At 33.2% G+C, this 72,089-nt stretch overlaps 3 protein-coding genes across 3 annotated transcripts in view; all 3 read right to left on the minus strand.

Annotated features, from left to right (window-relative positions):
• LOC140448249 (uncharacterized) overlaps positions 1-2,120 on the minus strand; it is a 25,636-nt gene extending 23,516 nt beyond the window's left edge. Inside the window, exon 1 of the mRNA XM_072541355.1 lies at positions 1,917-2,120. The gene's annotated coding sequence lies outside the window, so the exon portion shown is untranslated. The remainder of the gene's footprint in view (positions 1-1,916) is intronic.
• An 11,045-nt stretch (positions 2,121-13,165) lies between these two features.
• LOC140441126 (uncharacterized) lies at positions 13,166-52,609 on the minus strand. Its single transcript, XM_072531622.1, has 7 exons — positions 52,101-52,609; positions 51,924-52,046; positions 51,748-51,870; positions 51,570-51,692; positions 27,387-29,360; positions 22,615-22,803; positions 13,166-14,801 (listed from the first exon to the last, which is right to left on the minus strand). Exons 1-7 carry the CDS (start codon positions 52,219-52,221, stop codon positions 13,570-13,572), a joined length of 3,885 nt encoding a protein of 1,294 aa, XP_072387723.1. The 5' UTR covers positions 52,222-52,609; the 3' UTR covers positions 13,166-13,569.
• Positions 52,610-65,394: 12,785 nt separating this feature from the next.
• The window catches only part of LOC140448316 (cytochrome P450 9e2-like), a 30,064-nt gene continuing 23,369 nt past the window's right edge, over positions 65,395-72,089 (minus strand). The window contains exons 5-7 of the mRNA XM_072541408.1: positions 70,386-70,539; positions 66,503-66,742; positions 65,395-65,896 (exon numbers count right to left, since the gene is read on the minus strand). Of these exons, the coding sequence (XP_072397509.1) occupies positions 65,460-65,896; positions 66,503-66,742; positions 70,386-70,539 (831 nt within the window). The 3' untranslated portion in view covers positions 65,395-65,459. The remainder of the gene's footprint in view (positions 65,897-66,502; positions 66,743-70,385; positions 70,540-72,089) is intronic.

A 72,089-nucleotide genomic window follows, 5' to 3' on the forward strand; every position in this document is an offset into this window, starting at 1 on the left:
GTGATACAATAATTACAAAGATATAGCAAATATGTATGAAAAGAATTGGCGATGCAGCCATATAGAAAAAAAAAACAGATACTAAAACTATATAAAGCACATAGCAAATACAAATCACATAAAATTACAAATTTTTTTTTAAACACATTCTACAGACATTTTCCGAAGCGCACAGCAACAAATCAAAGTCTATTCTATTTCCATTTAGAATGATTCTACTCAGTGGAGAATGCCTACCAAAGTTAGAGCGATGAAATTTAATTGCAAAATTATGAGATGTTCTAGTAACTCTAAAGGAAACATTAAAGTCGATTAGAGACAGTAGTTCATTGCAATTTATTTTTGAATTCAGTAGTTTATGAAGAAACAAAACATCAGCATACATCCGTCTGGAAGATAGCCTAGGAAGGTTCAATGTATTTCTAATTTCTGAGTAGGAATAGTCGCTTAAAGGTTTGTGTAATTTAAAACTTAAGTACCTAATGAATTTATTTTGGACTTTTTCAAGCTTGGCTATATGGACTTCATAAGTGGGTGACCAAACGACTGAGCAATACTCAAGAACAGATCTAACTAGGGAAATATAAATCAGTCTGATGGAATTAATGTTATGCAAACATCTAGAGGTTCTAATAATGAAGCCTAACATTTTAAATGCCTGGTTATTCACATAATCAAAATGAGTGCAAAAATTTAGTTTGGAATCTAATTGAACACCAGATCTCTTACAGTTGAGACAGCCTTCAGTGGTTCTTGAGCTAATTTGTAATTATAAGAGAGGTTGTTAATTCTTCTACAGAAACTAATAAAGTGACATTTTCCAACATTAATGCTCATTTGGTTCCAATTGCACCATGCCATAATTTTGTTAATATCAATTTGGAGTTTTTCACAATCTGAGACGTCTTCGATAATTCTATAGATTTTTAAATCATCAGCAAATAGCAAAAATTTAGAGTTAATTTGAGATTTAATGTCATTAACAAATATATTAAAAAGGAAAGGCCCTAAGTGGCTTCCTTGTGGAACACCAGATGTTACAGAGATCTCACTAGATTGAAAGTGTTTAATTTTAACAAGTTGTATTCTCCTAGTTAGGTAACTACATAACCAGTTATACAGATTACCTGTAAATCCAATAGTTTTAAGCTTGTTACACAACAATTTATGATTCACAGTGTCAAATGCTTTGGAGAAATCTGTATAAATAGCATCCACCTGTAGTCTCCTTTCCAAAGCATCAGATATTCATTGCGTGAATACAAATACAAATACAAAAAATAAATTGTTTTTGTATTTTTAAACTTAGAATATCTTAGGGAGAAGGTATTTAATTATCTACTTGGTGTGAGCCAATATGGCACCATGGTCCACATTAAAACAAATTACCAAAATAATTATAAATAGACTGTGTCTACCATGTTGGTACATGCTGTTTTTTACTTAAAAAATGTATTTTTTTTATTTTAGAATAGAAATACATAGTTATACACATTGTTATTTCAAAATTAAAAAGAAATGTTCCGGTCTGACAGAAAACATATCGTGATGGTCCGGGGTTTAACGTGTTAATTACATGTAAGAAAAAAATGTTTATATTAAAAAACTCATGTTTATATTAAACATGCGTTTTCAGTTTGACTATTATGCCTGGCATATTATATTATATTGAAATTAATAGCAGTTTTAGTTTATTCTTAAATTAGATTTTGATGCCACAGAAACCTACAATAATTATTAAAGGGAGTTCAGACTCAAATGATAGAATAACAGTACTGTATACCTATGTTCTACACATCTCTTGCAATCTGGTACCTATATTTTTAAAGATGTTTATTTCTTTTATAATAGTCATTATAATTACCAAAAGAAGTAATATCATCTGAATAATTTTTCACATTGACAAAAAAACTTACATTTTTCAGAAAGTGGCATGCATTGTTTTCCATTTTTATATCCTTAATATACAATTCTCTTCTTTTCTTCTATTTCGGAGACTCTAGAGTCTAGTGGGATGTTTATGTTTAAATCTCAAAATCTGTATATACTGTATTATTTATCTATATCTATAGTGATGCTTTTGCTTAAAACAACATAACAACAACTATGACTATGACAACAAAAACATTTGAATAGTAGACAGTAGACATTGACAGATGAAAGAATCGAAATAACTGATCGTATATACGATCGAACCTATGGATTTATTCGATTATCACAGTAATAATCGATTTATTTAAAAATTCAGGATAGATGATTATAAACAAAGTTAATAGGGATGTTCACAAATTTTTAAATATAGTTAAATTCAATAGATTATAAAATATATAAAAATGTAGTAAACATGAAATTGTTTAAAAATATATATTTTTTAAGATAAATCAATTCTTAATTTTAATTTTGATGGAGGCTAGAAAAACGGCTCCTAGCAGCGAGGCTACGATGTGTGACGTCAGCAGTGGTATCGACAACTTGTGTATACGTATTTACGAAGTGTAACCAGTTCTTTAAGTATTTATACAGTGATAATGAAGCCAAATAAGTGGTGTTCGCTACAAAGAGAGGGAAAAACTAGAAAAGGCAGTTATTATGCAAGTTAGAAAAAAAATAAATGCAAATATCTGTACCTCGGAAGGAATCAACACGACACTATGTTCATTTTTAAAACTTTACAGGAGAGCAGTTTAAAACTTTTTTTCACCAAAAAGTATTATTGCTGCAGCTCTTTATTAAGATATTGAAACAATATTTTACTAGAACATTCTGTTTATTGTTATTTACATAATACATTTGTTATAATTAAAAACAAATTTTTTCCTGTTTTTTAACCCTTTTAACGGACATGGTGTTGTATCCATCTAATAAAGTTATTGTACTGTAAGAATTAGTATGGGGTATTCAATAACAACTACAATCCTATTTGACTTTTACTGACAAAATTTATTTAACCATACAATTTACCTTTACAAATACAAATATGTATGTAAAAATGGCATTTTAGGTACAAACCACTGTCATCCTCAAGTAAGTCTCCTTCTGAATAGTCACTATTAGTATTACTAGTAGGTATGCTTTAAGTTTTGATAAAAATCATGGCAAAATGTAGGAACATTTGACAGTAATGCCAATAGATCGTTATACTTTTGTTGTAATATAAGTATTGGACTTTGTGATAACAGTTGCAAATCTTTTGGCAATGTAAGCTGTCGCCTTCGAAACCTAACAAGGTCAATTTTCTGGTTTTCGTCATGAAAATTACTTTTTAAAAACAAAGTTCCAATGCTGTTTTGTTTAACTTGCAGTTAAACACAGTTTGACAGAAGAACTTGTTGTTTGTTAAAATGTCTCTTTTCTATTAATCAAAGACCTTAAATTTTTAAATTCTTCTAGTTCCATAGTACGTACGGTATATTTCATTGAGGTTTATCTGACTAACGGCTGCCAGTCCCAGGGCGTGTCAATAGAAATGTTAAGTTTTTTATCTTTCGCTCTATCAGCGCATGGACAGTGTCCGCCTCCATGTGGGTATTACTCTTTAGTAGAAACTTCTGGATGATAATTTTTACTTTTTTAAACAAGTATTAATGCTAACATTTTTATTCTGGCCGTAACATTTGTAAGACCGTAGTATGATATCTTCTATGTTACTGTCAGGAATGACGATATCTGCCCATTTTAGTAATGCAAATCTTATTTCTGTTCCACTACGAATAGTTTATCAGAACTTTTCTCTATATCAGACTGATCTTCGTTATCACAACTCAAGGCATCTCTAATAATATGCTCTTCATTTAAAACATCATTGCTTGGTGTATTATTTGATTCTGAAATTAAACAAGGCGTATAATATTGGTTGTAAAAGATTTAATAATATTGCTAGTCTAAGGTTGGTATCAAATCACTACATGGTTCAATCACTACAAGGTTATATTTTTTAATAATTTAAAAATAATGAGCAAAAAGGTAGCTTACCTGTAAATGCAGTAGAAGAATTCGCAGAACTTTTTAGTAGGTACTTCAAGAATCTTTCTCCTACGAGAATTATGGTTCATTGTTCTTATTATTAGTAACAAACCACTGTAAACACACCATAAATAGCAAAAGTATTATTATTAGATCACTAACAGTCTACCTCTCATCATAGAGATATGCGCGGCGGTAATTCACATGCGTAGAGGGACAAAACATTAAGTCCACATGGTGTTTTATCCCTCTAAGTAAAAAATGGATTTGGTGTTCTTTTAAAGGTCACTTTTTTTATCAGCAAATGGTTTAGGACCTAGTGCTCTATTCCTTTAAATAAAGTTATAAAAGTTAATTATTAGTCTGTAAAATTGTCAAAATTGAAAAAATGGACATAGTGTTGTAGAGTATCCCTCCGAGGTACAGATATAAAAATCTGTGGTTTGACAATTTTATGTGAATATAGTGTTAAATTGTTTGGAACTGTAATAAAAATCTTCTCAGAATTGTTTTTAGATGTATTTAGACATCCAGGAACAAAACACCACTTAATTGGCTTCATTATTAGTGATTAAATATTTAAAGAACTGGTCACACTTCGTCGATACGACTGCTGACGTCACACACCGTAGCCTCGCTGCCAGGAGCCGTTTTTCTAGCCTCCATCAGAATTGAAATTAAGAATTGATTTATCTTAAGAAATATATATTTTTAAACAATTTTATGTTTGCTATGTTTTTATATATGTTATAACCTATCGAATTTAACAATATTTAAAAATTAGTGAACATCCCTATTCTGTTGGTTTTGTCAATTTTTTAAGGGCTTATTTATTAGGAGCGATTAATAGCCCAGTCTGGTTAAAAAAAGTCGAAAAATTTTTCGCAGATATCTGAAGCTTTTAAGACATAGGTGGGGGTTACTACCCCCACCCCTAGGTTTTTTTAAACAATAATTGGTCACAATTTGATTTTTTGTCTAAGTTTTTCCCTTATATTTTACATAAACAATTTTTATATGATTTTTTTATATCAAGAATATTGCTTTATTCTCCCGTTTTTTAAATTAAAATTGATAAATAATTTACCGAGATATTTGCAAAAATAGCAGTTTTTTACACTAATTTACAAGTTTTATCGAATTTTTTATTTACAAAATAAAATGTTATTAATACATTTGAACGTCGTCGAGGAATTACCGACACATTTAGCAAATTTCATAGGATTCTCTAAGACTTAAACTATCTCAGAAGTTAAATGCATATTGTGTTTTCATCAAAATTTACAAAATAAACGTTTGAACAAGGGGTATGTTTTTTACTTATAAACAATTGTAATAACTTCTATATTTTCAAGCTACAGACTTGTACGTACAACCATTGGATAGCTGATAAAAAAACTTACATTTAAAAAAAAAACCTTCTATGACCAATAGGAACGAAGTTAGGGACTATTTTTTAAAAAAATCATATTTCCATTGTTTATAAACATTAAGAAGTAAAATTTGCACAAATTTTGAATGAAAATCTAAACTTTATATTAAAACTTAAAGCTATAAAATTCATCCAATTTTTCGAAACTTGCAGCCCTTCGAAACGAAGGTACTTTCGAAAGATTGACATAGGAAAGTGGAGGGCATAACTGTTTCAGCTTCGTTTTTTTTCGAGATCGAAACTTCAAATTGAAACACGTACGAAAAATTTACATTATCTCGGCTTCCATTGCAGCTAGAAGCCTCTTTTTTTTCTGGGGTAGCTCTTCTAAATATGAATAACTACATAGTTTTCACTGGCCGGGAAATATGGTAAACCTCGGAAAATTTGAGTCCATTTAAAATTCACCGTAAAAACTTACTTTTTTTGGCTGGAAAAGTCTGTCACAGTATTAATAATGATGACATAATTTTCACCCCACCCCGGAAAATCAACATATATTTTTTTTCATTTTATATCAATGATGTAGTAATACTTATACATTTTATAAATTAAATTTCAGGTATTTTTTACACATTATATTATTATGTATATGTAAATTTTTTGCCATGAAATCGATGATTTTTGCAGAACCAGACTGGGCTATAATTCCAGGAACCCGATACGTCAAATGCGCACGTACGAGGCGAGGCCGTTTGAAATGTCTGGAACCTTTAACGCATATATGCGTCTATATTCTTTGTTTTAACTGAAAATGTTAAGTAGGATCTTGTCTTGATTCTTGTTAAAGGTTTATATTCTACCAAAGAGTATAGATGCATAATGCGTCTATATTATTTGATTCTACTTATCTTTGATACTCTATTTAGTTACTCACGTTTATAGTAGTTAGTAAATATGTCAGTGTACTGTTTTGAATGTGGTAAAACTTGTCAGATCAGTCTAGTATCAATAAACATATAAAGATTATTTATGGGGAATTTACTTTCAAATTGAAGAAAAATAAATTAATATCTTCAAACAAGAAAATTTGAAAAACAGGCATTCTTCTCAACAATGAAGAAAATGAAAGCTAAGACAATACGCATGAAGAAACCGGATGGTGTTGAAAAACGTGTAGTAGATGACACGCTTCATTCTTCTTCTTCTAGTGCCTATCCGTTTCGAATGTTGGCGACCTTCATGGCAATCTGTGTTTTGTAAATTGTGGCTCTGAAAATATTTGTGGTTATTTTGTTAAACCACGTACGTAGATTTTTCAGCAAGGAAATTCTTCGCCTTCCTGGTTCTCGTTTTCTTTCTACTTTTTCTTGAAGAATTAATTGCAGCAACTCATATCTTTCGCTGTTCCTCATGATGTGACTATGTGACCCAGGTATTCAATTCTGTTTTGTGGTTAACAACACAATTGTATATATCAGGCGATCTTTCTAATGATCATATTTATACAAAAATTTGAATCTGTGTACCAATTATTGTTTGATACGCAAGCTATTTTTTATTTTAGTTAGACTCACAATAACCTGCGGTGGGCATAATTGCTTTATTATACATTATTTTCATATAGTACAAAATATAAGTATGTATTTAAATTTTTGTGCTCCATAGCCATGTTAAAAAACATAATTTTATTTTATTCCTTATGTTTTAAAGATTGCATATGCGCAGTTGACAGATCGGGTCCCTGCAATTAATCTCTCCTGTTATTATCGCCGTTGCAATAGCGTATGATAGGTAAGGAGGACATTCACATTGGTCTTATGGATTTTTGGAAGGCCGTATATTATTGGAATTCGGGATGCTTTTTCTCTGGGTATAAGCGATTTTTTTATGTCTAGAGGTAGAGTAGACTTATTTGTCATAGATTTGGTCGTTTTTTCTAGATATGTGGTGGGATCGTTTGGGACGCGTTTGTATCCTGTGGAATTAAGACAGTAGCATTACCTTTGTCGGCCGAAAGGACGATAATGTCATGGTTGTTATAAAGTTCTTTGCGGGCACGTCTTTCTGAAAGTCTGATATTTGACGGTGGGGGTTTGGAAGTAAAGAGAATTCTAGCGACATCTTGTCTGGCAACTTCGACTTGGTAGGAAGGAAGATGAGAAATAGCTTCTTCAGTTTGACAAATAATTTTTTCAGTTTAGATGGAAAAAGAAGTGACAGAAAAATTGAAGTCTTTTGACAAAGCTTTGGTAGCTGAATCCTATATCTGAATATCTGAGAAATTGCGTATAACAGTAGAAGGTTGTTGATTCAAAATGAGCTGTGGATTTTGATGACAGATAAGTTGGTCCAGTTTGCGTTTCTGGGTGTTGTTAGAAATGTGTTGGGCTTTTTGGTGAGAAAGACGATCGAAAGTGTCCCATAATAATAGATGGATATTGAAAGAGTGTATGAGATTGTAGGTTTTGAAAAGACTGAATCTCTAGTTACTATTGTTCTTGCAAGCCGCTTTTACGTCTACAGCCAACTTCAACTAGTGAATTACTAAAATTTTGTTATTGGATGTTTGCGTTAACGGCCAGGCCTCGTCAGGTTTCGAAAGATTTTCTCAGGGACGGACATGTATCATTGAGTAGTGAGATGGGGAAAGTGCAAAAAAACCAATCTTCCCCTGTCCGAGGTAAGGAAAAGGACTGGGTTATAGGTGGGTGCGGTAAGCTAGCGGAATAGCTTCAAGGATGTCAGCGTATTCGCCCGGAAGTTTGTCAATGCAAGGCTGCATTAGAATGGACGGAATGTGAAGTTTTTTCTCTTATGGTCTTCGAGTCCTTACGTGACCTGGATAAGAGCAGGAACTTGGGCAGGGTGTCTTGGGTGATAGAGTGGGGGTTTTTGATGGTTCTGAGGGTAAAGTTCCTGTTGAGAGTTTTGGTTCTCCCGATGATTGCGCAACCTTTGCGGTGTTATGGATTTCACGGGATGAGAAGTCCAAGAGTTTTCTGCATACACTACGCAGAATCCTGCGCTCCGCAGTGATAATCTTTAGAAGGCAATATAAGTTAGACTTATACTACATAACGGGCCGAATGAAGGTTTTATAAGTGTGTACAGGAGTTTTTATGTGTGTGTTTTCCAATTTTCTCTGTAAGTGGTATGAGGAGCGGGCTCGATTTCTGACCCTATCTAAAGTTGCCTTTAGATCAGGTTCCCAGTTGAGTGTCTTAGTGTGAAGAACACCCAAATAGGAAGCTGTCGGGCTAATATCGAGCCTTTGTCCCATCAAATTCTGGGGGAATTAATCGTCGTCGCGCGCGACGACTCTTATAGTGGTTTTGGGGCTGCGGAACACAATGGTTTGTATTTTTGCAGTGTTAAGTGTAACTCTCCACTTATTACACCATTCTTCGACCGTTTAAAAGAGTTTGTGCTCTTCTAAAAGTTCTCTCAGGAAAATAACCAATCGCTGTTGTGAGGAGGGCCGTATCATCTGCGTAGAGAAACACACGAGTGCCTGGGATGTTTTGATTTGAAATGTTGCTGTTGTATATTATGTACAACAGGGACGCTAGCACTGTGCCTTGGAGAACTCCAGCACGTGGAGTGAAAGGCTTTGACAGTTGATCTCTTATTCTTACTCTGACAGTTCGATTCATTAGGTAACAATGTATAATTTTAATAAACTGGAGGGGTAGCCTGATGTCAATCAGCTTTCGAACAAGTCCGTCATGCCAGACTTGATCGAAGGCCTTTTGTACACCCAGAAAAGTGGCGATGGCGATAGAATTGTCGTTTATGGCTTGAGTGACTTTAGATGTGAAGTCTATTAATGCATTTTGAGTTTATTTACCAGAATGGAATATATATTGAAATTTTGGAATGATATTGTGGGCATCGAGAAAGTCGTTGAGTCTTTGAAAATCTTTGAGGATGAGCTCGAAGACTTTCCCTAGCGTATTTATTAAGGATATTGGTCTGTAGGATTGCACATCGGTACGGGGTTTACCCGGTTTGGGTATCATGATAGTGTTAGCTACCTTCCAAGGAAAGTGGCTAGTTTTGAGACATGCATTAATAGTTTTTGTTAGAAGTGGGGTTATACTCTCAGAAAGTTGTTTGAGGCACCGTCTACTGATGTTATCAGGTCCGGGGGAGTTATTTTTGCCAATTTGACAGTAACTCTCGGTTTCCCTGTCAGTTAGGGTGCCATGACCTGGAATTTGGTGCATGAGAGTAGTTCTTACTAGGAATTCGGTGTTGAGTTTGAACAAGTGATCAAAGTTTGGGTTGTCGGGGGGAGTAGAAATTATTATGTAGCCATTTTTTGAACGCTTCGGCTTTTAGCTCCGGGGAGCTGACTATTTGATTGTCGATCACCAGATGACAGGGTTGAGATAATTTTTGATTGGTTAAGACTTTGAGTTTGTTCCAGACTTTACCGACGTCTCTATAGGGTATTTTGGAGGTCTTATCTTCCCACCTGTAGGACAGTTATTTCCCTCTTAATTCTAGCAGAGATGCAGTTATATTCTGTTTTGATTATGGAGTTTCTGTTGATCTTGTAAAGACGTAGAAGCCGTTTTTTTTGTTGGATTTTGGCAATGATGTATTGTGGAAGGACCGGAGAGTGGAGTGTTGATTGCCTCACTGATATGGCTTTTATGTTTGATTGCACTGGTTGATACTTTCATTTGTATCGGGTTCGCCTAAATCTGGGAGATTGTTTGTGATATATGATTTGAATTGCATTACGTTAATCTCTTATTTGTCTTGGGGGACTTGGAGGTTTTGACATTATATCTGTATTTAATAGAATTGGGAGATGATCGGACATTACTGTGTCGCCAATCGTCGATCCTATGCATCACGCTACCAGCAACTAGGATGTGGTCCGGGATAGATGCCCCATTTGCGTTCAAAAACGTGTATTCTGTGTTTCAGATTCTTATGATTGGAAGGTCTAGATGTATAATCGTTAAATAGATCCCTTCCGGATTGTTAGAATGATCTCCGAATTGGGTGTGTCTACAGTTTAGGTCGCCCATGAGAATTGCTTTGTTTAGAGTAGCGAAATACTCTCGATATAAAACGAGCGGCTTGGATGCCTGTAGTAAGAGATTATCGTGAGGGCTTGATTGTTGGGGAAATGCAGATCAATTGCAAGGAAGTCCACGACGGGAGACTATATGTTTTGAGAAACTTGTGGGGTGAGTGTGGCAATCCATGTGTGATGAGGATATCCTGTAAAGGCGGGAGTGGAGCGACAGAGAGTGTCTGTGATCGCAAGAATTTGGATGTTGTGTTTTTGCAGGATATGTTCGATAAGGGGTCTCTTCTTGGAGAGCCCCTGGCAATTTACTGCCCCTAGGGTGAAATCCATACACGAGTATTTAGAAGGTTGGTTGGAAGGTCATATCGACCTTATTGTTTTGGCCAAACAAGACAATTGTATGGCCAAATATGTTTCTATGACGGAGCCAGTAACACTGGTAATCAGATTTCGTCTCTCCGGTAGTATGTTGAACAATACAATGGTATTGAGTTTTATGATGTTTTTAGGCCCATTGAAAGATCGTAATGGGGACTAGATCCCTCGATTGATAGTGGTTGGACTTGTGAAGAATTTGAGGGTTTTTCGTGCCTTTTAGGGCATCGATTAGAATATGCAGGGTGGTCTCCACTGCAATTAGTGCATTTGAGTTTAGGCAAGAGTTGTTGAGTTTGGGCAATCGCTTGATTTATGGTTTTGACCACAGTTTGGGCATATAAAAGATCATTGCTTGAATTCTTGGATATTGTGGTGATTTGTACAGCATTTGCTGCAATATTTGGGGGTAGTGATGATTGGGTTGGCGCCGTGTGGAAGTTCTATGTGATGGATGAGACCATCGATTTGTATGCCGTGATTCAGGACATGGTTGAATTTTTCGTTAGATGTGGTTAAGCATTTTACGAATTTGGATTCTTTGCAAGTTTTTAAAAATTTGACTCTCCATAACATTGCGACGGGGATGTCCTGATTGGTTAGGATTTGGGTTAACTCTTCATCAGAGTATTCATAGTCGACATTGACTATGCAGAAAAGGTGGGTTGGTTGGAATTTGCCGTGTGATTTCTATTAATCACTTTTATTTGTGTCTGACCGGTGGTTCTGTGGAGTTTAGATTAGATTTCTTCGGCGTTCAGAGAATGTAAAGTTCTAAGGTGGGCTACTCCGTGGGCAGAACCTTCACGGAATGAATTTTTTGGTAAAGAATAGGCATGGTAATTGGCAATTTTGAAGATTATTCAACTTGAGAGATCTTTTGGTATATCCTTGATAAGATATTCGAAGATTTTTGGGTTATTGATTAAGTTGGTGACGTTGGGATTAGTCCTTGTACGTTATGATGGCGGGACTGCTGCCGCTTTGGCGAAAAAGATAGATTGATTTTAGGCTGTAGATGTACGAGGTTGATTTTAGAAGTAGAAGGTTTAGATGTAGATGGGATTTGGGTGAGGATTTTTGATGTTGATGCGGTGGGTTGTGTTGGTGTTTTTTGAGATAGAAAGCTTGCGGTGTGAAGATGAAAGGGCCAGGAAGTCGATTTCTAAGAGTACCTACTCTACACGCTCTTTGAGCGAGTCACAGACCGGGTAGAGTGGGCGGACCTGGTTGACCCGGCCATATTCAGGGGACTGGAGTCTGTACATAGCAGACTACCAGAGATGCTGCAGCCTCACAGCACCAAGGGGCGGTATAAACCCCTCGAATTATTGGCTTGTTCCACTGGCGTGCTATATACATGTTTTGGATATTGTCTATAATTAACTGCAAAAGTGCGTATACCACGCTGCTATACCAGTCTTTTAGCGTCATCGCGAGTGTCTAAGCTGTTAGGCTGTTTTTCAATTTCGATGGCTTAAAGAATAATTCTCAATTTTAAGGAGGAGATGGGAGCGATGGTTTTTGCTTTTTCGAAATCTATTTTGTGGCATGTATGAATATGATGTTGGGCTAGGGCTGAAGTAGTGTTTGAATCTTTTGCAGATATAGAATGTACGTAAATACGGTTAAGGACTCGTCGGTCCTATGCATGTAAGTGGGTAACACCATGGTCTTCATTGGGAATTTGGTCTTTTACGGATCTAACGAGATTGTACAACTTGAACTGAGTAGTGAAGATAATTTTGATGTTCAGAGGATTAACAGTTCACTGCTTCTGTCATATTATTCAAATTTGCTTAAACTCTTGTAAACAAGTTGTTTACAAATGTTATTAGAACTTTTCAAATTGAAGTTATACAAACTTCAAACGAGTATAACTAAGTAATTTAACAAATTTTATTTGATATTCTATAAATTAAGCACTAAAGTGAGACTTTGTAAAGCGTATTTGCATGCGTAGAAGCCAAGTTACGACCAAAAAGTTTTGAAAAATACTTATTCTGCAATCATTTTGAACTAATTTTACAATATCTCGAGTTCTCACTATTGGATTAAAGTCTAGTAAACGCCACTTTTCATCTTTTTGTCAATGAACAATTTTTATTTTAAATTTTTTATGTCTTTTAGTTTACAAGCTTGATCCGTATAAACAACTAAATTGTTTATAATAATTGTTTACCATTTGGATCGAAATCCACCCTCAAAATTCGTAATCAGCAGCCAAAAATAGATTAAAAAAACTTGGGTGGACTCATTAGATTGGAAAGGCTACGGTGACCTAGCTGGGCCACCTAGACTAGTAGTTATTGACTCGACAATTAGACTTGAATTAGTAGAAATAAATCGTTTTAAAAATTCAATTTTCGATGATATTGGGAAGATTAAAAAACAATGTCGTGTTTTCATAGTTTATTTTATACTTAATATATCCCCTTGTACGCGTTCTGAATCAACTGCTTAAACGAATTTTAATTATGTAAATTTTATAAAAATTTTATTCTTAAATTCTTTTTCTAACTTCCTGCTTCACTGAATAATTGGTTAAAAAAATTTACACTTAAAACTTTTCTCCAGTATGTGACCTAACGTGATGTTTAAAAGCACTCTGTTAAGTAAACTGCTTAAAATAAATTGCACATATCTGCCTTGCCTCCAGTGTGCATTCCCAAATGCCTTGTCAAACTTCCTTTTCGATTAAATTGTGCAAAACAAATTTCGCACTGTAAGGCTTTTCTCCAGTGTGTATTCTTAAGTGGTTTTTCAAACTGCCTGCTTCACTAAATTGCTTAAAACAAATTATACACTTCTAAGTATGTATTCTTAAATGTCTTTTCAATTGTCCACCTTGAATAAATTGTTTAGAACAAATTTCACACTTGTAAGGCTTTTCGCCAGTGTGTATTCTTAAGTGGTTTCTCAAACTGAATGCTACTCTAAATTGCTTAAAACAAATTTCACACTTGTGAGGCTTTTCTCCAGTGTGTATTGTTAAGTGCTTTTTCAAACTGCCTGCTTCAATAAATTGCTTAAAACAAATTTCACACTTGTAAGCCTTTTCGCCAGTGTGTATTCTTAAGTGGTTTCTCAAACTGAATGCTACTCTAAATTGCTTAAAACAAATTTCGCACTTGTAAGGCTTTTCTCCAGTATGTATTCTTAAATGACTTTTCAAATGTGCACCTTGAATAAATTGTTTAGAACAAATTTCACACTTGTAAGCCTTTTCGCCAGTGTGCATTCTTACGTGTTTTTTCAAACTCCCTGATTCACTAAATTGCTTAAAACAAATTTCACACTTGTGAGGCTTTTCTCCAGTGTGTATTCTTAAGTGGTTTTTCAAACTGCCTGCTGCACTAAATTGCATAAAACAAATTTCACACTTGTAAGCCTTTTCGCCAGTGTGTATTCTTAAGTGGTTTCTCAAACTGAATGCTACTCTAAATTGCTTAAAACAAATTTCACACTTGTGAGGCTTTTCTCCAGTGTGTATTGTTAAGTGCTTTTTCAAACTCCCTGATTCACTAAATTGCTTAAAACAAATTTCACACTTGTGAGGCTTTTCTCCAGTGTGTATTCTTAAGTGGTTTTTCAAACTGCCTGCTGCACTAAATTGCATAAAACAAATTTCACACTTGTAAGGCTTTTCGCCAGTATGTATTCTTAAATGTTTCTTCAAATGTACATCTTGAATAAATTGTTTAGAACAAATGTCACACTTGTAAGCCTTTTCGCCAGTGTGCATTCTTAAGTGTTTTGTCAAACTGCCTGCTACTTTAAATTTCTTAAAACAAATTTCACACTTGTGAGGCTTTTCCCCAGTGTGCGTTCTCACATGGATTTTTAAATATTTTAATATATCAAATTCCTTCAAACATGTTTCACACTTGTGCGAAGTTTCTCTCGTGTGCGTTACCAAAGATCTTTCGGATTTCGTGTTAATCTCGTTCTGACGTAAACCTAAAATAAAAATCAAACTATAAAACCTTGCATGCAGAAACGGCAGATCATAAACAAAATGTAACAAAGTAAAAAACCAAACTAAGATAAAAACTCAGGCGATGATGATAATTATAGTCCAACGATTTATTGTAGAGGGTGATTCATTGGTAAGATCTAAATTTAAAAGTGTTTACTGTTGGGAAATTCCACAATCTCTGCATAATCATTATTTCATTATTTTTTTAAATACGACGATTGGAGCTTTTGCTTGAATTAATTTGTTAAATCCACACATATCATTGAAAATTTGTTCATTTCATCTAAAAACTGTCATCGACAAGGAAATATGTGCTACGGCGATGACACGTGAAGATTCGTATTACCATCGAATTCATATTTGTCATCATTTTACATTTTGATGATGGTTGAAAATTAAATGATCTGGTATTGTTAATATCTTAGTGAGAATTACATAACCAATAGATGGCCAATCAGCAAAAATGTTAAATTTGTGTTCGATTGCTTTGTCTGGATAGTTTTTGTACTCATTTTGTTAATTTTTTTTTATTGTGAAGAAAGACAAAACATTAGGTCAAAGCTAGACGATTCTTAGTATATTTCACCAGTGTTTCGTTAAACAAAAATGGATATGATAAATGGTACGAGTATACCACATAAATGTCATAGACCTGTCTCACAAGAGGTGGAAGGTATATGATGGACTAAAAACACTACTTTTCTTTTTACACAGCAGTATCAGGACAACATTCGAACGTATTGTGCGCGAGAAAAAACTACTACCAAAAATGGTTCTAAACCTTCATACACAAATCAGTGAGGACGAAATATATTAAGGTGGTATGTCACAATGTTTAAATTTATATACTTTTTAGGTACAATTATCGTCACTATTTCAAAACAAATGTTCAACTTATGATTATGTACGTGAACTGTAAACTTTCTACAGTAGACTAGCAGCGATTATCCGAGATAATTGGGACCGTGACTACGTCGGGAGGAGGAGGTTGTCAATCCTCTACCGGACGCGTCCCCAGGTGGCGGATAGGGGAATGCCTCCCAGATATGGGTGGTATCGGGGAAATGAAATACCCGACGCGGACCAAAACTGACAACAGTAGCGTCTGACCCAGAGTGGGCGGCTGCAAACAGCGTCTGACCCAGAGTGGGCGGCTGAACAATAGGTCCTCCAAAAGGGGGTTGTGGCGTTAGGCGTTAGCAACCTAGCACACTTAAAAAAATCCAAGGGCTAACGAACAATTGGCAGAAATGAAAAATTTTAAAATTAATCCCCGGGTGGCAATCCACACCTCCGAGGGAGTCCCATCGGATACGGGGGGGGGGGGGGGGGCACTTCTGCTTTGAGTTCAACAAACCCGGCTTCGAAACTCAACCGAAGACAAAGACAGAGAAAACTAAGAATCGGCACATGGAATGTGCAGGGCTGGAGAACAAAAGCCAGTGAAGTAACATCAGAATTCGAAAAGATGAATCTCGATATCCTCGTCACAACGGAAACAAAAAAGAAAGGAAACGGCACGGAAAGAATAGGGGAACTAATCCATTGTTGGAGCGGAGTAGAAAAGAAAGACCGCGCAAAAGCTGGAGTTGGAATTCTACTAAAGAAGAAATGGGAAAAATCTATAGACGATTGGGAACCCATAAACGAGAGAATTGCCAAACTGAAAATCAAGATGTATGGCAGAGAAATTATAATACTAGCAACATACGGTCCAACGGAAGACAGTCCAGCCAATGAGAAAGAACGATTTATCGAACAACTTCAAGAACAAATGGATAAGAGAAAACCTAAACAAGAAATAATAATAGTGGGGGATCTAAATGGAAGAGTCGGAAGAAAAGACAATGACAGAACAGTTGGTCCATTTGGAGAAGACACAATTAACGACAACGGAGAAAGATTGGTAGAACTATGTGAAGTAAATGATTTGAAAATTATGAACGGATTTTACAAACACAAAAATATACATAAATACACATGCACTCAAGAGACAAGAAAACTTAGATCCATTATTGACTACATTATCATGAACCACAAAAGCTCCATCAAAGTGAAAGACATCAGAGTGAAAAGAGGGGCAGAGTGTGGAACAGATCACAAACTTGTGGTGGCATAGATGGAATTCCCCTATATCTGGACAAAACAAAAACATACATCGATTGTTACAACGGGAACGACAATAAACGAAAAGAGGCTCAAATTACATCTATTGCAGGAAGAATCAATAAAAGATTTATACAAAAGAAGACTAGACCAAAAACTAGAAGAATTCAGATATGACACGTTAGATGAAATGCATGAACACATAAAAACCTGCCTGATTTCAGCGGCCTTAGAAGCTCTTGGAGAAGACGACCAAAGGAACACCCATCAGAATATCAAATTAAGGGAAGACACATTGAAATGCATAAAAGAAAAGAAAAAACTACACATAAAATACCTAAACACCAAAAAACAGCAAGACTTAGACCTATATAGAGCGAAAAACAGAGAGGTAAAGAAAAGAGTAACAAATGAAAAGAACGAACGATGGGAACAAGCATGCACAGAGATAGAACGACATATCGGAGGAACGAGAAATTCAGAATCATGGCGAATATTAAAAGCACTTCAACGAAATAAGACAGAGAAAACCCAGATCGGCAAAATTAGTGAAAACGAGTGGCAAGAATACTACGTAGAACTACTTACAGAAAACCGTCCCCAATTTCAGGAAGAGAATATAGAACATGCAGGAAATGGGGCATACGACCAGATAGAAATAAGCCTGGCAGAAGTTAAGAGAGCAATCAAGACATTGAAGAACAAAAAAGCCAAAGGACCCGGAGGAATACCAAACGAACTAATTAAAAACGGAACGGAAAAGTTATTCCGCATGCTACATAGAATGTTCGAAAGAGGACTAAATGGAGAAGAAATACCTGCGGAATGGACACAAGCATACATCACATCCATACATAAGAAAGGAAACAGGAAAAAATGTGAAAACTACAGAGGAATTAGTATAATATCGTCGGTAGGTAGACTTTACGGGAAAATTATTAAAGAAAAACTAGAAACTGAAATAATAGGAAAAATTAGAGAAGACCAAGCAGGGTTCACAGTAGGAAAATCATGCCTAGATCATACGTACACATTAGAACAACTGATAGAGAAGAAAATGGCAAAAGGTAGACCGGTCCATCTGGCCTTTGTTGATCTAAAGAAAGCATATGACTCAATACCTAGAGTCAAATTATGGGAAGCAATGAATGATCTCGGAATCCGACAAACACTAATAAAAGCAGTTAAAGCACTATACAAAGAAAACAAAGTAGCTATTAAATGTGGAAATAAAGCCTACAATCCATTTAAGACGACAAAAGGACTTCTACAAGGCTGTGCTACGTCCCCTACTCTGTTTAAAATATTCTTGGAAAAGACACTCAAACCATGGAGGAGAAAGTGCGAAGGAATGGGCATACCAGTAAGAGACGAATACCTATACACCTTAAGTTTTGCCGACGATCAAGTAGTCATCGCACAAGATGAAGAAGATCTCAGCTTTATGCTCAGAAAACTAGAAGAAGAATATAAAAACAACGGAATGGAAATAAACTTAGAGAAAACCGAATACCTAACAACAGAAAACAAGGATATGAGAAACCTAGAGATAGACGAGGGAAGACAAATAAATGGAACAGATAAATTCAAGTATTTAGGAACCATAATATCGAACCAGGGAACAACAGAAGAAGATATAAACAACAGACTGAGACAAACAAGAAACTGTATAAGACAACTAAACTCAGTGTTGTGGGATAAGAACATTACGATAAAGACAAAAAAGAGAATATATAACACCCTGACAAGAAGTATCCTGACATATGGGTCCGAAAACTGGACAATAAACAAGAGAAATAGAGGTAGAATAAGAGCAGTAGAAATGGAGTTCCTGAGGAGAAGCTGTAGACTTACAAAAAGAGACAGAATTGAAAACGCAGAGATTAAGCGGAGAATGGGAGTGCAATCAGACATAATCGACTATATAGAGGAGAAGAGACTATCCTGGTACGGCCACGTCAGAAGAGCGGACAGAGGACGCTGGATAAACAAAATCACAGAATGGAGCCCGATTGGAAGAAGAAAGAGAGGAAGACCCCGAAGGTCATTCAGAGATGAAATCGACGAGGCTATGGAGAAAAGAACCCTGCGAGATGGAGACTGGAATGACAGGGAAAATTGGAGAAAACGGTTGAGTGAAGGAAGACAGTGAAAACTGTGGAAATCCTTAGTAGTAGTAGTACTACGTCGGATGCGGAAAAAACTCGGTTGAGACCGAAATTGGTTGTACTGGTAAAAAAATACGTAAATAACGATAGCTGTGGTCATTTTAATAACTAAAAACTAATGCAGCACTGTATATAAAACAAAAAAACATTTACCTTATCAACATTACTGATTAAAAAAGTCCTTGATTGATTTTGGGGTAAGATTCATTCCTCTTTTTGAGGTGGCGATGTTGCGCCAATATTGAAAATGAAGGACGTCTACTGGCGTCTATTATTCTTGATGCTCGATGTATACGAGAGCTACTTCAAGCATTGGAACGAGAAATCTTTTGAGTTATCTCATCTCTACCTTCTTCTTTATGGTTGATGTTTAGAACTATATTTTTGTTTTAGAACTATGTTTGTTTTCTATCTGAAATCATTTTTTCTATGATTTTTAAATAGCGGACACTTTTACGTCGTCCTATGCAGATGCAATCACAAGTCAGCTCTTCATCCAACCTGTTTAGCAGTACCCGAAGAAGCTTCCGCCGATAATTCCACTTCATTTATAGCACAAAAGTTTTCTCCTCCATCCTATAAACTTCTTGTGGAATTCAATAGCTTTTGCTTGGACTATTGGTCCACTTATCGGGCTGCCCAATCCTCTCATTTGTGAAAACAAGTGGGAGGATTGTTGTGAAGAACAACGATAAAAACACAAGAACAACGCCTGAGAAGCTTGTTCATGATCTCCTTTCTTTATTTTCTTTTGTACCAATCCACTCCCACCTCTCACACTTCGGTTGACTCACTGTTCGATTTCATTCCGTTTACGCTTCCAATCTCCCACAGTTACTTCTCCAACACCTAAATCTGAAGCAACCTTTTAATTGCATTCACTTTTGTTTCCAAAAATACAGCTGTTCTCTTCCGTTTTCCACTCATATTGCATAGTAAGAACAACAACTTTTTCATATTCACAAATATCAACTTATGAAACCGAAACTAATAAACTTAAATCAATACAATTTAAAAGAAAATGAAAACCAATTTCGCGACAGCAAACAAAACGGTAGCTCAACTCACACTGATTAACATAGGGACAATAATTGTAGACAAAACGTACAGAAATTTCTGGAAATAAGGCGGTGACCAATTTCTGAGAATTCCAGCTCAACTTAATAGTACATAACTGTTCGCAGTTGTTGTGACTCACCAGCTACGACTTTTGTCTCGGTTAACCCAAGGGCTCGGATAACCTAGACTTGAATAATCGCGAGTCTTCTGTATTTTAATGATATCTAGTTAAAATTTCAAAAAAAGCAATCAATTTTTCATAACTGTACTTAAATGAATCCATGTCATAACCTACTGGGTAACCTGCGTAAAACTTGCTATTGTGTAATAATATTTGAACTTTTTTTCGAAATTTTTAAATTAACCGTACCTAAAGATAAAATTACAATTAAAATCTGCAAACTAGGGATTTTGTTAATATTACCGTTGTCAATTTGGTAATGATAAATTAGTTCGGCTGTGAGTTAATAGTTGTCACCTAATAAGTTCACGTGCCATTTAGTAGAAGGCAGCAGTGATGTATTAAATGGTGACAGATGCGCGTTTGCCGAATTTAAGAAAAATCTGCAAAACATTGAAAACTAGTTTTCTGGTTATGTCAATTTGTCTATGGGTTTTGCAGTAACCATGGAAATACGAATCACGTGGTATTATTTAACAAAGCGGCATCTCCAGTTAATATTTTGGCCTAGATTGACTTTCGATCATGATTGCATAAAGTCACAGTGTCTTAAAAAAATACAAATACCATTTTTATCATTTGCAGCGTGACGTTATATAATTGTGGTTGAAAGTCAAACAAGGCCCAAAATGTCTCGAGATGTTTACTGGGGGGATTATACTGGTTTTGACAAAATACATAGATTACATAAGCTCTAGCATGTCACGTGGGGCTTATATAAAAACAATTAAGTTTAATTTACTTTTTAGCAAATTTAATTTTTATAGACAAAACAATATTATGTAATCATCGATTAATTTTTGTCAGTGTATTTAAAAAGTTGTGTAAGTGAAAAAAATTGTTGAGATGTAATTGAGTAATAATTAGAAATGATATGAAAATGTGAAAGTTTCTGAGGACAAAACTTCCCCTGTTGACAATTGATATGAAAAACATTGTTATTGTAGTGACGCCGTTTTATAACTGACTTTTAGATTTCTTAGAAATACTGTTCTTATAAATAAATAGTAACTCAATCTTTTTTCACTTGAGAATTAGCATAATCCCTTTTTTATCATTATTAAAGGCCGATTCTCATTAGACGTGCAAGGCACCGGCAAGGCACATGCTCGGCACGGGCAAGGTTTTCGGAGTCAATTCCCACTGCGAAAGGCTTGCCGTGGGATAGTTGATAGTTGTTTTGTGTAGTGAACAATGTTCAAAACTTCCACGTTAATAAAAATTGCTCTAATATTAGACGAAGAAGAAACAGAAAATGGAAACAAATATTGCAGAAACAGAAAAGGACGTTTTTGGGTGCATAAAATGCTAAAGAAACGCAATGAAGAAGTAGAATTCGCAACGTTACACTCAGAACTTTTAGACGATCAGACAAATTTTTTTAAATATTACCGAATGACTATGTATGAATTTAACAACTTATTGACGCATATTGAGGAACATCTTCAAAAACAAAATACTTCTTTCCGGGAATCCATTTCACCGATGCAAAAACTTGCAGTCTGCTTAAGGTATGTACTGAAACTATTTACGTGTCGTTATTTTGTCTCCAACCTATTAAATTTTAATTTTGAATTGAAAGGGTATATTTATAATGATGAATTATTTTATTTGGGTTTATTATAGTTTTTAATCAGTTCTACAGATTTTTATAAATATACAGATTTTGATAAGTAACATATCAAGAATTCTCAAGGTACCTACCATTTAAAAAACTAAAAAATATACTACATTCTAACTTACTACGTAGTAACAAAAGAACTATAATCAGTAACATAATATGTCTCATCATTCAGTATCCGTCGGTGAAAAATTTTCATAATATGATGAGGCTGCTGATGATGGAGGCATAGAGTAACTTGAAGATGGACCAGATGGCACCGATCTTGCTGAAGCAGTCGCATATGGATATGGTGAAGATGGTAGCTGATCTTGGTGGTGTGGAAGTTGTTGACTACCTTGGTATGGTGTATTAGGTGGTTTATTGTGGGAATAATAAGTTATGGGAAATTGTTGAAGAAACTGTTGGCCAATATATTTACCTTCAATATCAGAGACAATGGTAAAGATTTTGTTTTTCACAAGATACTTATCAGCAGGTGAAAATTTTTTTATGATATTTTTAATGCTTTTAAAAAAATAATCAAGTTCGTCTTTTTGTTCACTTTGTTTTTCTTTGCTCTTCTAGTAAATATTTCATAAGAGTACCACTAGCAGTTTGTAGAGTAGAATTATCTTTGTCTTTTTGTTTGGGTAATTTTCTTTTTTTAGGTGTATCGTCTGCGTAGCAGACGGAGGACTGTCAGGAACATTAGGATTTTCAGGGTTTGATTCATCCTCGTCATCCATTACAACGCTTACAAGTTTCACTTGCAATCGAAGTCAATCGTTGCTTATCTTTCATGTGAGGCCTTAGAAATTCTAATTGGTCCTCATATTTCCATTTTGACGTTCTATCTGCTGCTTGGCCTGTGCTAGTTTTTTTGGAGTTCTTGATCTTCCTATATTGACCCCGAATGGATTCCCAGCGATGTTTGCATTGTTTTGCACCTAAAAAAAATTTTTGTCAACAGTGTTATAAATGAATAAAATAAAAATACATTTTTCAGAAAATTCGCTTCTACAAACATTTGTTGTTAATCCTTAAAAAAAACCGACTTAATATCAAGTTAAATGATTATTTTTACTTACAGGGTTTTAGCTACAGGAGATTCTTTTCAGACAATAGCATTCAGTTATCGCTCAGGACATTCTACTGTGCATGTCATAGTTCACGAAGTATGTAGTGCAGTAGTATCTAAGTTACTACCAATTTACATTCCTCATAGGGAAGACTGGGAAAATATTGGTAGAAGGTTTTGGACTACTTGGAATTTTCCTAGTTGTTTAGGTGCTGTAGATGGGAAGCACATTGAAATTGTAGCACCCAGGAATAGTGGTCCCAATTATTTTATTTATAAAAAAACCTTTTCCGTTGTTTTACTTGCATTGGTAGATGCAAATTATAAATTTATAACGGTGAACATAGGATCTTTTGGGAAAAACAGTGATGGGGGCATTTTTGCGAATTCTAGACTAGGAAGACAACTAGAAAATGGTTCCTTGGATATTTCTACAGATACAAATTTACCAGAATCAGATATTGTAGCACCCTACGTTATTTTGGGAGATTCAGCTTTTCCTCTTAAAACCCATCTTTTGAAACCATTTTCTCAGGTTCAAATATTGCATAATGTTGAAAAAAGGATATTTAATTATCGACATTGTCGTGCAAGACGTGTAGTAGAAAATGGTTTTGGCATTTTAGCACAACGCTTCCGTATATATTTACGAAAACTCAATTCACAACCTGGTTACGTGGAAAAAATTATTTTGACCACATGCATTCTACACAATTACCTGCAAAGCAGTAACGTACAAGAAGAAAGGCTTTCTGTGGAACACAATGAACACATATTGAGAAATCTACCTGCACAAGGGGGTAATGCACAGCAAGAAGCATTCAATACTAGAGATATATTTACCCATTTCTTTAATTCGGAATCCGGATCAGTGCCTTGACAATATGAAAAAATATAAATTACAAGTGTATTTTTTACAAATTCTGCTTGTTTAATGTATGTAGCTATAGATCAACACATTTATTTTTAATAATAAATATACTTACCTTGTTGCAATTTCTCACCAATTTCTTTCCACAGCCTTGTTTTGTACTGGCTATCAGAATATCGTTTGTGAGAGAAATCATAAAGAGCCTCTAATTCTCGAACACAGTCAATGAGCATTTCATCTTGCTCCGATGAAAAGGCAAGTCTCTGTTGACGCTTCATTCTCTATCGTCACTATGAAACTGATTTCAAACAACCACGATTTCCGATTGCTTGCCGGTAAGGTATTCAGACTTGTCGTGACATGCTAGGCAAATATTGTCTCGAAAGTACGTGGCATGCAAAGCCCATCGGCTACCGGTGCCTGGTACGCATAGTGTGAATTAAATCCCGTGAAGAAGCCGAGCACTTGCCTTGCATGATAGTGAGAATCGGTCTTTACTTGTATTTGAAACAATTGCAAATTTCTTTATCAGTTTTAAATAGAGACCGACCGATTAATCGGCTTCGGCCAAAACAAAGCCGAAGGTGGAATGATAAAATGCTTTGTCAGTATACTATACTATAGAAATAAAATAATCTCTGAACAATATGCTTCGGTGAGTCTTTGATAATTTGAATAATATTTACACCCTATTCTATACCCTTAACTATACTATAAATTCAATAGGATTGTCAGGTTATCGCTGAGAAATGATAGATCCTCGAGGGGTCCGAGATGAGAGACGCGTGTAGTTCAATGGTGGCGTGTATATTTTTAAAATAAGGAAAATAATAGGAAACTTGCACATAAAAATATTTTTGCGTCAACGGTAAAACAACGGTAAAATTGTTAATTTATATGTTAAATATATTTTGTTAAAATGTTATGTAAAAATATTATATTCAAAATATTACGTCTTAACAATTAATTGTGTAATCCAGATGTACATGTTTATTTTACAACATCTCAAATGCTAAATTATACTTACTTACTTAAGCCGTCCTTTTGTACCTTACGGTGTCGAGGTGCTAAATTATATTATATTTTAAATCCAAAACTTTCTCCCTTATAATAATGAAATGTCACGAATATACTTCTGGTTCGTAATAATTTGTAAAAAACAAAACCTATCATTTATAAATATCTTAAATTCATAACAAACAAGAAAGAAAATAACTTAAAAATATAAACGAAACTTTTAGTAGTAAACGTAAGAATAACTAATAACTATTGTATCGCCTTGCATTTCCCCAATAGAATATTTTCCACTGCTTTTTATAAAATGTTCCACCGTTAAGACATCAAACTGTAGATGAATTGTCAGATTAACCTTTTGAAAAACCCTCGTTAGTCATAATATGCGTTTTAAACTAAACACGACGTAGCATTCAAATTGAGCAATTTCCAAGAACACAAATATAATACCTGGAAATTTCCAATTAAATACGATTAAAATGGAAATAATAGAATTCCCGAAACAACCTTGTTTTTTCTTTTGAACTTTTATTTACAATCAATTTCTACGTGAGAGTTTTAAGTAAATGTGAATGAATATGTAAATAGGTAATAGTTTCGAAATAACTTAGTCGCTTTGTGATCGACTTTGAGATCGGTAGAATGTACAATATTTTTTTTAAATAAAATTCATATTTACAAATAAATACACTTCTACAACGTGACGGCGAAGTGGGATTCAGAACGGCTATTTAAGGCGTGTGAATAGCGGAATTAGACAGACCTGTAGCTAGCGCTCTAGGCTCCCTGACTCGCCGGTGTAGTGAACCTGCGAACCATCCCGAACAGAGAGATTTCCGTATTGAGGATCATACTCTGTCCTTAACCAAGCGGAACCCATCGGAACTGTGTATTGAACATTACCGTGGATCTGCACAGAGCCAAGCCGGACAGAGAGATTTCCGTATTGAGGATCGTACTCTGTCCTTAGCCAAGCGGAATCTATCGGTATTGTGTATTGAACATTACCGTGGGTCTGCTATTTCATTTCTTTATTAGTAATAATTAGTTTCTTTTCTTTTATAGACGTTCGCCGGGGAATTCATTCATCGCGGGACCCAGACGGGAACGTAGAATTCATTTTATTTTTGTTTTATAAGTATACAACGTAGAATTCCTTTTTTATTTATTGTATATATACTAAATAGATTTATTTTTATTTCAAACCTGTGTTTTACTGAGTCTGTCGCCCCGAAAGAGCTACCCATCACAATATATATATATATATATATATATATATATATATATATATATATATATATATATATATATATATACATATATATATATATATATATATATATATATATATATATATATATATATAAAATATAAACTATAATTTCAATCAAGCCTAACCAATCTTGAGCTTCGGAGCGACTAATTAAATATCGATATCTTGGCCACAAAAAACTACGAACATTGTTACAAGCTCAAAATGTTTCTTTTGAGTTTGTCTATCATAACTGTTAATTCAAGTATAAATGTTTATTATCCAAATTTGCTTAAAACTCTTGTAAACAAATTGTTTACAAATGTTATTAGAACTTTTCAAATTGAAGTTATACAAACTTCAAACGAGTATAACTTTTATCCAAATAAATCTAAAGTAATTTAACAAATTTTATTTGAAATTCTATAAATTAAGTACTAAAGTGAGATTTTGTAAAGCGTATTTGCATGCGTAGAAGCCAAGTTACGACCAAAAAGTTTTGAAAAATACTTATTCTGCAATCATTTTGAACTAATTTTACAATATCTCGAGTTCTCACTATTGGATTAAAGTCTAGTAAACGCAATTTTTCATCTTTTTTTCAAGGAACAATTTTTATTTTAAATTTTTTATGTCTTTTAGTTTACAAGCTAGATCCTTATAAACAACTAAATTGTTTATAATAATTGTTTACCATTTGGATCGAAATCCACCCTCAAAATTCGTAATCAGCAGCCAAAAATACATTAAAAAAACTTGGGTGGACTCATTAGATTGGAAAGGCTACGGTGACCTAGCTGGGCCACCTAGACTAGTAGTTATTGACTCGACAATTAGACTTGAATTAGTAGAAATAAATCGTTTTAAAAATTCAATTTTCGATGATATTGGGAAGATTAAAAAACAATGTCGTGTTTTCATAGTTTATTTTATACTTAATATATCCCCTTGTACGCGTTCTGAATCAACTGCTTAAACGAATTTCAATTATGTAAATTTTATTCTTAAATTCTTTTTCTAACTTCCTGCTTCACTGAATAATTGGTTAAAAAAATTTACACTTAAAACTTTTCTCCAGTATGTGACGTAACGTGATGTTTAAAAGCACTCTGTTAAGTAAACTGCTTAAAATAAATTGCACATATCTGCCTTGCCTCCAGTGTGCATTCCCAAATGCCTTGTCAAACTTCCTTTTCGATTAAATTGTGCAAAACAAATTTCGCACTGTAAGGCTTTTCTCCAGTGTGTATTCTTAAGTGGTTTTTCAAACTGCCTGCTTCACTAAATTGCTTAAAACAAATTATACACTTCTAAGTATGTATTCTTAAATGTCTTTTCAATTGTCCACCTTGAATAAACTGTTTAGAACAAATTTCACACTTGTAAGGCTTTTCGCCAGTGTGTATTCTTAAGTGGTTTCTCAAACTGAATGCTACTCTAAATTGCTTAAAACAAATTTCACACTTGTGAGGCTTTTCTCCAGTGTGTATTGTTAAGTGCTTTTTCAAACTGCCTGCTTCAATAAATTGCTTAAAACAAATTTCACACTTGTAAGCCTTTTCGCCAGTGTGTATTCTTAAGTGGTTTCTCAAACTGAATGCTACTCTAAATTGCTTAAAACAAATTTCGCACTTGTAAGGCTTTTCTCCAGTATGTATTCTTAAATGACTTTTCAAATGTGCACCTTGAATAAATTGTTTAGAACAAATTTCACACTTGTAAGCCTTTTCGCCAGTGTGCATTCTTACATGCTTTTTCAAACTGCCTGCTAAACTAAACTGCTTAAAACAAATTTCACACTTGTAAGGCTTTTCCCCTGTGTGTATTCTTAAGTGTTTTTTCAAATTGTTTGTTTCAGAAAATTGCTTAAAACAAATTTCACACTTGTAAGGCTTTTCTCCAGTGTGCATTCTTAAATGTCTTTTCAAATAATCTTCTTGAATAAATTGTTTAGAACACATTTTACACTTGTAAGCCTTTTCGCCAGTGTGCAGTTTTAAGTGTTTTTTCAAACTCCCTGATTCACTAAATTGCTTAAAACAAATTTCGCACTTGTAAGGCTTTTCTCCAGTATGTATTCTTAAATGACTTTTCAAATGTTCATCTTGAATAAATTGTTTAGAACAAATTTCACACTTGTAAGCCTTTTCGCCAGTGTGCATTCTTACGTGCTTTTTCAAACTGCCTGCTAAACTAAACTGCTTTAAACAAATTTCACACTTGTAAGGTTTTTCTCCAGTGTGTATTCTTAAGTGGTTTTTCAAACTGCCTGCTTCACTAAATTGCCTAAAACAAATTTCACACTTGTAAGTATGTATTCTTAAATGTCTTTTCAATTGTCCACCTTGAATAAATTGTTTAGAACAAATTTCACACTTGTAAGCCTTTTCGCCAGTGTGTATTCTTAAGTGGTTTGTCAAACTGAATGCTAGTCTAAATTGCTTAAAACAAATTTCACACTTGTGAGGCTTTTCTCCAGTGTGTATTCTTAAGTGTTTTTTCAAATTGCCTGCTTCACTAAATTGCTTAAAACAAATTTCGCACTTGTGAGCCTTTTCGCCAGTGTGCATTCTTAAGTGTTGTGTCAAACTGCCTGCTACTCTAAATTGCTTAAAACAAATTTCACACTTGTGAGGCTTTTCTCCAGTGTGCATTCTTAAGTGTTGTGTCAAACTGCCTGCTACTCTAAATTGCTTAAAACAAATTTCACACTTGTGAGGCTTTTCTCCAGTGTGTATTCTTAAGTGTTTTTTCAAATTGCTTCTTTCAGAAAATTGCTTAAAACAAATTTCGCACTTGTAAGGCTTTTCTCCAGTATGTATTCTTAAATGACTTTTCAAATGTCCATCTTGAATAAATTGTTTAGAACAAATTTCACACTTGTAAGCCTTTTCGCCAGTGTGCATTCTAAAGTGTTTTGTCAAACTGCCTGCTACTCTAAATTGCTTAAAACAAATTTCACACTTGTGAGGCTTTTCTCCAGTGTGTATTCTTAAGTGGTTTTTCAAACTGCCTGCTGCACTAAATTGCATAAAACAAATTTCACACTTGTAAGGCTTTCCGCCAGTGTGCATTCTTAAGTGTTTTGTGAAACTGCCTGCTACTTTAAATTGCTTAAAACAAATTTCACACTTGTGAGGCTTTTCCCCAGTGTGCGTTCTCACATGGATTTTTAAATATTTTAATATATCAAATTCCTTCAAACATGTTTCACACTTGTGCGAAGTTTCTCTCGTGTGCGTTACCAAAGATCTTTCGGATTTCGTGTTAATCTCGTTCTGACGTAAACCTAAAATAAAAATCAAACTATAAAACCTTGCATGCAGAAACGGCAGATCATAAACAAAATGTAACAAAGTAAAAAACCAAACTAAGATAAAAACTCAGGTGATGATGATAATTATAGTCCAACGATTTATTGTAGAGGGTGATTCATTGGTAAGATCTAAATTTAAAAGTGTTTACTGTTGGGAAATTCCACAATCTCTGCATAATCATTATTTCATAATTTTTTTAAATACGACGATTGGAGCTTTTGCTTGAATTAATTTGTTAAATCCACACATATCATTGAAAATTTGTTCATTTCATCTAAAAACTGTCATCGACAAGGAAATATGTGTTACGGCGATGACACGTGAAGATTCGTATTACCATCGAATTCATATTTGTCATCATTTTACATTTTGATGATGGTTGAAAATTAAATGATCTGGTATTGTTAATATCTTAGTGAGAATTACATAACCAATAGATGGCCAATCAGCAAAAATGTTAAATTTGTGTTCGATTGCTTTGTCTGGATAGTTTTTGTACTCATTTTGTTAATTTTTTTTTATTGTGAAGAAAGACAAAACATTAGGTCAAAGCTAGACGATTCTTAGTATATTTCACCAGTGTTTCGTGAAACAAAAATGGATATGATAAATGGTACGAGTATACGACATAAATGTCATAGACCTGTCTCACAAGAGGTGGAAGGTATATGATGGACTAAAAACACTACTTTTCTTTTTACACAGCAGTATCAGGACAACATTCGAACGTATTGTGCGCGAGAAAAAACTACTACCAAAAATGGTTCTAAACCTTCATACACAAATCAGTGAGAACGAAATATATTAAGGTGGTATGTCACAATGTTTAAATTTATATACTTTTTAGGTACAATTATCGTCACTATTTCAAAACAAATGTTCAACTTATGATTATGTACGTGAACTGTAAACTTTCTACAGTAGACTAGCAGCGATTATCCGAGATAATTGGGACCGTGACTACGTCGGATACGGAAAAAACTCGGTTGAGACCGAAATTGGTTGTACTGGTAGAAAAATACGTAAATAACGATAGCTGTGGTCATTTTAATAACTAAAAACTAATGCAGCACTGTATATAAAACAAAAAAACATTTACCTTATCAATATTACTGATTAAAAAAGTCCTTGATTGATTTTGGGGTAAGATTCATTCCTCTTTTTGAGGTGGCGATGTTGCGCCAACATTGAAAATGAAGGACGTCTACTGGCGTCTATTATTCTTGATGCTCGATGTATACGAGAGCTACTTCAAGCATTGGAACGAGAAATCTTTTGAGTTATCTCATCTCTACCTTCTTCTTTATGGTTGATGTTTAGAACTATATTTTTGTTTTAGAACTATGTTTGTTTTCTACCTGAAATCATTTTTTCTATGATTTTTAAATAGCGGATGCAGATGCAATCACAAGTCAGCTCTTCATCCAACCTGTTTAGCAGTACCCGAAGAAGTATCCACCGATAATTCCACTTCATTGATAGCACAAAAGTTTTCTCCTCCATCCTATAAACTTCTTGTGGAATTCAATAGCTTTTGCTTGGACTATTGGTCCACTTATCGGGCTGCCCAATCCACTCATTTGTGAAAACAAGTGGGAGGATTGTTGTGAAGAACAACGATAAAAACACAAGAACAACGCCTGAGAAGCTTGTTCATGATCTTCTTTATTTATTTTCTTTTGTACCAATCCACTCCCACCTCTCACACTTCGGTTGACTCACTGTTCGATTTGATTCCGTTTACGTTTCCAATCTCCCACAGTTACTTCTCCAACACCTAAATCTGAAGCAACCTTTTAATTGCATTTAGTTTTGTTTCCAAAAATACAGCTATTCTCTTCCGTTTTCCACTCATATTGCATAGTAAGAACAACAACTTTTTCATATTCACAAAAATCAACTTATGAAACCGAAACTAATAAACTTAAATCAATACAATTTAAAAGAAAATGAAAACCAATTTCGCGACAGCAAACAAAACGGTAGCTCAACTCACACTGATTAACATAGGGACAATAATTGTAGACAAAACGTACAGAAATTTCTGGAAATAAGGCGGTGACCAATTTCTGAGAATTCCAGCTCAACTTAATAGCACATAACTGTTCGCAGTTGTTGTGACTCACCAGCTACGACTTTTGTCTCGGTTAACCCAAGGGCTCGGATAACCTAGACTTGAATAATCGCGAGTCTTCTGTATTTTAATGATATCTAGTTAAAATTTCAAAAAAAGCAATCAATTTTTCATAACTGTACTTAAATGAATCCATGTCATAACCTACTGGGTAACCTGCGTAAAACTTGCTATTGTGTAATAATATTTGAACTTTTTTTCGAAATTTTTAAATTAACCGTACCTAAAGATAAAATTACAATTAAAATCTGCAAAGTAGGGATTTTGTTGATATTACCGTTGTCAATTTGGTAATGATAAATTAGTTCGGCTGTGAGTTAATAGTTGTCACCTAATAAGTTCACGTGCCATTTAGTAGAAGGCAGCAGTGATGTATTAAATGGTGACAGATGCGCGTTTGCTGAATTTGAGAAAAATCTGCAAAACATTGAAAACTAGTTTTCTGGTTATGTCAATTTGTCTATGGGTTCTGCAGTAACCATGGAAATACGAATCACGTGGTATTGTTTAACAAAGCGGCATCTCCAGTTAATATTTTGGCCTAGATTGACTTTCGATCATTATTGTATAAAGTCACAGTGTCTTAAAAAAATACAAATACCATTTTTATCATCTGCAGCGTGACGTTATATAATTGTGGTTGAAAGTCAAACAAGGCCCAAAATGTCTCGAGATGTTTACTGGGGGGATTATACTGGTTTTGACAAAATACATAGATTACATAAGCTCTAGCATGTCACTTGGGGCTTATATAAAAACAATTAAGTTTAATTCACTTTTTAGCAAATTTAATTTTTATAGACAGAACAATATTATGTAATCATCGATTAATTTTTGTCAGTGTATTTAAACAGTTGTGTAAGTGAAAAAAATTGTTGAGATGTAATTGAGTAATAATTAGAAATGATATGAAAATGTGAAAGTTTCTGAGGACAAAACTTCCCCTGTTGACAATTGATATGAAAAACAATGTTATTGTAGTGACGCCGTTTTATAACTGACTTTTAGATTTCTTAGAAATACTGTTCTTATAAATAAATAGTAACTCAATCTTTTTTCACTTGAGAATTAGCATAATCCCTTTTTTACCATTATTAAAGGCCGATTCTCATTAGACGTGCAAGGCACCGGCAAGGCACATGCTCGGCACGGGCAAGGTTTTCGGAGTCAATTCCCACTGCGAAAGGCTTGCCGTGGGATAGTTGATAGTTGTTTTGTGTAGTGAACAATTTTCAAAACTTCCACGTTAATAAAAATTGCTCTAATATTAGACGAAGAAGAAACAGAAAATGGAAACAAATATTGCAGAAACAGAAAAGGACGTTTTTGGGTGCATAAAATGCTAAAGAAACGCAATGAAGAAGGAGAATTCGCACCGTTACACTCAGAACTTTTAGACGATGAGACAAATTTTTTTAAATATTACCGAATGACTATGTATGAATTTAACAACTTATTGACGCATATTAAGGAACATCTTCAAAAACAAAATACTTCTTTCCGGGAATCCATTTCACCGATGCAAAAACTTGCAGTCTGCTTAAGGTATGTACTGAAACTATTTACGTGTCGTTATTTTGTCTCCAACCTATTAAATTTTAATTTTGAATTGAAAGGGTATATTTATAATGATGAATTATTTTATTTGGGTTTATTATAGTTTTTAATCAGTTCTACAGATTTTTATATATATACAGATTTTGATAAGTAACATATCAAGAATTCTCAAGGTACCTACCATTTAAAAAACTAAAAAATATACTACATTCTAACTTACTACGTAGTAACAAAAGAACTATAATCAGTAACATAATATGTCTCATCATTCAGTATCCGTCGGTGAAAAATTTTCATAATATGATGAGGCTGCTGATGATGGAGGCATAGAGTAACTTGAAGATGGACCAGATGGCACCGATATTGCTGAAGCAGTCGCATATGGATATGGTGAAGATGGTAGCTGATCTTGGTGGTGTGGAAGTTGTTGACTACCTTGGTATGGTGTATTAGGTGGTTTATTGTGGGAATAATAAGTTATGGGAAATTGTTGAAGAAACTGTTGGCCAATATATTTACCTTCAATATCAGAGACAATGGTAAAGATTTTGTTTTTCACAAGATACTTATCAGCAGGTGAAAATTTTTTTATGCTATTTTTAATGCTTTTAAAAAAATAATCAAGTTCGTCTTTTTGTTCACTTTGTTTTTTTTGCTCTTCTAGTAAATATTTCATAAGAGTACCACTAGCAGTTTGTAGGGTAGAATTATCTTTGTCTTTTTGTTTGGGTAATTTTCTTTTTTTAGGTGTATCGTCTGCGTAGCAGACGGAGGACTGTCAGGAACATTAGGATTTTCAGGGTTTGATTCATCCTCGTCATCCATTACAACGCTTAAAGTTTCACTTGCAATCGAAGTCAATCGTTGCTTATCTTTCATGTGAGGCCTTAGAAATTCTAATTGGTCCTCATATTTCCATTTTGACGTTCTATCTGCTGCTTGGCCTGTGCTAGTTTTTTTGGAGTTCTTGATCTTCCTATATTGACCCCGAATGGATTCCCAGCGATGTTTGCATTGTTCTGCATCTAAAAAAAATTTTTGTCAACAGTGTTATAAATGAATAAAATAAAAATACATTTTTCAGAAAATTCGCTTCTACAAACATTTGTTGTTAATCCTTAAAAAAAACCGACTTAATATCAAGTTAAATGATTATTTTTACTTACAGGGTTTTAGCCACAGGAGATTCTTTTCAGACAATAGCATTCAGTTATCGCTCAGGACATTCTACTGTGCATGTCATAGTTCACGAAGTATGTAGTGCAGTAGTAACTAAGTTACTACCAATTTACATTCCTCATAGGGAAGACTGGGAAAATATTGGTAGAAGGTTTTGGACTACTTGGAATTTTCCTAGTTGTTTAGGTGCTGTAGATGGTAAGCACATTGAAATTGTAGCACCCAGGAATAGTGGTCCCAATTATTTTAATTATAAAAAAACCTTTTCCGTTGTTTTACTTGCATTGGTAGATGCAAATTATAAATTTATAACGGTGAACATAGGATATTTTGGGAAAAACAGTGATGGGGGCATTTTTGCGAATTCTAGACTAGGAAGACAACTAGAAAATGGTTCCTTGGATATTTCTACCGATACAAATTTACCAGAATCAGATATTGTAGCACCCTACGTTATTTTGGGAGATTCAGCTTTTCCTCTTAACGTAACGTAACGTACAAGAAGGCTTTCTGTGGAACACAATGAACACATATTGAGAAATCTACCTGCACAAGGGGGTAATGCACAGCAAGAAGCATTCAATACTAGAGATATATTTACCCATTTCTTTAATTCGGAATCCGGATCAGTGCCTTGACAATATGAAAAAATATAAATTACAAGTGTATTTTCTACAAATTCTGTTTGTTTAATGTATGTAGCTATAGATCAACACATTTATTTTTAATAATAAATGTACTTACCTTGTTGTAATTTCTCACCAATTTCTTTCCACAGCCTTGTTTTGTACTGACTATCAGAATATCGTTTGTGAGAGAACTCATAAAGAGCCTCTAATTCTCGAACACAGTCAATGAGCATTTCATCTTGCTCCGATAAAAAAGCAAGTCTCTGTTGACGCTTCATTCTCTATCGTCACTATGAAACTGATTTCAAACAACCACGATTGCCGATTGCTTGCCGGTAAGGTATTCAGACTAGTTGTGACATGCACGGCACATGCTAGGCAAATATTGTCTCGAAAGAACGTGGCATGCAAAGCTCATCGGCTACCGGTGCCTGGCACGCATAGTGTGAATTAAATACCGTGAAGAAGCCGAGCACTTGCCTTGCATGATAGTGAGAATCGGTCTTTACTTGTATTTGAAACAATTGCAAATTTCTTTATCAGTTTTAAATAGAGACCGACCGATTAATCGGCTTCGGCCAATATTTAAACCTTCGGCCAAAACAAAGCCGAAGGTTTCGCCGAAGGTGGAATGATAAAATGCTTTGTCAGTATACTATACTATAGAAATAAAATAATCTCTGAACAATATGCTTCGGCGAGTCTTTGATAATTTGAATAATATTTACACCCTACTTTATACCCTTAACTAAAACGTTTTACAAACTTTCAGGTCAGGTACCTAGTAGGTAGGAATAAATTTTAACAATAGGCCAAGATGTCTCAAAGATCTTTATTTGAATATTTCTCACGTAGTAAAATTCTGATAATAATATTTTATTGTATTAACTCACGATTATTGGTGTTTTGACTAGATACCTAAATGGCAAAACATCGACAATCGACTATGAATGCAAATATTTTATAACAGTTTAAGTTTGTGGGTGCAGCATCGCTAATAGTTCTTATTTATCCGTGAAATATATATTATAATTTTAAAATAATTTACGTTGCAAAATCAGTTCAGGTTTGTTCTAGTGTTGTAAAAATAACTTTTGGTAAGTCTGTAATCCAAATCCAATTTGGGATTATTTTGAAAAAAGTGGCAACAAAGCTGCATGCAAACTATGTTCGAAGTCATTATCGCTTGGCAGTTTATTACTTAAAAAACAAACTATTACAAACATTAAAAATCATCTACAAAAAATTCATACAGAAGAATGGCAATCAGTTTGAGACACTGAAATGGGAATAAAAGTTCGAAAATTGGAACATATGAAAACTCCGCATGATGTTACACAACCAGTTTCCAGGACATTTCAGCCCAACCTACATCAAATAATGGAACTTAAGTCACCTGCTCTATGGCCTGATGATCGTCCGATATCATCTAGGATTGATAAGGGTATCATGGACCTTATTATTGTCGACATGTTACCATACTCTATCGTTGAAGGAGAAGCTTTTCAGCGTTTAAATTTTGGAGATCCTAATGTTACTTCCAAATACAGAAAAAAAAACGGAAAAGTTTTTTAGAACTAGTTTAATGCCAGCTACCTATGACAGAGTTTGGAAAAAAGTATCAAATTTAGTTTCTAAAGCCAAATGGATAAGCTTTACGTCAGACATTTGGAGCAATCCTGCTAAAACATGTTCTCTTTTGAGTTTTACAGCTCACTTTGTTCATAGTTCAAAACGTCTTAAAGTTATATTAGGCGCTAGTGTGCTTAAGGATGACCACACTAGTATGTTTATTGCAAGTAAACTTAATGAAATAATTAAAAATTTCAAAATAGAAAACAATGTTTATATAGCTGTGACTGATAACGCCGCAAATTATGGTCGCGGCTATTCATATTACACAATTTACATCTCTAAGATATGTGGTTCACTCATTACAACTTGTAATTCATGATCCTTTATTAAAACAGGAATTAATCGAAAACACAATTAAAAAATGTCGTAAAATTGTGGGACATTTTAAAAGGAGTGAACAAGCGTGCAGGTACCTGAGGCAGTTTCAACAAACTTGCAATTGTTGGAGCGGCTATTCAAACAGAAAGTTGCAATAAATTTTTATATGGTTGAACGTTGTGGTATTGAAGTTCCCAGTTCAGCATAATGGGAATTGATCAATAATTTAATTTCAGTTTTAACTTGTTTTTACCAAGTGACGCTAGATCTTTCAGCCGATTCTGCTTGCGTATCATTAGTTATCCCACTGATAAAAATGCTAAATGGTAAAGTTTCTGCAAAAGAGCAGGACTCTGAGGAGATAAGTTTATTAAAACTACGACTTCGTGAATCATTAATTAAAAGATTCGCTAATACTACAAATTTGCCAGAATTTTCAATTGCGAATCTTCTAGATCCTCGCTGTAAATCAACATATTTGACAGACGAGGAAGTAATTACATGTAAAGCAAGTATTTTAAAATTTTTACGTGAATCTGATAGCTCTAAGTTTAGTTATACAAATACAGCCATTAAGTTCCTACGGCCATCGCTTGAACATCATCATCTAAAATTACACATGTAGTAGATCTAGAAAACAATAGTCTTTGGAATTCACACGATACTTTTGTCACAGCCGTTCTAGATACAACACAAGAAATTCATAACGCCAACGATCCCAATGCAGATTACCTGGATTCGTATTTACGCGAGGCTTTGCTTTTAAGAAGTGCCGACATATTTCATTATTGGGAATCAAGTCCATATATTTCTTTAAAAACTGCAGCCAAAAAATTTCTATCGGCACCACCAACGAGTGTACCTAGTGAGCAGGTATTCAGCTCTGCTGGGCAGCTATACGCTGAAAGAAGAACTAATTTGTTAGGAGAAAACGCTGACAAGCTTCCTTTTCTTACGTATAACGTTAGGATGTTTGATTTCGAATATTAGCTACCGGATCCAGTAATCAGAAATACTCACTTGCTTTAATGTTTTTTAATGTTATTTTATTTTTATTATCGCTTCTATTACCAAATAATGTAGGTATAAATGTTTGACTTTTTTATCTCATAATTTCATATTTTTGTTTATCATTTATCAGTTAATAAAAATATAATGCACATTATTTAAATTAGTAACATATAATAGACCAACCTAAAAGAAGTACATCAAACATAGAGGTACATACAGCTGAAATAGAAGACCAATACCCGATATACGAAGAAGTAATACAGGCAATTAAAAAACTTAAAAATAATAAGACACCAGGTAGCGATGGTATACCCGCAGAGTGCTTAAAACATGGAGGAGAAGCGTTGTACAGTTCTATATACAAGCTAATTCAAGACATTTGGCGAGAAGAAACAATGCCAGATGAATGAAAAGAAGGGGTTATTGTACCAATACACAAAAAAGGAAACAAAAATCAATGTACTAACTACCGGGGAATAACACTCCTAAACACCACCTACAAAATCCTTGCAAACATCCTGCTAGAACGAACCAAAACATACACCGAAGGAATCGTTGGAGATTATCAATGCGGAGTTAGACCGGGCCGCTCTACCATTGACCAGATATTCACAATAAAACAGATAATGGGAAAATGGCCAGGAACTTGGCTTTCCAAAAAAACTAGTCAGGTTGATACGGATGTGTATGGAACGGTTACGATGTAAGGTGAGAGTTGGACAACAATACTCGGAGACATTTGAAATAAACAATGGACTAAAACAGGGAGATGCACTTTCACCACAACTCTTCAACTTAGCTTTGGAACACATAATCAGAAGTGCAAGAATCGAAAAACCGAATACAGTATTTCATCGAGAAGGACCAAACTTACTACTGGCATTTGCAGACGATATCGATCTAATAGGAAAGACACGATTAAGGATAAAGTAGACTTTCGTGAGGTTCGAGAAGGAAGCAGAAAAGATGGGGCTCCAAGTCAACGAAAACAAGACGAAATATATGTATATAAGCCGCAATAACCAAAGCAGAGACAGAATCGGTCAGAACATCACCATCGATGACTTTAACTTTGAGCGCGTTAGAGAATTTAAGTATCTTGGAACAACAATAACTAACGGATCACAAGAAATAAACAACAGGATCCAGGCCGGCAACAGATGTCTTTTTGCCCTCCAAAACCTTAAAAAATCGAAACAACTAACAAGACGTACGAAGATACAGGTCTATAAAACAATCATTCGACCCGTTGTGATGTATGGAAGCGAAACGTGGACGATAACAAAGGCAAACGAAGAGAGACTATGTGTTTGGGAAAGAAAAATCCTAAGGAAGATCTTTGGCCCTGTGCTGGATGAAGCATCAGGACAATATAGGATAAGAACTAACAAAGAGCTCGAAGAACTTTACCCAGACGCCAACATCATAAAAGAAATAAAGTCGAGACGACTCCAATGAGCAGGACACCTCAGAAGACATTCTGATGAACGAACAGTAAGACTGGTGTGGGAGGAAGTCCCAACTGGAAGGATACCACGCGGACGCCCTCGTCTCCGGTGGCGAGATAATATAGCAGGAGACCTAAGCACTATGGGCGTGGAGAATTGGATGGAGGTTGCTCAAGATAAAAAACAGTGGTGGCATGTTGTCGAGTCGGCTAAAACCCACGAAGGGTTGTAACGCCACGGAGTAAGTAAATAAACATATAATAGGTATATTTTATATTTTTAGTCACCTTCGGCTTCGGTCGAGGGTATTCTACAGGCCGAACTTCGGCTTCGGCCAAAAATATCACATTCGGTCGGTCTCTAGTTTGAAATAATTTTCGAGCAGGTAAAGAATTAAGAATTGTTGTCTGAATGTTGTCTAAGTACAAGTGATAAAATATTTCCAAATGAATGAACGATTTGTATCTATTAGTGAGAATTTACCCTTAGGTAGGTACATTATCAAAAAGCTTCTTGTGGAAGTACCATGGTCATGAAATTATTATAAAAAGTTATATACCAATAATGGTTGCGGTCACTGGATCAGGAGAAATGTTATCACCGTACATTGTTTATAGAGCTTAACATGTGTACCCAACATGGATAGAAAATGGTTTCACTGATGCTGTTTATAATCGTACCAAAAGTGGTTGGATGCGAGGGTAAAAAATTTAATAGGAGACAGTTTGTCGTCACCTTTCAATACGTGTAATAAAAATATGCGAAGAAAACAACAGCAAGTTTATTCTTCTACCACCAAACGCAACGCATCTATTACATCCACTAGATGTAGTGTTCTTTGGTCCTTTCAAAAAGACGTATTAATTCCTAACAGAAGTAGTGTTTTAAATAAACTTCGAAAACTTACCGACGATCAGCTAGTGAAGCAACAAATGCGTATGGCAATTGATCGACATTGGTCCATGACATTTGTCAATTTTTTAATGTTAATACCGAAAAGTTTGACAATGATTTTTATGTCCCTAGTAAGCCGAGGTGACAATAATAAAATTACACATCACTAAAAGACCTCAGAAGGAACCGATGGGCATTTAAAATTTACCAAAAGAATGTGTCATAAAATAAGTTTTTTTTCGTTCCCCGTTTCTTTTTTACAACGAGTCGAGTATAATTTTTGAAGCTATACTTCTATACGCGCGCTCCACGTTGGAAATTTGTACGGGAGTGAATCGGTGAAATCATTACATAAGTAAGATAATGAGTAAGAGAGAGACGGAAGATATATTTTCTCTCTCTTCCTCTCTCGAGAATAAAAATGTTCCTTTTGTATATATATTTAATATTATATATAATATATATATATATATATATATATATATATTTATATATATATATATATATATATATATATATATATATATATATATATATAATATAATATTTATTAATATTATTATTTATGTGATATGTTTTGTATTATTTATTAAATGTTCATAATCATTTTAGTCTTTTGTATTTCAAAATAATAATCTCAATAAATCACTGAATGACTGAGAACTATCAATTTTGAAATACGTTTGTGTCATGTCTAATTGGCAAATATTTTACGTGTTTGGTTCATACGCTGGTGTAGGTGAGTTCGAATCCCAATATGAATTTCCTTTTTTATTTTTGAAATATTTAAAAACCCCACGTTAGTCTTATTAAATATATGTAATATACGCAAAAATGTTAAATTTTAAAATAAAATGAAAATTTACAACATAATCCGAGTTGTTGGTTTTTGAAGTTATACTTCTATACGCGCGTTCGACTTTGGAAATTTGCACGGGAGTAACAAGCCTCGTTAAGCATGTTAAATTATAAATTAAAACTTGTAAATATTCCAAGAAAGTTCAAATGTGTACTTATATACACAAAAAACAACAATTAAATATTGTATAGTTGTATCACTAAACAATATTTTTTTTATTAATATTGTTATCATGGTAAATTAAACATATGCGTAAGTAAGTTACGTATATTGTCATTTTTAAATACTTATGAATATTTCATTTTAATTTGTATTAATATTATTATCATGGTAAATTAAACACATGGGTAAGTAAGTTATGTATACCTATTGTCATTTTTGTTCATAAGTTATGTAGACCTAAAAAGAGATGGGAAGACGAAGTCGATGGCCCGATTTGGGCTGTAGTGCCATTGGATGGATGGATGGATTGTCATTTTTAAATACCGAAGAATATTATTTATTTAATATCTTAGCATTTTTAGAATCGGAAACATTTATTATTTCCACTGATTGATTACTTTATTTTTAATTATTACCGTACTTATTTATATAAAATGCTATATTAAATTAATATTAAGTGCATTGTTTCTTTTGTGAACAACTGACCTAAATTTGTTTTAATGGAATCTTAGGTTAGAGTTTTAATATATTCGAACTAGAATCGTAATACACATCGCCTAATTAGCCGTGATCGTCTAGTGGACTAGTTGTTCGGATCCCACGTTGTGGCCGTGGTAAACCAGGTTCGAATTATGGTCATGGCAATGTGCTAACATGTCACGGTGAGGCAACTTTTTGTTGAAGTTATACTTCTATACGCGCGGTCGACGTTCGAAATTAGCACGGGAGTGAATCGGTGAAATCATTATGTAAGATATGAGTAAGAGAGAGACAGAAGATTTATTTTCTCTCTCTTTCTTTACTGGGAATAAAAATGGTCCTTTTGTATATATATATATATATATATATATATATATATATATATATATATATATAATATATAATATATATTAATATTATTTATGTGATATGTTTTGTATTATTTATTAAATGTTCATAATTATTTTAGGCTTTTGTATTTCAAAATAATAATTACAATAAATCTCTGCATGACCGAGAACTGTCAATTTGAAATACGTTAGTGTCACGTCTAATTGGCAAATTTCTTTCGTGTTCGGTTTATACGCTGGTATATGTGAGTTCGAATCCCAATATGAATTTCCTTTTTTATTTTTGAAATATTTAAAAACCCCACGTTAGTCTTATTAAATATATGTAGTATACGCAAAAATGCTAAATTTTAAAATAAAATGAAAATTTACAACATAATCCGAGTTGTTGGTTTTTTATTTTTATCTTCCACAAATGTTTTTTGAAGTTATACATCTATACGCGCGTTCGACGTTGGAATATTGAGTGAATTGGCAAAATCATCACATATGTAAGATATAGGTAAGAGAGAGACAGAAGATATATTTTCTTTCTCTCGAGAATAAAAATGTTCCTTTTGTAAACATATTTAATATTTATTAATATTATTATTTTTTTATTAATATTATTATCATGGTAAATTAAACATATGCGTAAGTTATGTATATTGTCATTTTTAAATACTTATGCATATTGCATTATAATTTGAATTGTATTATAATATTGAATTATGTGGCAGTGTATTGTATTGTATTTTTATACTAATAACAAAATTAACAATGAATTTTACTATAGAAAATTTGTCTTGCATTCAACTCCTTGTATACATATATGAAAATAAAAATATATATTTTCATTAAAATATTGATTCAATCTTTCATTTACTTACTATACTCCCATTACAGGTCAAATGTTTATATATAGCAAACGATGCACCATATACCTGTATACCTAATTCTTTCTCTCTTTCTGCTCTCTCTTACCTATTGCATTGCATATGTAATGATTGTGCAGATTGACTCCCATATTAATTTGTAAAGACGAACGCGTGTATAGAAGTATAACTTCTACCGGCAGTCCCACTGGACTGTTTATTTTTCGTAAGGAGAGGATGAAATAGAAGCAGAGATGAAGAAATAAAGGGGGTAGAAAGTCAAAGACTGGTTCTGGATCATATGTAAAGAAGCATTGAAACAAAATACAATTCCAAAAGATTGGGAAAATAATCTTATTCTAACAATTTATAAGAAAGGACATAAAACCAACTGGAAGAACATATGGGAGACATGTCTAGCATAGTGTTGTAAAATTTTCGAGAATGAAAAATCGGAGAATATTCTCGATATGGAGAATTTTCTCAGAATGAACCCTATGACGAGCTTAGGGATATTGTTAAAGATGAAATAGGGTATTAAGAATCATGAAATTATATACAAACTTATAAGACGAAACACCAGTGTTCTTTATATATAAAACATAAAAAACAACAGAAAACATAAAATTTATTCAATAAAAAAATTTTCTTCTTAACAGCAAATAATGGATGTGATGATCTAATCTGAAAAAGATGAGGTTTCATATTTAGAATCTATTTCTATCAATAGCTCATCCTGGTCATCTACATTCTGCATTTCAATCTACTGATGAGAAGTTGTGGTATTTTGTTTTTCACGAGTCGTCAGCTCAGTCGTGGGTTGGTCTACGTCTAACAATTTTAAATTGTGAGCAATAAAAGTTACCTTCCCAGCCCGTTCAGCAGTAAGCCGGTTTCTTTTAGAGGAGTGGATAAAACCATAATTACTGAAACTTCTTTCAGTCGCTGCACTGCATGCTTAATACATCCCCTGCTATTTTAGTTAATTTTGTTCCGAAACATGTACCTTTCCACCATATGATTGGGTCTAGTTTTTCAATTGATTTTACAACACACGGTTTTCCAAAAAATCGACACTTAAAACGATAAAGTGCCAAATCTGCCATTATATCAGCAGAGTTATCACCATATTTTAAAGTGGCTAAATTATCTATAAACTCAGTTCCCTCAACTTGTTCTTCTCTGCTTAAATGAACACCATTAAACTTACGATCCAATATATTCCCTGCCAAATGAATTGAATGTATTGCCATTTGTTTCCTTTTAGAGGCAAACATTTTTATTGCTTTTTCTTCTTGTTTCCATAATGGAGTTCTTTGTCCATATGATTTTCTAAGTTAAAAAAAAACTCAGTTACCTGACTTAGTCGCGGCTTATCTGACTCTAATTTAGAAATATAGTCAACAATAGGATTTATGAGATGATATAATTTTGATACCCTTACCCAAAATACGTCCTCATCCAAAATCAACTTTTACAACTCGTTTACTGAGAACATCTTCAACACTCCCACAAACCGCCAAAACGTTTACAACATACTTTGTATCGAGGAGACTCTTTAAACTATAAATCACTGATCCCCAACGATTTTTAACCGGCAGTTTTAAAATAAGTGTTACCTTTGTATCACTTTTTTCATGCTAAATTCTTTTAAAAGTGGCTGAGAAAATGTGAGAGTTGTTGATTTCTATAATGATGAGTTGAATTTCTTCTTCTAAACAAGCCATTGTTTTTGTTTTAGAAATGTCACCAATCAACAAATTTAACATGTGAGCAATACACTCATAAACATATATATGTTTGTACTTCTCATAAATTAGGTTCCTGGCCTTAACCATGGCACTAGCATTATCAGTCACTACAGCTTGAAATTTTTGGGGTCCTATTTCTTCTAAAACTCCATATATTATTTCAGATATATTTGCAAAGTTTTATAAAAAACAGGAGATGGAGTGGTGATAATAAAGTTTTGTATTGGCTCATTCCTTTGGTTACTCCAACCATCTAGCCGCAATCCAAGAACAGTAGATTCAGTAATCTTCACTTTAATATTTGTATTGAAACTTTCATGCTCTGCATCTAGCAACTTTTTGAAAGTAAGTACCGTGTTGGCATTTTAAAAGAAGGTCTTAACTGTTTGAAAAACAATTGCCAGTGTTTATTTTCAACAATTGCAAATGGCGTCCCTGCTGCATAAGTAGCTCTAGCCACTCTAGCGAAAAGCTGATCTAAATTTACTTGGTTCTCTTTAGATGAACTGGAACTGGAGACACTAACAGTACCCCTAGTGTCTATGTCATCACATTGTTTATCCTTAAACAGAAAGTACATTTTTTAATCAACAGTTCAAAAAATACATTTTCTAATCAATAACATCCGGACATCCGTTTTATAAAACAGCCTATAAAATCTACGCTTCAGTCTAGAATATTGTGGGTTTTATAGGATTATTTGTTATGTTTACTCAGTTTTGAAACGTCTTTTAGAACAACAAGTTATTCAAGGTCTAGTTAATTACAAAGTATTCTTACCTCAATCTTTTAATTTTATTTTTTTGATCAAATAAAAGGCATATATCGAGCACAGTTTAATTTAATCTTGCCCAAGTACTTTCGATCCCTAGATCATCTTCAGGGGCATCTGAAATAAGCCAAGAAACGTTTTTTATAACTAAAGAAATTGATTAACTTCGATAAAAACTCGAAGTTTATGGTTGATAAAGAGTTTTTATGTGATTAACGTTTATAGACTTACTTCGTCAATTGCGGCCTATCCGACAAGAACAAAATGTCATAAACATATAATTGTACGTCACACTACACTACAAAGGGACAAACAAACACTTTAAAATCATTAAAGAAAAGCTACATTGCGTGCCGAAGCCGGAGACAGAATGGCTCCCGATCTAACGGAAATGTCGGGGTGACATGTGACAAATGACAGCTTGGATGAGCAGTCACAATTATAGATATGTGATTTGCACCTTTTAAAATTCTATGAAACTAAGTATTGACCAAAAGTCCAACTGACACTACTATAGGAGGTCACTGATGAAATATAAAATTATATAGAATATTTTTTTAAGTAGATTGAATAATCCAGATCTCACACTCAAACCTGTCTATAATAAATAGGGTGTTAGTTTGAGAGCAACTGAAGTCGACGTAAAGTAAGAATGCAAGAAAAAGACTAAACAATATATTAGACAGTGGGTAGTTGACTACAATAAAATGGTCTACCAAGCACTATCTGTAATGTAGAAAGGAAGAAATCTGACTATGTAATTAAAATACTAAAAATTAAAATCAAAATTGAAAGCAAAGTATATAAATGGTGTGTAATCCAAGTAGTTCAGTTGAACCCACAGTCAATGGTAGAACTATAAAATTAATATGGATGTGCTCAGTGCAGGAAGTCTAAACAGTCGAGCTGGGTCCCCTACGAGATGAAGCTGTAATAAAGTTTTTAAAAATAGGTTTAAATTTAGTACAATTTAAATTAATTTGAGTATTAAGACAGTGAGAGTTTCCATTTGTTTCCCTTGTAATCTCCAAATCTTCCAATAAATCCAACTCCATATAGTTTTTCTTTCTACTAATGTCATGTAAGGTAGATGAACCAGTGTTGATGTTAAAATTGTGTTTACTGGATAATAAGTGTTGACCAAAACTTGAAGAGTTAGGTCTTTTCAAATGTTCTGAAACTCTAGTGGATAACTTTCTAATGGTTCTACCTACATAAGAGGCATCACAATCATCACATTTTAATTTGTAAATACCACTTTTGTCAAGTGTGTTCATCCTATCTTTGGTGTTGATTAAGAAGGAACCTAAGGCGTTGTGTGACTTGAAGGAAATTTTAATGTTATCAATTGTAGAAGTAAAAAGTTTAGATATTTTATTAGAAATGCTGCTAATGTAAGTGAAGGAGAAATATCTGGTGTTATTTGAAGCAGTAGGTTGAAGAAAACATTGTGATAAATATGCAAGCTTTTCTGCAATTTTTAGTTTAGCTCTATTTAGAAGTTTATAGATAATGTTAGGATCATAACCATTATTGAAAGCAATTTGTTTAAGAGTATTAAGTTCTGAATTAAAATTATCATTAGAAAATGGAAATTTGAGTAACCTATGAATGTAACTGTTGAAAGCAGCCATTTTATGTTGGGTTGGATGATTAGATGTATCATGTATAACATGATCTGTTTGGGTAGGTTTTCTGTAAATATTGTACTCTAAAGATTTTTTATTACGGGATATAGTCATGTCCAAGAAGTTCAACTTTTTATCAGATTCTGGTTCCAGAGTAAAAGAGATGTTGGGATGGAGGTTATTAAGATAATCCAGAATCTGTAAAGCATCATCTTGGGTTCTCTGTATGAGAGCTATCCAATCATCAACATACCTTGACCAAAAAACTATTTTGCTGTTGTTGTTAACAAACTTCTGTTCTAAGCTGTCTAAGAAAATATCAGCTAGAAAAGGTGATAATGGAGATCCCATTGCTAAACCTGTTGGTTGTTTATATATTTTTTGATTGAATTGAAAGAAGTCCTGATCCAGACAGAATTTAAGTGTAGTTAAGATAGCATCTTTGTCTTTTGCCGATATATGTTGCAATTGTCTAGAAGATTGTGTACTCAAGGTAATGTTTCATCTCTTGGTACAGAAGTAAACAAATTGGAAACATCAAAAGAAACTAAATAAAATCACTCTTCTATCCTAATGTTATTTAAACGTTCTATTAGATTTAAAGAATTTTTAATTGGAGAACTTAGGTTTAAAATTAGTGATAGACTGAATTGTGTTGTAAATAAACTCTGATAAAATGTTACAAAAACTGGAGTGTTAAAAAACTTACTACAGGCCTTATGGGACAATTGTGTTTATGGATTTTAGGAAGTCCATATAACCTAGGTGTTATAGGATTAGATACAGTTAACTTTCTGTTGTTATATTTAGTAATAGTGTCATTAAACAATTTAACCATTGCTTTTGTTTTATTAATAAAGGTATTAAGTGGATTTTTTCCAAAACTACAAAACTGTTATCTGAAAGAAAAGATTCTACTTTCTCTATGTATTGAGTTTGTTCTAAGATTACAACACAATTACCCTTATCAGCCTTGCTGAGTACAAGAGAATCTCTATCAATTTTTTGTTTAATTGATTTTAGCAAATCCTTTTGTTTTTTAAAAATATGGTGATTTCTATGAAAATTGCGTTTGTACTTACATTGTTGTTGTTGAAGTAAGCTAATGCAAGAGTTTCTGAAATATTGTTTACTATCAGCATTGTTAGTCATACCTTCTATTAGAGTATCCAGCTCTACTGCAAATCCTCCCAGCACTGAGTCACTTAACCTCAAATTCTGACAAGAAAACTTAAGGCCTAATCCTAAAAAATACAGTTCATCCTCTGAAAAGTTAGTGTTACTTAGATTTAAGACTCTAGGATGAAATTGGTGATCTGAAAACTTATGCATAAGTGTTGAGGTGCTTCTCTGTTGTTTTTGCAAAATCAAACGGTTTAATTTGTTGGTAAGACTTCTCTTCTTGGTGGATTGTAAGCGGGAGACCTCATCTTCTATGTTGTTAAAGGAGTCGTTGACAAGAACGTTTTTTTTTTTTTAATTTTATGTAAAGTATGAAAATAAAATAATATAATGGTGTCCCATATTTAAAATAGTAACATTTTTAGTTTATCTCACTTTAATAATAATAACTATAAAAAGATTACAAAAAAAAGTTCACTATAAATATTATTAATTGCCAAACCCCTCAACAAAGAAGAAATATAAATTTGTTTTTAGTTGCAATTTTTATTTTATATAGCCATAAGAAACCAAATTTAATTATTTTATATATTTTTCACTTACCTTCATTGGACAAACCGAACTGTGTTGGTTTAAAAGCAGTTGATGAACTTTTCTTTTGATCCTTTTCAAATAATTCTCGATCCCACCGGGCAATTATAACACATTTTACTATATGTTTTGTCATTCTTTTTGCATTTTTCACGTATTGACTATCACAAAAATTTGCAAAAGTACATTGTTTTACCTTGTACACTTTTAAATTTAAAGCAATTGCAAATATTACTTTTAGATCTTGTAGTAAATTTTGATTTACTTCGATCCATTCTTGTGCACATTAATATAGCACTAAAACAATAAATACTGATGCTGTAAACACTCTAGCTAGTGGTTCATGGGATTCCCTAGCTACTTCGATTTTCAGGATTTTATCTAAAATCGCGTCAGCGATTCTCCAGCCGGCTAAAGCGAAAAGTATTTCATGAGCGAAGCGGCAAGTAGGTGTTTGGGATTCAATAATGATAAGGTTTGGGATGCATAATTTTTAAATTATAATAATTTGACCCAGTATTAAACAACGTGAGTGAAGCTACTGGAGTATCTTTACGTAAAGTAGAAAGGATCATTCAACAAACGAGTATGTTAACAAACAGAGTCAAATAATACACTCAAATTTCCAGCTAAAACACTTGCTAAAAGGAAAGGAACCGTGACAGACTTGAGGGAGTATGACAAACAGTTCATTAGAAATACCATTCATCGTTTTCATGAGACTGAACGTTGTCATGTATCATTGAAGCTTTTGCAGAAAAGGCTTGAAGAGGTGTACGAGTGGACTGAACGTATGAGTTCTCTCTAAGAATTGTGAAAGATTTGTATCATGAATTACTACACCAGTAATTCTAAAAAAATGGATATGATATCTTGGTTGACAGAAAAAAATTTACCATTTGTAGCGTCAATGTTAAAACCGCAATTGTATGAAATCATCAAACGACACAAATAAGATCATATTCAATATAAATTTAACAAAGTGCTGAAAGAATGTGGACATGCTCTTTAAAACTTCCGCCATATCATCCAGACTTAAACCCTGTAGAAATGGTTTGGGCGCAAAAAAAATGAAGTTTTAAATTAGAAGCTGTAAAAGTGTTGGCAGAACAGGAATTTGCTAGAGTAACTGTAGATAACTGGAAGAAAGTGTGTGAACATGTTGTGAAGGTTAGGTTAAAAAAGTATATCTCTGTTTCATCGACTACCAGAAGGCTTTTGATAGAGTCCAGCATGAAAGAGTGTTGTATGAACTACAGAAAATGAAGCAAAATGGAAAAGATCTCTGCATAATTCAACAGTTTTATTGAAACCAAAAAGCAACCTTAAAATATTCCAACTACACTAAATACTAAAAGCGTCCATATACAAATAGGTGTCTGACAAGACTGTGTCATGTCCGTATTGCTCTTTAGTTGCACTTTGAATGCATATTCAAACAAGCACTACTAAGCAACAGTAAATATACTAGCAATGCAGACAATACCATTCTGATAGAAGTTGTGTAGTGCAGTTGAAGCCATGAGATAGCAGAATGATCAGAACATTATGGACACAGCAAATTACGAATCAAATAGTATTAAACACCATAAATAGAGAGTTAGAAATTATAACAGCAATTAAGAATAGAAAGACCTTGTACCTGGCCACATAATAATTGAATGTAAGGTAGAGGGCCAAAGAGCAGTAGGCAGAAAAGCCATGGCATAGCTTCTGCAATATTAGAGCTTGCACAGGCTTGAATGTTCAAAAATTACTAAGAGTGGCACATAATAGAGAACATTTTAATGTAGTAATCGCAATCCTCCAGTAATGGAGTGCAGTAGAAGAAGTAGCTCAGTGGTTATGATACTGACTTACCAGGCCAGTGGGCACTGCATTAATATCATATATATTTTTCAATTTCTAGTTTAAGTTTATACTAGGCTTTTAAAGCAGTAGATTCCAATTAAATAAGTGGTTGTTAAGGAGCCTTTGTGAGACCTGAAAATCCGAACACTAGATCTTAGCAAGAACAGACAGCTTCCAGAGAAAAAAATACCAGAATAAACAAGAGTGAAGACAGATAATCCTAATTATATTAAAAAGCAGAACCTTAGTTACACCCACTACTAGTGTACACTAGCACATAAGAGTGCTATCTTACACTACTAGTAACAAAACTTAACAAACAAAACTTATTATATCATTAGTGTGATTATATTTTTTGGTATATGTTGTTTTTTGTTGAAAAATCTAGTTTTCAATGAAACTTTTTTAAACATTCTAAAAAGAGAAGAAACATATTTTTTAATAGTACAACTAATATTATTTCTAATACATATTTGGTATTTGAGGACTTCATTAAAACCATTAAAGAGTCCATTAAATATAAGTAGTTGATTTTCTCACAAACTTAATTTTGTGGCATATATCAGATTAAACTGAACCACTAGCCCATAAGAGGTTGGATGTTACACTAGTGACAAATTTTAGTAAACAAAACTTATTGGTGTGATTATATCTGAAATAAATTTTCAAGAGACCTGTTTAAGAAAACTTCTTATAAACTTAAAGCTTATATCAAATATATATTAAAATCACTCTTGTTATTGCCATCATACTCTTAGACACACAAATAGATTTGTAAATATTTGTTATATTATATACAACACAAAACAAAAACAAGAGACAATTTGTTTAGGACAGCTTTGACCATCCAGTACATTTTAAAGAATGCTTCTTTTCAGATAAAACATCTGTAATCAACCAACCATATGATATTGAGATGAGAACAAAACAAATATCACAATAATTCCTTGTCTTACCTGAGTTATCTTCGAATTCATTCTTCAGATCCTCAAGATATGTTGTCGTGGATAACTGACTTTCAATATATCTTAGATCACTGTCAACAAACCCTTCCTTAATTTCAGCTTTTATTTCCATAGCTAATAAATACAAAAATGATATCATATTGTTTAGCATTAATATTACATATATTACCTGAATTGTCTTCTGGTTCATCCTTGAAACCTCCAAGATTTGTGAATGAGGATAACTGATTCTCTATATATCCTGGATCACCTTTAACAAGCTTTTGCTTAATTTCAGCTTCTATTTCCATAGCTAATAAATACAAATTAGACCACATTTTTTAGCAATAATTTTACTTATATTACCTGAATTGTCATCTGGTTCATTCTTCAAATCTTCAAGATTTGTGAATGAGGATAACTGATTCTCTATATATTCTGGATCACCTTTAACAAGCTTTTGCTTAATTTGAGCTTCTATTTCCATAGCTAATAAATACAAAATTAGACCACTTTGTTTAGTAATAATTTTACTTGTATTACCTGAATTGTTATCTGGTTCATTCTTCAAATCTTCAAGATTTGTGGATAAGTATAACTGACTATTTATATATCTTAGGTGATCTTCCACAAACTCTTCCTTAATTTCAGTTTTTACTTCCATAGCCAATAAATACAAATTAATTAGAGCTAACCTTTTTTTTCTTTTGTGATTGTGATGCTTAGGTGAACAACGCAAAAATTAATTTGAATAGAGTAGACACTCAGTGGTGCCACATGAAGTCAAAGAGAAATCGTTAGATCGGGAAAAATAAATCGTGAGAAATCGTGAGATTTCGCTACAGTCGAAATCTGAAGGGGACGGGGATTTTTAAATGATAAATAATCCTATAAAACTATTTTAAAAATTATTTATTGTCAAATATTATGAGGTACATATTTAACAAATTAGTGTTTAAAATATTTTAATATATTTTTCAAAGTTGAGTAGAACACCTCACACAAATTCACTTTAATGAAGAAAGAACTGCGTTTGTGCGTTTAATAATTGCGTATTCACCTTATATATATATATATATATATATATATATATATATATATATATATATATATATATATATATATATATATATATATATATATATATATATATATATATATATATATATAAATGTTGTGGTTCCCCCATAACAGATTGTTACTAAAATAGAGAAGGTCCTATTTTAGGGGGAACCACCAATATCAGATATAATTTTAGGAAATTACCTAGGGACCTATATTCTTTTATAATATTGCTATGGATTTATCCATTTAATATTGAGCAATGATTGTAAACATTTTTTATAGTTTAAACTTCAATGAAAATTATTAACTGTGTCTAAAGACATATATGATATGAGGTATTTTACCCAAGAGTATTAAGTATAATGAATATACATAAAAACATAATTTTGTTTTCTTAGGATTTAACATTTTGTCAGCACATTATCTCAAATTCACACTTAAATCAATATGTTTTTACTATTAGGTCTGTTGAATGTTTGTTCTTTACACAAAATTCAGTCTATACTTCATATTTATTAAAGGCGGTAAAATATACATTACAATTCAGTTGTTTATAAACCACTTTCAAAGCATAAAGAACCTTTTAAGCTTTGTTTATATTATTTTGTGTATATTAATTGAGTTAATTGGAGTAGCCCACTTTGATACAAAAATACAGTCAATTTATGGATATTTCAAGGTGACAATCTAAAAAAAGCTGATTTCCTCCCATGCATTTTATTAGAAACACTTGAAATTTAAAAAAAATTTAAATACACTCTATACTACTCGTGAACGACTCGTCGACCACTCGCTACTCGCTCGACTCAAGCAAAGGCCAAGGTTAGTAGATGTTAAGTAGATTGTCTCGTAACTATGTAGGCGAAGCGAGGGGAAGGCAGAATGCTTACGTCACTCATACGACAAAGTCAAATTTGACAGTTGATGGACAGTTGTCTGCACGTCTGAGTTTAAGTTCACGTTTGTTGTTGTCTCTATTTTATAGTATCATTAGTTCGTTTATTTGTTTAGTTTTTATTTTTAAGTATAGGTATAAGGACAATATTATTTATAGAGACTTATTATTTAGTTATTTGTGTACATAAACACTATCACATATATCACATAAACACATATCCAAGAATTTGGATTGGATGACAAAGGGAATAAAAATAGATGGAGAATATCTAAACAACTTGCGTTTCGCCGATGATATACTTATAATAGCTGAAGATCTAGGTATGGCAAGAGAGATGGTACAGGAACTCGTTGTGGCTACAGAAAGTGTAGGTTTAAATATAAATATCTCGAAAACAAAAATCATGACCAATTTGGTACCCAACCAGAACATCAGTATTGGTGGGAAAGAAATAGAACTCGTAGATAGATATAAATAACTGGGACATGAAATTATGATTGGCAGGGATAACCAGACTCATGAACTGAAGAGAAGAATCGGCCTTGGGTGGGCAGCATTTGGAAAACTGAGAGAAACTTTTAAAAGTGAGCTGCCCACATGCCTAAAGAGAAAGGTATTTGATCAGTGCGTCCTCCCAGTCTTGACGTACGGAGCAGAAACACTTACCTTAACAAAAGCAGCAGCTACCAAACTGAGAGTCACGCAGAGAAGAATGGAGCGGTCCATGTTAGGAATAACTCTGCGAGACAGAATAACCAACGAAGACATCAGGAGAAGAACCGGAGTGACTGACATCATCGAGAAGATAGCCAGACTAAAATGGAGATGGGCAGGACACATAGCCAGAATGACAGATGGGCGATGGACAAAGAGGTTATTGGAATGGAGGCCAAGGGAAGACAAGAGAAGCGTCGGTCGACCACCTACAAGATGGACTGACGATTTAAGAAAACTCAATAAAAACTGGATGAGAGCGGCGCAAGATAGACGGGGTTGGAAACATGAGGAAGAGGCCTATGTTCAGCAGTGGACTCTTGAGGCTGGATGATGATGTACATAAACACTTGTGAAGTGTGTTTTCGTAGCCGTGATATCAAGGTTTGTCATAACAAGTATATGTAGTTTTGTACGTTATAATAATGATATATTTTTTTGATGAGATAAGTATATATAGCTTGAAGATTTGTGCTTGAAGGACTAATCATTTTTTGTATTTTAATCTAATAATAAATTATTTATATTACCTATTGGTTTTTTTGCCTACCACTAGATATGATAAAAATGCTGCAAATTCCAGGAAAAACATAATAAGTAAGTTCCTACATATTTAGTATTTTTGCTTTTGAACTTTTTCTACTGTTTTTTGGGTTTTTGTGCGAAATAAACTGTTATCTCCATTTAAAACACACAATATTATCACTATAATCAATTCTATTTTTTGTCATCAGACTATTGATTTTAGAAAAAAAATTGATATAATTACTAATATAAGAACCACTTAACATCCCTATACCCAAGAAAATCCCAAAATATATTGCAAAACCTAAGTTTTTGAACCTTATATTAGCATTGAAGCTTATGGCAATTTTAAAAGTGTCGTATGAGTGACGTATTCCCGCCTTTAAAAAGCGAGCATTTGATTGGTCTATAGTTACGAGACAACCTACTTAAATATCTACTAACCTTGAGCAAATTCAGCAAAGCACTCAAAAAAGCAGTCAACAAGCGAGCACTGAAGATTACTAGACATTGACAGATGAAAGAATCGAAACAACTGATCTTATACGATCGAACATACGGATTTATTCGATTATATCAGCAATAATCGATTTAAAAATTCCCGATAGATGATTACAAAGTTAATTTTGGCAATTTTTTAAGGGTTTATTTATTCGCCCTGTTAAACATGAGTGGCGGTGCGTGATGAGTTGTCTACGAACTTCATTAAATCTAAAAGAACGCAACAACAGTGGTTAAATTTTCCGACGTGGGAAGAATTCATTCAAAGTTGATTATTAGTCCAGTCGTCAGAGAGTTGACCCCTCAAAAACATACGATCAAGCTGAATTTTGCCGAGAATATTAATTTTAGGATTCCAAAAGAGATGCAAAAAAGTTAACCACTTTTAGTGAGAGTTGACCCCTCAAAAACATACGATCAAGCTGAATTTTGCCGAGAATATTAATTTTAGGATTCCAAAAGAGATGCAAAAAAGTTAACCACTTTTACTCCGGGCTTTCCCCTAAGATCCCCTCGTCGGGGGTAAAAACGCAAAAAAATCGATTTGTCAAGGATGTGTACGCCGTTGTGTTTAAGAAAAAAATGTTTCAAATAAAAAATTTAGCTGAGACAATTTTAAACAAAAATATTTATTAGCACTTTTTGTGTAGAATAAACCGTTCTTTTAGAATGTTCAATAAAATTTTTATCAGCTCGACGGTAAAAATTCGATATCTTTTGATCCAAGTGTCGTATCCACAAAAAGCAAGATGCGTTTTAAAGGTAAAGAGTGTAGTTCTTTACTTTTATCTTTATCTTTGTCTACCTCTATGCAACGAGACCGTATTACGAAGAGTGGGCAAAGAAAGAGATGTGATGTATAGGTACCATTAAAAGGAGAAAGTTGGAATATCTCGGACATATAATGAGAAACAGCACTAAATACAGATTACTGAAGGTAATCCTACAGGGTAAAGTATTCGGAAAGCGAGGAATTGGGAGAAGGAGAATATCATGGTTGAAGAACCTGAGGAAATGGTTCTCCACAACAACAACGAATCTATTTAAAGCATCAGTCAATAAAATAATTATAGCCAGAATGATTGCCAATATTCGGAACGAATAGGCACTGAAAGAAGAAGAAGAAGACCTCTATGCAGCTTTTGTATTTTGACGCGAATAAAATCAGTTTTTATAAAGGTGTTATGTTATATAAATAAACGTGACGCGATTTTTTCCATTTTTTACGATCCTCGTGAAATCAACAAAATTAACCACTTTGATTAACCTTCTTCTTCTTCAGCCTTAAGTAATCCAACTTTGGACATAGGCTTCCCCCAAATCAATCCAGTGTCTTCTATTTTGCGCCATTTGCTTCCAGTTGTGTCCTCCGATCTTCTTAATGTCATCAGCCCATCTCATGTGTGGTCTTCTTCTGCTCCTCTTTCCTAACCATGGCCTCCACTGTTGTATTTCGTGGTTCCATCTCTTATACTTCAGTCGGGCATTGTGTCCTTTTTAATTTGGCAGCATGTTCTCCTGCGTCTTTTACTTTGGTTTTGTTCTAATCCATTTGTTTGTTTTTTTGTCTATAAGTCTCACCCCCCACCCAAACCGTCACAAGAAGAAGGTTTTGGGTGTAGTTTATAATAAAAGTTTGATTCTTTTGAAAAACGTACTAGCGTAGATGAAAAAAAAGTTTTAAACGTTTTAGATCGTTTGTTATGTGAAAGTTTAAATTCAGCGTTTTTTAAGCATATTTCAAATACCTCACATTTGTTGGCAAAACTCAAAACTAAGATTTCATGCTATTGGTTTTGAAGTTAAGGCTCTAGTAATCGAAACTTCATAGTGGCTAGTCCATGAAAGGGATAGATTGTATTGATCTCATGAGAATCATAAAAAATTAAATAATCCCGCCACGTTTATTTATTTAACACCTTTGTAGAATCTGAGTTTATTTGCGGCAAAATACGAAAATTGCGTACGAAAGCTGCACTTTTTACCTCTAAAAAACGCATCTTGATTTTTGTCAATAGGACATTTAAATCAAAAGATATCAAATTTTTACCGTCGAGCTGATACAAATTTTATTGAACATTGGTTTCGCGTGCGTAACAAATTCAAAATCGACTGTAGCTTTAAGCGTTGTTTGTGAGAGAACGGTTTATTCTACACAAAAAGTTTTAATAAATATTTTTGTTTAAAATAATCTCAGCTACATTTTTCATTTGAGACATTTTTTTCTACGGCGTACAGATTCTTGGTAAGTCGATTTTTTTGCGTTTTTACCCCCCTGCGAGGTGGGTTTTAGGAGGAAGCCCGGGAGTAAAAGTGATAAACTTTTTTGCATCTGTTTTAGGGTCCCAAAATTAATATTCTTGTCAAAATTCAGCTTGTTCGTATAATTTTTAGAAGTTCAGTGGAATTTTCGGCTCTGACGACTGCAGTATATCAAATTACTAAGTGAATGAGAACGATGAATACGATGTTATTCTCCTTTCACAAATTGTTGAGAGGACGAAATGTGCCTCAAATTCATGAAACGTTCGTAAAATTTGTATCATCATAGGCGTTCCTGAGGTGTTTATTCATTAAATAATAATATAATGTTTTAATACTGTTATATATAATATTAATAATGTTTTAATACTAATATATTTAGCAAAAAAACAATTAAAACTTTCACGGCTAATGTTGGTTATTATATTATATTAATAAAAATAAGAATTTAACCATTAACAATTTTGTAAATAAGAATACCTAATCTCTTTGGATATTTCAATACTAATCTTCGCGTTTAATCACTTTACTAGAAAATCTGGAATTCATATCCGAAGGTACTATTCGTTGCAAGATAATTAGGATGGAATTCCCCAGATTTTTAATAATATAATGGGTATAAAGATGTCGGCTTTGGCCACGTGCCTCGTCTGTTCAGTTTATATTCGAAACTTAACTTGAAAAGGTGAAGTTAGTACGAACGAAAACAATTTTTTTGTTTAGTACGTTTTTGATCGCATGTAATTTACGGCTCGTCGGTGTTTCCGCGTCTACGGCAGTAATTAGAGTCTCGAATATTTCTTTTGCGAATTATATGCAGTGCGTGAGTGATTTTTTATTGCATATACCTACGAACATATACGTACCTTTCGCTCGTGCTCGTTTTGTTGGTTTTTTTGTGATGGCTTCATCATCAACATCATCAAGTTTTACACCGGTACTGTTGCGTACAGTCAGTAAGTCTGTCTATTCACCAAGAGAGAAGACTATTGTCCTGAATGTTCACGATGCTCTGGTTTCTCAGAATCCCACAAACACTGTTCGCAACATAGTTGAAAGTTGTGCCAACATGACTGGCGTAGGGGAGTCAACTATATATAGGTTCCTATCAGAAAGAAAAATCACGGTATAGATAACCCAAACACAAACGAACACTTAAAGAGAGGGAAAAAGCCTATTGAAATTGATGAATTTGCCAAAAATTGTATCCGAAATAAAATTCATGAATTTTTTTTCAAAAAAGAAATACCAAACAGAAGAAATTATCTAAGATCCATACGAAAATTCCGGGCTGAAGGAAGGCCAATCTTCTACCAGGATGAAACGTGGGTAAATTCAGGTCATACTCTAAAAAAAATTTGGTCAGATAAAAATATATTAAGCTCCAGGCAAGCCTTTATGGAAGGTTGGTCTACTAGTATCACCCCACCTTCTGGCAAAGGCAGTAGATTAATAATTTCTCACATTGGCAGTAAAAAAGGATTTGTTAAGCATGGTTTGTTGGAATTTCAGTCCAAAACCACAAAAGACTATAACGAGGAGATGACAGCTGATGTTTTTGAAGAGTATTTTGAGCAGATGATTGAACACATACCACCAAATTCAATTATAGTATTAGATAATGCACCTTATCGTTCACGACTAGTAGAAAGACTTCCAATGACTGCGTGGAAGAAACAGGATATCCTTGACTGGCTGCGGAATAAGTATCTGCCTTACGAAGATGGAATGGTAAAAGCAGAACTTTTAAAAATTGCCCGGCAGCACAAATCTAAGTTCAAGAAATACGTAGTTGACAAAATGGCGGAAAGGCGAAACATCACAGTCCTTAGACTTCCACCCTACCACTGCGAAATAAATCAAATTGAACTCATTTGGGCACAAATGAAAAGTCATGTGGCTAGAAAAAATACGTCATATAAAATACAAGCTGTACGTGAATTGTTATACGAGTCTTTATAACATATTACAGAACAAAACTGGAAAGATGCAGTAAGACATGTAATAGAAGAAGAACAAAAAATGTGGGATCTTGATAACATAATTGATGCGACCGTAGAGACAACCGCTAATTATTAACCCTCAAGACGACTCGGATTCCGAAGTTGATCCTATTTATTTTGAGTTTGAGTCGTTTTCTAATCGTAATTATATAAGGTAAGTAATAGTAGTTGTAATCGTAAGGTATTAAAGGGGAAAGGCGCAAAATGTCGCCTCTCAAAATGTTCAATGTGTTTTAAATGTATCCAGTTTTTTTTAAATCCTGAGAAAACTAAAAAGCATTTTTAAAAAATTTAAAGGCAGAATGAGATATTTATTAGAATAAATAAAAAGTTTCTTTTGCATGCAATATTTTCAATTAAAAATTATACTATATTTTCTCTTTTATTTTCACCCCTGTTACATAACATATTAAAATAAACATTGTAGAAGTTTTTAGGGACTTTCTGCCCTCAGTAATAATGTAATCTTTCATTCTGCGTTTAAATTTTTCAAAAATATTTATTAGTTTTCTCTAGATTCGACGACTTTTTTTTTCTAATGTACGTGCAAAATACCTTATCTATATAACAAATATCACCGGATCACCGAGCAATTTTTTTTTATTTAGTAATAAACAGAAAATACAAAATGGGACACATTTGTCCCAGCAATATTAAAAAAATGGATACAAATGTCCTACCAGTAACAAAAATACCAAAATAGATAAAAATGTGACTTGAACGAAAATAATAAATTTTTAACATTTAAGTGTGAAAGGATTGGAAACAGTCATTGTACAAGGGAAACTTCTTTTTCACACTTTCCGAGAAGTAAATAGGTACATGAATAACATCTACGACGAGATTTTCCTTGAAACGGCAAACGATCTCCTACGTTTACAAGATTTCATGATGCACTTGAAGGTCTGCCACTACAGCGTTTTCTAACAACACCTGCTCTTTGTCGACATGTGTTTATCAAATCGTCTGCTAGGTTTACTAGAAATTTAATAAACGGAACATTACGCTTATGAACTTCTTTGAATAGTATCCATGCATTTGAGGCTGATGTTAAGAGTAACTAGTAAAATGTTTTTTTCTAGCTAGATATTTGATCTGAAAGATCAACATCACCAATAAATGATGGTGCTTCAGGACAGGGCACGTTAATTTTGGTTCCGGCTTTCTTCAGATCCCATTTCGTCTTTAGTGACAGTTTTAAAGAACCAAAGCTTCTTTAGAATCTTTCTATATATGTTCGATAACACCCTGATCACTACATAATATTTGGCAATCCCCTTTTCTCATTTTTTTCTTTTCAAACTGTACAATTTTAAATTGAATGACCTGTCCCAACAGCAGCAGAATCTAAATTAGTTTCCTCTAATATTCCTTCCTTTCGCATCTTTTCCAAATCTTAATATCTTTCTTTATTAGTTTTAAAGCAAGGTATTGTTTTAGTGGGGAACGGCCTTTAACTGACCATTAACTCATCTATAATTTGAAAGTTACTGTCAGGTCTAGCTTTTGGAAGTGTATGTTTGAGACAAGACATAACTTCAGAAATGTAATATAATTTGTCTGAATTTTCTGGTTATTTAGGATAGTTGTAAAACACTGCGATGGCATTTCTGCCATCTGCCATCGGGACATGCTGAATCGGGACAGCTCTATGCTGAAGATAGTGTGTATAATCCAACCACCAAAGAAATGATAGTAAGCAGAGATGTACAAATTATGGATGGCATAAAAAAGTTTAAAGTGATTCATTTAGATTTAAAAGGTGAACATGAGGGAAAAGAAACTTTAGATTCAGTAGGGGAGCAAAACAAAGATAGTGTTGAGACTGAGACTAAAATAATGGTAATATTTTTAGTGACGAAGAATCTAGCTACTATGAGGAAGATAACTTAAGTGATAAAGACTTTGAAGAGCCCAACTTTCCTGAAACATTACAAGAAGTACACAGAAAGTCAGAAAGAGTAAGAAAAAGAAAAGTCTTGAAAATTGAAAAAAACTGAATGTATTACTTTATTTAGCGATAATCAAAGTGTATTAAATTAATCAGCAAACTCAATTAATCGTTAAAGAAATAAGTATATTGATATAAGATATCATTTTTTAAGAGACATAATATGTGACACAATTATTAATGCAAAATACAGTGATGAGTGTCTTACCACCCGGCTTTTTAACGTAAGAGATAGAAAACACAGTGTTCACACCTTGTGAAATAAAAAGAGATGAAACTCGTAGAGGTGGGAAATAATCGGTAGAAACCTATAATTAACATTATAAATCGATAGTCTCACACCTTTAGACGTTAGCTTTGAGCTAAATCACCTCGGTCATAATTATTATGTGTAACGTATGTGTGACGTATTTCTATTTTTTAATTTCACATAGTAAAAACTGATTGACCACAATAAAGCAAAAATGTGAATAAAATAATTTAATTAATAGTAATTGTTTAATCTAAAGTTTTAAATTATTAACCAAGAATAATTTCTATTATGATGTGAGGAGTTTTATACACTCTTGTCACGGAATAATCACTATCCTTCGTGGATTAGTGGTAATAATTCGACACAGACGTCGCAGACGATTAGAGTTCAAAACCCATATGTGGTTTTCTTTTTTTTTTTTCTTAATAATTTGAAATTATGCAGAGATCGTTTTGCTTTGAATTGTTAAACATTTATGTCAGTCGTTACTAGTATTAGAAGTGTTTAAAGTTAAACATAAATATCTTATTGAAAAAAAAAAGTATCGCCGTACTTTCGAAAATAAAGTAAAAATTCTTCAAAATTAAAAGAACGTTTAAAGAATGTTTAAATAAGTAAAAATTCTACAAAAATAAAAAAAATATTGTAAATAAACGTATTTACAATATGTTCAAATAAGCCTTCATTAGCAGCAAAACAATATCCCAAACTGTCACTGAAGAAATATAAAAGTTTGATGAATCAGAGTTCAAGTCACGATGTTCTCATGCAGGCGCTCAGGGTTCAAATCCCACATGAAGGTTTTACTTTTTTAAAAATTTGAAATTATGCAGATATTATATCGTTTTACTTTAAATCACTAGACATTTATTTCAGTTTTTATAGTAAAACATGAAAATCTTATTGAAAAACAATGTCGTACTTTCGAAAATAAAGTAATAATTCTTCAAACATAAAAGAACGTTCTAAATAAATGTACTTCCAAAAATATTTAAATAGGTAGAAATTCTATAAAAATAAAAAAAAATATTCTAATGAAATGTATTTACAATAAATGTTCGAATAAGCCTCCATTAGCATCAGGACAATAACCCAATCTATTATAAAAGTTTCGTCTAACATTAGTTAATGTTTCTGGACTAATACCTCTCATTGAATCAGACATCTTTTCTCTTAATTCTTGGAGAGAATTAGGCCTATCGTCTTCAATTCCATATAGCTCGGACTTGATATATCCCCACATAAAAAAATCACAAGGTGCAAGATCAGGTGATCTTGCAGGCCAAAAAATATCTCCGTGGCCACTAATCAATCGATTAGGAAAAGTCGCACTAAGATATTCACTGACGATGCGAGAATTATTTGCGGGACAACCATCGTGTTGAAACCATATGGAATCGAGAGGTATTGGTAAATTACGAAGGGCTGGGACAATTTGATTTTGCAGAAGTTCCAAGTATTTCCGCCCAGTCAACATACCGTCTATAAAAAATGGACCAATGACATGATTCCCTATTATGCCTCCCCAAACATTTACTTTTCGAGGACGCTGGGTACGAGCGACATAAATCTGACGAGGATTTCCTCGATACAAATACCGAGCATTCATTAAATTGTGACGGCCATGCAATGAAAACGTACATTCATCGGTGAACAGAACGTTACAAAACTCTAAAAAATGTTCATCTTGATGTGACATTTCCATTGCAGTTTGACAAAATTCTAAACGTCTATATTGATCCCCCTATTGTTCGTTGGATTTATGAAGTTTATAGGGACGGTATCCATGTCTTTTCAAAATTTTACCTACTCTAAATCTTGAAATTCCATATTGTTCTCCGAGACGAGATGTTGATTGGGTAGGATTTTGCTCAATACTTGCACAAATCAAAGTGTCCCTTAGTTCCAAATCTGGATTTACCTCCCCTCGTCTACGAACTCCTCTTGGAGTGAACACGGATCCATAAGTAAAAAAATTACGTATAATAGACTGAATTGTTGATCGTGCTGGAGCCGGCCTATTTGGAAACATATTTACAAATTGTTGTCTAATCATGTTGTCTGATAATCCATTCACATGCCAGACAACAATTTGTACTTTTCCTCGACCGTTAAAACCATTTTCACGAATTGTTTTTTCAATAAAAAGTTTCTGTTTACCGTGCAAAAACACTTCTCGGTATGTTATTATTATCCATTACAATGTTGTTAATTGTTTTGAAAATCATTACCTGTACAGAGGAATTGATATTAACACTGAGAATTTAGTGATGGATTTGGCATTAAACAGTCTTAACCGTATTATTTTGCAATCACAACTGAAGACTGTAAAACTGAAATTTAATTATTTTGTATTTCTATTTTTTAACATTGGAATAAGAATAAATTTTAAATAATGAGTTTTTCAAAACTTTTTACCTAATATGTATCATATTTTCTATTATTTTTTGATTGACTAAAACAAAAATTTTATCCTTGGTGTGAATTGAACCTCCAATCTTTTTGTCACTAGACCACGTCTCTAACTATTACTCCAATTCTACACACAATTGTTTTAGGATAGAACATACCTACCTTTAGTTTAATCAAATATTTAAATTAAGTTATTTTTATTATTAAATAAACTTAAAAATTTATAATTTAAAATCGCTAATAATTAATGTTTTTTACTATAATATATCTTAATTTATTCAATCATTTATTCTAACATCAGAAATTATTAAAATAAAATATTCTCGAGGTCATCCGTATAATTATGACTGAAGTGAAATAGCCACGTCAAGAACTAGCTTTATCTCATACTATCTCACAACTTAATCTGTCTTCTATCCTTTCCGCTATTTTGCCGGGTGGTAAGACACTCATCACTGTTTATGCCTACTGAAGTATTGAGATCAACTAAACATAATTTAAATATTAACGCCATGTGTCATTTACAGGAAGTTAAGATTGGTATAATGTATGATTCACATTCAATTTTAAACAAAATTCTGTATAGAAATCTTCTACTACCCTTAGTAATACATCTCTATTGGTGACGATATTTTCATCTTCGTCCTTTAATTTTGTTATTTCTTTTTTGCCATTGCGTTATTTTTTTCTTAGAATTCTGACGCTCTTGTTATCTTTAATTGTTTGTTGGATTTGTTCACTTTTATGCTTTCGGTTGTCCTTTCTAATTGATTTTTGTATTCATTTAATTATATCTTTAAGTCCATGGTGATCTTTGCTTTTATTACTTTGTATTTTTCTTCTCCCATTCATTAATTCTTGTGTTTGGGGACTTACTCTTCTTTTAGCAATGTATATTTTTCGTTATATGATTTGTTTTGGCAGTGTATCTTCTAGCTTTTCTATACAGTTGTCTATTATATTGTCATTCACAGTGTTGACATTTAGATCTGTATTTTTATGGCTTTTAAGAATGTTGTTGATGTGTTCTTCAAATGCATTTATATTATCAGGCTCTGTCCAGGTAAGTGTAGGCTTATTTTTGATCATGCGGTATCTCTCTGTGCCATCCAAACTGGTTTAAACCGTTAACATATTTAACAGTTTAATGCAGTAAGGTATCTGCAATTTACATGAGCACCTCGTCAGCACTATAGCTTTTTTTTGTGCTTCATTTTAGGGATATTGCATATAAAACTAAAACTGTAGGTAGGTATACATTTAATTTTAATAAATAAATATTGCATTCAAAATTGTAATATTATATAATCAACTTAATCTACTTCTGCACTCTTTTTAAATTTACCCAGAAATTATTAACATAAGCTAGACCAAACTGGTTTTTAGCAAGTTTTATAGGAATTTGAGTTTTAGCACATGGTGTTAGTTCAAAATTCGCTAAAAGGTAAATAAATACTACTTTAATTTCCAAACGACCAAATCTAAACCCTATACAACTCCTAGGCCCAACTCCAAATGGAAGGTAAGCACAAGGATTTATTTTATCTTTGTTTTCGTCATTGAACCGTTCTGGATCGAATTGTTCTGGATTAGAGTAAATATTAGGATCACGATGAAATGCGAAGGCGGGAAACCAGATCACCGAACCCTTCTGCAAGTGGATAGGCTTCTCGTCAGGATTTACTGGTGGAATCGTGTATGGCTTGGTGCAAACTCGGTCTACTGGAGCTGGGACTGTCCATTTTCGTAGTGTTTCTAAAAAAATTATAAAAATTACAAAAAAAAAGAGTAACTAAAGAGTAATATAAGGCGTCTTATATAAGATTTAAGAATATCTGGTCTTTTGAGAGCAAAAAACAAATATCATACCTAATAAATATATATAATAAAGCCCGGGGGAAAAGTAGTAAACTTTTTTGCATCTTTTTGGGGTCCCAAAATTAATATTCTAGGCAAAATTCAGCTTGTTCGTATGATTTTTAGAGGTTCAGTGGCATTTTCATCCCTGACGACTGAAGTCATGTATATAACATTCATTGACGTGCTGAATAGCCAACATTTTTAACGAAGTTAGTCTAAAACGTTATACAAAATTTTTTATCAACCATCTACTTCCAGTTTTTTCAAAGTTAACTAATTAGTTAACTAGTTTCCCTCACTTAAAAAACGTTTCTTGGCTTATTTCAGATGCCCCTAGAGATGCTCTGAGAGCGAAAGTACTTGGGCAGGATTTAATAAAAAACTGTGTGCTGGATATCTGCCTTTTATTTGTAAAGTTCATATATTCGAGCATTCAACCATATATTATTTTATTTATTGGTTTACCTGGAATATCAAAAATAAATCATGTAAAAAACCTACCCGATAAAACCATATCCATATATTTCATATTGCCAACTTCCTCGTATGTCACTTTTCCGTTGCATTTTTTAAGTGTTTCTTCTACTTCTGCCCTAAGCCTTTTTTGTATATCCGGATTCAGTGCCAACTCATAACCCATAAAACACATAGTTGTAGAAACTGAATCAAAACCAGCCAAATAGTATAGCATTGCTTGCGCAGCTATATCAATGTTACTTAATTTTTGAATAGCAGTTTTTCCTAAAATAAAGATACCAATTAGTACGAACAATAAGTTTTGGTATATAAGTTGGTAGTTTTCAAAAATATAATAAGGAACATGCGCTAGACTTAAAGTAAATTTAAATTATTATTAGAATCTCAGGACATCAGTACCATTATATTTCATTGGATCGCAGTAGCAATAGATAAAACTATTTCTTTTGATTTATCTGTTTAAAAATAAGTTATTATTCTAATAGCAAATAATTTTGAGTTTTAGAAATTGAATAGGAAAATATATACTATTTTGAGGTTATTTTGAAATGATTTTCAAAAATTATAACATTTATTCTCAATATCTGTTTTAATCTTCTTCTTTTTTTCTTCTTTTTATGCAGACATGACTCGGTCTGTTTTTCACTGTGCCTTCAGTAAGTTTTCGTTGCATCATTTTCTTGGTCTTCCTACTGATCGTCTTCCTATTGGGAAACCGTCTCTCGCTGTCTTTACTATTCTATTTGTTGTCATTCAGCTTATATGATCGTTCCATTCTATTCTTCTATTTCTTACTCAGTCCTTGATGTTCTTCACCTCACATCTATGTCGTGTATTTCTAGCTCTGTCCCATAGTGTCTTACAATCAATTTTTCTGAGAGTTTTTATCTCTGCTGTTTCTAACATTCTCTTGGTCGTCTCTGTGTCAGGTCGTGTTTCTGCCGCCTATGTCATTATTGGTCTGATGGCTATTTTGTAAATTCTGTCTTTTATTTATTTTCTAATATTTTTATTTCTCCATATTGTTTCATTCAGGCAACATGTGACTTTGTTTGCTCTATTTACTACATAGTCCACTTTTGTTTTGAGCTTTCCGTAGTTAGATAGTGTAATGCCTACATATTTAAACTCCATTACTTGTTCTATTATCTGAACTTTCAGCTCCAATCTACATCTTAGTAAATTTACTGTTATAATCATGCATTTTGTCTTTTTTGGGGAAATTATTATGTTAAATTTTCAGATATATATATATATATATATATATATATATATATATATATATATATATACATATATATATATATATATATATATATATATATACATATATATATATATATATATATATATATATATATATATATATATATATATATATATACACTCAGGTGCAAAAAAATCGATCCATGGGTATTATTTGCTAAAAAAAGAAAACGTTTGAAGGTATTAGTTTTAAGGTATATATATCAGGTATATATGTAAAAGTATATGTTAGATTAAAATAATTTTTACAGATTTTTCAAAAAAATCATTTATTTATAGAGACATACGCCAAAACTCAAAAATACAAGAATATTTAAAACTTTTTGAAATTAAGAAAAGCATTGATAATAAATATTTATCTAGTGTTTCCCCCTTACAACAGCCTGTACACGTCTAGGCATTGAGGTAATTAATTTCTGGATATCAAATTGATCCAATTGGTCCCATACTTCTTGAAGAGCCGCTGTAAGTTCAGCCAAGTTGTTTGGACGGGGTACTCGTGCTCGATGGGATTCAGATCGGGACTGCAAGCTGGCCAGTTCATACGGACAATTCCCACCTCCTCTATATCTTGGTTGACGACTCTAGCACGGTGAGGACGCGCGTTGTCGTCCATAAAAATAAAATTAGGTCTAATGAAAGGAGCGAAAGGTAGCACATGCTGATCTAAAATACTTGTTTTGTATCTTGCAGCAGTCATAGAACCTCTATCTACAATAGCTAAATCAGTATGGGCTTCTGAACTGATACCAGCCCAAACCATAACAGAGTCCCCCCAATAACTTATTCTTTCCGCAATATTAAATTGAAAATATCGCTCTCCGTGTCTTCTCCAAATCCTTTCTCGGCCGTCTGGTGACCTTAGACAAAATCTGGACTCATCTGAGAACAATACATTGCTCCAATCTGCATCACTCCAGTTTTCATGTTCTCTTGCAAAAGCAAGGCAAGCTCTGCGATGTTCTATGGATAGTATTGGAGATAGAGCTGGCCTTCTGGATAATAAATTACCTTCTACAACTCGTCGACGAACTGTCCATCTGCTTACATCCACATTTCTTACTCCGCTCAGACGATTTGCCAGTTCAACTGAAGTTAGATGCCGATTTCTCAAACATGATGAGACCAGAAATCGATCATCTCTTTCGGATGTTACCCGTCTACGACCTGATCCTGGTCATCTTGTAAAGTTACCGGTGTCGCTAAAACGCCGAACTGCTCTTTGAACCGAAGATCGACTAACACCCAACATTTCAGCTGCATAATATTGGCTACGATCATCTTGAACTAAAGTCACCGCCCTTGCAGCATCTGTCGGAGTTAGAGATATTTACTATATAAATATAACACGTTTTAAAAATAAAATCACTACACTAGTATGGTTGTTGAATTAAAAATAACATTCAATAAATATCTACTTGCTTCAGACACTTTTTGACAAAAACCTGAAATACCAATTTGTTTTAAGAAATATAAAAATCAATATTAAAAATATTATTTTATTTCTCGTATACGAGGGTACACCTAAATTTACATACTTAATTTAATGTCTCTAAAATTATACAACTTCAGATAAATTAGGAATGGATCGATTTTTTTGCACCTAAGTGTACTCAGTTTGCTGTTTGCACTCTCATTTCTCGTTCCATAAGACTTAGCGACAACAATCATAGCTCATCCGAAATTAATTCAATAAGGCAAATACTCTTACAAAACGGCTACCACAAAACCCAAATCAAATAAGAGCATTCAAAAACATCTAAACCCCATTACATCCAAAAAAGAAACCTTACCGCCGGATCAACCCAAACTCTTTCTACCTTTTATTAAAGGTGTTACTGACAAGATCAGTAAAACTCTTCTTCCTCTAAATACCAAAACCATCTTCACTACTCACTCCAAGTTGTCCAATCTCGTCAGATCCGTAAAAGACCAAATCCTTAATGAAGACCATGGTGTCTACGAGATACCTTGTTCCAGTTGCCCACGTACATACATCGGACAGACAAACCGACGAATCCATAGCCGTATTTACGAACATTCTATATCTGTCAAAAATTGCGATACTACTTCAGCCCTAGCCCAACATCATATTTAAACAAGCCACAAAATAGATTTCGAAAAAGCAAAAATCTATATATATATATATATATATATATATATATATATATATATATATATATATATATGTTCGGATAAATTTCCGCGGTCAGATGAATGAAAATTACTTAGTTCTCGGGAAGAACCGTGTTGAGAATTTATTACTCGACGTTTCGGCACCCATTTTGGAGCCATTATCAAGAGTGATACGGTTCGGTTCGAGTTCGGGGTCTCAATCTGCCTACTCCCCTCACTCGAGACGTACCAGTATCGTGTTCTGTATTGCAAGAACTGTCTCTCGGCACTGAGGTCTCAATCTGCCTACTCCTCGTCACTCGACACTGAGGAGTAGGCAGATTGAGACCTCATATATATTACTTTATTACTATATACATATTACTTGTCCGAAAAAAGTTTATCATTTGAGAAGGAGAAATTTTAACTTCAATATTTCTCATCGCTTCCTACTTGTATAAACAGCATATATCCGATAATAGCTTTAGAAAAGTCTAGATAATTTTTGTACGGCAATAGCTCTTACCTGCCTTCTGAGCCATTTCTTTCCTTGCTTCCAGCAGTAAGTGAATCATGTCAGGACGTACTATTTGTTTTTCTTCTCGTGTTTTGATTGTTTCGTCCATAGCACCGAAGAAAAATTGTCGAACGTATCTATCAAAGAGAGGTACACGTAAGAACTGTAAAAAAATTAACATTAAAAGTTATTTGATATTTTATATATATATATATATATATATATATATATATATATATATATATATATATATATATATAAATATATATATATATATATATATATATTGTTATGATGTGTTTTTTGTTTGAATGATGAGCAATGAGTATTTTTAATAATATAGGGTTTTTATCGCGGTTCTCAAAGAATTAGTTTGTAAGTACTTTTTTAAATTATCTTTATTATAACTATTATGAAACACACATATATATCTAACCTAGCCAATGTAAATTTAAAATAAACTATCTTTAAATTGATATTCTTATAAAACTAATTAAATTCTATAGACAATGTAAAATTTAAACAAACTATCTTCAAAATTGAAATTGTTATGACATTAACTAAATTATATTAACAAAATTTTGTACCTTTCTTTCACTGAATGCCTAAATGAACTGTTTTCCACTATATAGATTCTAATCACCACTGAATGTCTTCGTACTTCAGTTATCCTTGTTTTTTGTGAAATTACTTTTTCCAATTATCAGCTTCTACCAATTTAAGATATAGTTTTCTTCACCAGCATTTATACACCACCAACCAAACCAGCAAACACCATTTATATTTATTCTTCTTTTCAATATACCAATATCCAATTATTATAAGTTGATTTATACTAATCTCCAATCATAATATAATTTTAATTCCTTCCAATGTCCATCCAATATTCTTCTAATATACTTTTATAATCTTCAATAATTATTTGTGTATAATTATAAATGTGCATTAAATATATGCATAATTTTTAATCTTCATTTAACTCACTATATTAAACAATTGGACTATCTCCAACTAACTTTCATATTTCTTATTAAACTGCTTGACTGACTTACTAAAACTGTGAACAATTGACTTCACTAACTAATCTACTAACTTTCATAATAAACTGCTTGACTTCTGACTAAAAACTGCCATCTTGAATCCAAATCACGGGTATTTATATCCTTTTGGATATTCCAGAATCATCTGGCAAGAGATCATGTTCCAATTTGTTCCATTACTTCTATATAGATGTTCTCGAAAAAATATCTGTTCCATCCACCGACATAATCATTATTCCAGAATGTTCGACCGTAAACAATGGTCACACTCTGCACTCTGGAGAATTCGTTAATGTTCCATTGATAATTTTGTTGACATTTAGGCTTTTCAGATCAGAATAAACATTCAAATTAGTAACTAACACTCTAATTTAATAAAATACACATTTCAAACAATATATTATTATAACCCCACTTTATATTCCCTATAATTCTTAATTTCTATCTGTCAATTACTTACTGTATAGTTGGTTGCCTAGGCACATGGCTCACTTAAATCTATTTACAACATTAAAATACAACTTTTTACAATTATTATATGCTAATTTCTTAAAATGCCCTCACATAAATATATTTTTATAAAATTCTCTAGTATATAACTTATTTAAAATAATCAAATACTTTTTTATATCTAATATTATGTAGTATATAACTTATAAATTATTTTCTATAA

This window comes from Diabrotica undecimpunctata, chromosome 1, assembly GCF_040954645.1.
Source record: "Diabrotica undecimpunctata isolate CICGRU chromosome 1, icDiaUnde3, whole genome shotgun sequence".
In the NCBI taxonomy this organism is placed as follows: Eukaryota; Metazoa; Arthropoda; class Insecta; order Coleoptera; family Chrysomelidae; genus Diabrotica; species Diabrotica undecimpunctata.

Excerpts from the sequence above, each read along its gene's own strand:
- LOC140441126 (XM_072531622.1), bottom strand. The coding sequence starts at position 52,221 with ATGGAAGTAAAAACTGAAATTAAGGAAGAGTTTGTGGAAGATCACCTA. Across the intron at positions 29,361-51,569 it reads TGAATTCGAAGATAACTCAG|GTTTACGTCAGAACGAGATT; the intron begins GTAAGACAAGGA and ends TTTTTATTTTAG. Across the intron at positions 22,804-27,386 it reads AAGACATTTAAGAATACATA|GTGCAAAACAATGCAAACAT; the intron begins CTTAGAAGTGTA and ends AATTTTTTTTAG.